Source organism: Emys orbicularis, chromosome 9 (assembly GCF_028017835.1).
Source record: "Emys orbicularis isolate rEmyOrb1 chromosome 9, rEmyOrb1.hap1, whole genome shotgun sequence".
NCBI classification, from domain to species: Eukaryota; Metazoa; Chordata; order Testudines; family Emydidae; genus Emys; species Emys orbicularis.
This window is the reverse complement of record NC_088691.1, coordinates 107,114,381-107,185,549: the sequence shown is the minus strand read 5'-3', so window position 1 is coordinate 107,185,549 and position 71,169 is coordinate 107,114,381. Positions and strand designations below refer to the sequence as shown.

General features: G+C 49.9%; 2 protein-coding genes and 1 pseudogene across 2 annotated transcripts in view; 2 read left to right on the top strand and 1 right to left on the bottom strand.

Annotated features, from left to right (window-relative positions):
* Positions 1–23,935, bottom strand: part of BDH1 (3-hydroxybutyrate dehydrogenase 1) — a 25,432-nt gene extending 1,497 nt beyond the window's left edge. Inside the window, exons 1-5 of the mRNA XM_065411190.1 lie at positions 23,853–23,935; positions 17,850–17,922; positions 15,974–16,084; positions 12,316–12,457; positions 3,486–3,638 (exon numbers count right to left, since the gene is read on the bottom strand). Of these exons, the coding sequence (XP_065267262.1) occupies positions 3,486–3,638; positions 12,316–12,457; positions 15,974–16,084; positions 17,850–17,922; positions 23,853–23,935 (562 nt within the window). The remainder of the gene's footprint in view (positions 1–3,485; positions 3,639–12,315; positions 12,458–15,973; positions 16,085–17,849; positions 17,923–23,852) is intronic.
* Positions 23,936–40,413: 16,478 nt separating this feature from the next.
* On the top strand, positions 40,414–67,126 carry LOC135883825 (D-beta-hydroxybutyrate dehydrogenase, mitochondrial-like). Its single transcript, XM_065411080.1, has 5 exons — positions 40,414–40,434; positions 45,638–45,748; positions 59,415–59,556; positions 64,633–64,785; positions 66,657–67,126. Exons 1-5 carry the CDS (start codon positions 40,414–40,416, stop codon positions 67,124–67,126), a joined length of 897 nt encoding a protein of 298 aa, XP_065267152.1.
* Positions 60,775–61,135, top strand: LOC135883826 (large ribosomal subunit protein eL33-like; annotated as a pseudogene).
* Positions 67,127–71,169: the final 4,043 nt, after the last annotated feature.

The following is a 71,169-nucleotide window of genomic DNA, read 5'->3' as shown; positions in this document are numbered from 1 at the left end:
GTGGAGTGGCTCCGAGTTTCGAGAGCCCAGTTTGGCCCCTTCATAGTGTATGAAAATGTGAACAGGAACAGTTAGGAGCCAAGTCGTCCCCTGGGCATCTAGGAAACCTGTCGCCAGGCTGCACCGAGAGGCCTCGTGGGCTGCTGACCTCTTATTACAAGTGCAGTCTGAAGGAAGATTTAATCCTGTTGGTGGCTCTAGCTGTGGGTTGTTGCAGTGCGTGACGGACACGTGCCCAGGGGCAGCAGCGCAGTGCTCTCGCCGGCCACCCGCCCACCAGGGAGTTTACATTGTTCTCCGGGAGGCAGATTTAAATAGCAAGTTAGAACTGACACAAAGTTACAGTCTCCAAATTCAGCTCCTCCTGCTGCCTCTGCTACCCTTCTGCGTCAGGCTGGTCACTGACTGGGGGGGGAAGCAAACAAACCTGCCAGCTGCAAGGCACTCGTGGGCGTGCTGATTCCTGCAGTGACGCTCTAGGCATAGCTGCTCCCAGAGCAGCACAGGGCACTGCAGCCACCCACGACCCAGCATTCCTGTGCCTGCCCAGGGCCGAGAACCGGGAGCAGAACTCGGTGGCCAAAGTCAGCCTCACACGGCATGTCTGACAAATGCAAAGACTGCAGAGGAGGAGACAGCTGCAGGACATGCCCTTAGAATCTGAGCGTAGTCACGTCAGAACCAGCCCTTCACGCAGTGTGACAGCAAGGCGCTAAGCAGACGTTGGGATGAGGAGCTGGGCCAATCCTGTGTGGTGGGAACTAGGGTGCTCAGCAGCAGACCACATGAATGGCTGAACTCAAAGCCCCTGACACCAGCCCGAGCTTGTACAATAGTGAGGGTAAAAGGTCCAGGGCGACGCAGGCTGCCAGAAGGAGACATCCCGAGGACAAGGTGGGATTGCTGTCTGCCTCCTCAGCGAAGGGTTTACCTGCCTCCAGGCTGCGAGCAGAGCAGCCTAAAGGTCTTGGCTGGTTTGCCAGCAGCAAGTGCTATGAGCACATCTCTGCTTGGCTAGCAGGCTGGGACCATTTCAGTGGGGTGCAGCCATGGAGGCCTCTTTTTCCTCGATGTCATCGCTCAGATGCCCCCTGCCTGGGGTTGTGCCTAGAGACCATTTGGAAACCTCAGCTAGTGCAATTTAATTGGATGTTGTAATTTCCTGCACTTCCTGTCTCTCACTGCTGTTAATGTAACTCCCCAGACACAGCTGTCATACCCATAGTGTGCTTTGAGGTTAAGAAGAGTTGTAATGTAATAGCTTAGCTGGCTCAATATGGGACTTTCTTCCCCTTACGTCTCTTTGCAAAATCCATGTGAACCCCAGGTTTGTGCTCTTTAGTCTAGAAACCCCATTGCCGGCAGCTCCGCACTCACTACGACGAGCCACCCGACACTAACAATCCCCGTGCCGGCAGCTCCGCATTCACTACAACGAGCCACCCGACACTAACAATCCCCGTGCCGGCAGCTCCGCACTCCCTACGACGAGCCACCCGACACTAACAATCCCCGTGCCGGCAGCTCCGCACTCACTACGACGAGCCACCCGACACTAACAATCCCCGTGCCGGCAGCTCCGCACTCGCTACGACGAGCCACCCGACACTAACAATCCCCGTGCCGGCAGCTCCGCACTCACTACGACGAGCCACCCGACACTAACAATCCCTGTGCCGGCAGCTCCGCATTCACTACAACGAGCCACCCGACACTAACAATCCCCGTGCCGGCAGCTCCACACTCGCTACGACGAGCCACCCGACACTAACAATCCCCGTGCCGGCAGATCCGCACTCACTACGACGAGCCACCCGACACTAACAATCCCTGTGCCGGCAGCTCCGCACTCGCTACGACGAGCCACCCGACACTAACAATCCCCGTGCCGGCAGCTCCGCACTCGCTACGACGAGCCACCCGACACTAACAATCCCCGTGCCGGCAGCTCCGCATTCACTACAACGAGCCACCCGACACTAACAATCCCCGTGCCGGCAGCTCCGGACTCACTACGACGAGCCACCCGACACTAACAATCCCCGTGCCGGCAGCTCCGCACTCACTACGACGAGCCACACGACACTAACAATCCCCGTGCCGGCAGCTCCGCATTCACTACGACGAGCCACCCGACACTAACAATCCCCGTGCCGGCAGCTCCGCATTCACTACGACGAGCCACCCGACACTAACAATCCCCGTGCCGGCAGCTCCGCACTCGCTACGACGAGCCACCCGACACTAACAATCCCCGTGCCGGCAGCTCCGCACTCACTACGACGAGCCACCCGACACTAACAATCCCCGTGCCGGCAGCTCCGCACTCCCTACGACGAGCCACCCGACACTAACAATCCCCGTGCCGGCAGCACTCACTACGACGAGCCACCCGACACTAACAATCCCCGTGCCGGCAGCTCCGCACTCCCTACGACGAGCCACCCGACACTAACAATCCCCGTGCCGGCAGCTCCGCACTCGCTACGAAGAGCCACCCGACACTAACAATCCCCGTGCCGGCAGCTCCGCACTCACTACGACGAGCCACCCGACACTAACAATCCCCGTGCCGGCAGCTCCGCACTCACTACGACGAGCCACCCGACACTAACAATCCCCGTGCCGGCAGCTCCGCACTCACTACGACGAGCCACCCGACACTAACAATCCCCGTGCCGGCAGCTCCGCACTCACTACGACGAGCCACCCGACACTAACAATCCCCGTGCCGGCAGCTCCGCACTCGCTACGACGAGCCACCCGACACTAACAATCCCCGTGCCGGCAGCTCCGCACTCACTACGACGAGCCACCCGACACTAACAATCCCCGTGCCGGCAGCTCCGCATTCACTACGACGAGCCACCCGACACTAACAATCCCCGTGCCGGCAGCTCCGCACTCGCTACGACGAGCCACCCGACACTAACAATCCCCGTGCCGGCAGCTCCGCACTCGCTACGACGAGCCACCCTACAATAACAAACCCAGAGCCACCTGAGATGCAGCAGGAAACCATCTCCCTGATGCCACTGTAGCTTCTCCAGGCCAGCAAGAGCAGAGCCGGTTTATTTACAGAAGGGCAACTCAGGAGGTGCTTTTGGCCACATATCTACCATGTCCAACAACTCCAAAGCAGTTAAAAGGAGTTATGAAACCCATCCGGTGATGGACTAAACCCTGCACTCAGATGCAACGTGATGGACAGTAATATAGAACCCTGCCCTGTGGGGGAAAGTCAGTAGCAGACTGTTTGGGTGGCTTCTCAGTTGCCCTTCACTGAGTGGCATTCTTTCACACCCACTGTGTCCAGGTGTGAACACTGCCCTTCTCAGCTGGTAGCATTTCACATACCCCACATCCTGGCAACACCAGGTGCAGGGCAATGGGAGTCGGCCCTTCGTCTGCTAACACACCCGAGAAGCAGGAGAGCAGGGTTACAAACATGCTCGGGGGATGCTAACATGCGGGAAATCACTCACCTTTGGCCCTCCGGATTAGAGGGAGGAAAGCCTTGGTAGTTCGGATCGTCCCCCACAGATTCACTTCAGCTACCTCCTTGTAGGTCTCCATGCTGGTGAACTCTACTTCTCCGAATGTGGAGATCCCAGCATTGTTAACCAGCCCCCAAAGCCCTGCAGATTAAATCAAGCACAAAAAATCACCGCTTTGTGATTAATGGCAGAATCCTGGGAAAGGGCTTTCTAATGGATTATTGAATCACATCGTGCAGCTTTTAATTACAATAATACCAAGGTCTGATAGCACTTTTCATCCGTGGCTTTCACAGCGCTGTACAGAGGAGGTCAGCATCATTTCCCCCATTTTATAGATGGGGAAACTGAGGCACAGAGCCGTGATGTGATTTGCCCAAGATCACCCAGCAAGCCAGTGGCAGAGCCAAGAATATAACCCAGGTCTCCTGAGTTCCAGACTATCCACTAGGCCTCACTGCCTTCCCTTCATAACCCATAAAGATGCATTCCAGACGGAAAAGAACCCAAATCTGTGCTCACCTATCTGTTCAGCAACGCCTAACTCAGAGAGAACTACCAATCATGTTAATGATATTCTAAATGAAATAAATACAGAATCTCAGCCACATCTAAACTTTCCTCCTCCTTTATCACATTAAAACACAGGGGGGAAAAATCCTGTCTCCAAATGCAAATAACAAGAACTGGCGAGATCTAGTAGAGACAATGGAGTGTTGTCCAGAGCTAGTTACGTGCTGCAGTGCAGGCATACAAGGAAAGAGAGACTGGAAAAAGAAAATTCCAAACTGAAATCGGCTCTGCAAATCCAAATTTATCATAGCTAGATTGGGCTGAAATGTCATGAGATCATCACAAGAGCATTAGTTCTCATACAACACATAACTTCCCATATTTCCTGTGTCAGGACCAGGCCTGCAATACTGCAACCCTAACAGTACTTTGGTGCTTTCACCCAGGAGATGCAGAGATCCTGAAAAGGACTGAAAGGAGAAAGATCAAAGTTTGAGATCTGGATGCAGATTCAGATTGTCCCTTCCTCAGATCTCCATGTTATCTGCATGGTGAAATAAAACCCAAGTAACCACATTACAGGGCATAGTGCAGATCTGTGCTACTTTATTTCATAACCTGAGAAACATTTTTTGTGAACTGGACTAAAAAGAAACTACATCCGAAAGCAAAAGCCAGACAGCCTCTCCATAAAGGGCTTGTCTGCAGTAGAGGTTTGCACCGCAAGGTCGTTAACCAATTTGTAAAGGCTAGTATGAACACTCCCCCAAGCCCTAAGGTAAATGACAAACTTTGTAGTCTGGAACAAACATGTAGAAAGTGTCCAGACTAGCTTTTACAAATGGATTAACTGCCTCAAAATAACTGTCAATCTGCTAATTTGAGCTCCAGTGCTGACATAAAAGCCAGAAGGTTTGCAATGCCGGGGGAGGGGAGGGTGTGATGTGTGCACATCTCGCCCGCCTCTTCCTTTTGTTCTTCTAGGGAAAAAGAAAAGTGACCACTGCTGTTCTCGTCAGGCTTCAGTGATTAATGAACGATTAGAGGAGGAATGTGACATAATTTGAACCAATTTGATACAGGAAGCTGCCTGCCATAAAAGGCTATTGCTGAGTCCCATGAGATGGCTTCGCTTTGTTGTCTAGTAAAAGCCAAATGCTACCTGCTGATTGAGTGTGTTTGACAGAGCCCATGTTCTGAGAACTAAGCCACGGAGGGCAAACTCCTCATCTGCAGCTGAGAATTTTGGGCTGGAAGATTTAGACACGTACTTAATCGGAGTAATATGTTTATTTTATATGAATTAAGGAACAATTAGTCTCTGGCTTCCTCTGTATTACCTCGATTAGAGCCTTACTCATCCCCATGGCAGTCCTCTGCTCCCAGGGCTGAATTAAGGACATTCCTTAGGGGAAGGAAATTGCTGGTTATCAAAGTGTTCCTAACACATTCCATCAGATGCCTATGGGCACCTGGGGCTTTCACAGAGCTGAAGCTCAAGTGCTGTCCTCTCCTCACAGGGAGGTGTTTCCGGTAAGTACACGTCTCTCTCACTCAGGCTGAAGACAACAAGTCAATTCCGGCCTCCTCGCTGGAGCCTGTACAATCCGAGAAAGCGTTAACAGTCCTAGCGGCTTTGCAGGAAACTTCCCAGAGGGTCTCTCCATTTCTATGAATTATTTGCTTAGCTGATTGGTTTTTAGAAGACCAGGCGTGACTCCCACTTGTCTCTAATCTCCAGTCGTCCAGAAGTGGCCTCACGATTGCCCTTCTGGGTTTACAAGAGAGCGGTATTGCATCCAGTCCTGCCCCAGCTCAGCACATGAATATGGGAATCAATTAATGATCCTCCTCCCCAGGCCTCTGCTGCCTCTGAACGGGGCTAATTATGCATGTTACTTTACAAGCTGCAATGTATTAATTAATAAACAAAACATAATTAGCACCCATCGTCAACTCTTTTCACTGACACTGGTGCCAGTCCTGCATGCCTTGAGCATCCAGGACTGTTGTGGACTTTAATGGCCTCAGTGGGAGTTCTGGGTGCACAAGGCCTGCAGGACTGGCTCCACTAACTAGTTAATCTTCGCAGCGCCCTTGTGCAGAAGGCAAGCCTCAATGTCTGCATTGGGCAAATGAGAGACAGCCTCCCTCAGCGGATGACTTGCCTGAGGGGTCAGAAATTCCTCCCTCTCCCACTAGGGCGTGGCCACGTTCCCCCTCCACTCACCCTCCCTGTCAAGTGAACACCACCACGACACAATGGTCTGATTTAACAAATGAACAGTGCAGAACAAAACTGCTGGCAGTCTCAGGATGGACAGCTCCAGAGACTGAGGGTTCGCTCCTGCTAGCAATCTAGCAAAGCACTTAAGCTAGTGCTTAACTTTAAGCATGTGAGTGGAGCCCCACTGGCTGCTGTTTCTTTTGGGAATGCAGCAGGCATCACTGGTACAAGCTTCCCCACACTGTCCTGGGTGCTTCAGCATTGATCTTCTGGGACGACCAACTTTGGGAGTGAGTTCTCTCTCTACGTCTCCACTGGCACTGCCAAGGAGGGTACCAATGCTGACGGGATTACTTTGCGATGTGGTCACCTCTCTGTTTGAATCTGGACTGAGCCCCACCAAACAAATGTGAGGTGGTAGCAGCTTTCAGCTATACACAGCCAACCTGGGCTAGCTTCCAATGGGCAACCTGCAGGTGAAAGGCTCTGTACACCAAGGGGTTAAGGCCCAGGTGTGGAAGATGTGGGTTCTCCTCCCCAGATTCGCTATGTGGCCTGAGGCAGGTCATTTAACCTCTCTGAGCCAAAATCTCCCTACCTGTAAAACGGGGCTAATGACGTTCACCCCCTAGGATGTGGGGAGGTTTGTGAGGCACTGGGAGAACAGAGACACAGCAGCACAAAGTGCCGTCATTAGAACCCTGCAGACGAAGCCCCCTCGGCTTCCAGGAGGCCTGGCTGATGAAGTGCATTGGGACAGAACATAAGGAAACTTCCCCACCTCAGAGTGGGGCTTACAATAGAGGCAGATTATCACAGCTGGTTCCATGCCAACCTCTCCCCTAGTTCACTGAGTGAGAGGCTGAGCTCTGGCATGGCACCATCTGGTGCACAAAGCGTGCATGGCACCAGTCCTGCTGATGACACAAGCAGGTTTTCCATTCAGGATGAAGAAAGGTTTGGCTCATCAGAACTCAGGGCCAGCACCCAGCTGGTGCACTGCCGCTGCCGGAGCCGGGCCCCGCTGGCGTGAACCGGCGTGCTGCCGCTGACGGAGCCGGGCCCACCCCAACAACTGCTAACGCCCCTTCCAGGGACTTTAGTAACTACAGGAGAGAGAAGCCCAGGGAGTTTAGCTGGCACCTTCCTTAACAGCAAATGGGGGAAGAGTATCCAGACAGGACATGGGCTGGCTCACCTACCCTCATCCCTACGGCCCAAGCAGGAGACGCAGAATGGCAGAGGGCCTTTGTAACTGGCTGCTGGTTCCTCTGGGGAGCAGAGAGGATGTGATGTCCAAAAGGAATCTCTGTCTGTAGTTTAACAAGTTTCTCAATAGAAATACAGGCAAAGCAGCATGATTAGGTAATAGCTCTGCCTGGTAAAGGGTGTAATTCAGCCAGGAGAGCCTCATGTGCTGTGAAATGATGACAGGTTTCAGAGTAGCAGCCGTGTTAGTCTGTATCCGCAAAAAGAACAGGAGTACTTGTGGCACCTTAGAGACTAACAAATTTATTAGAGCATAAGCCCACGAAAGCTTATGCTCTAATAAATTTGTTAGTCTCTAAGGTGCCACAAGTACTCCTGTTCTTTTTGTGAAATGATGGCGACAGCTTTCCCTCCAGTGCAAATTCACAGGCTCGGGGCTAGTTCCACACGGGGCATTTAGGCTCAGCGTTGCAATGGCTAACATTAGGTGCCCTGCTCCCCCATGGAACCCCCAGCCCTGAGGCAGGCGCTCCGGCTCCCTGTGCATGCACGGGCTGCCTAGGAAAGCGATTGTGAGTGTGGAGCAGGAAATGTCCGGGAAGGGGTGTGGCCTATGCCCCTCCGCTCAAAGGTAGTAAGGCACCGCTCCCTGCTGGGAGTCAGCCACGGCCCCTCTCCTGGAATGAGGCCCGTCAGCCCATTCTCGCTACAGACCAGCAAGGTGGCGCTGCTGCTGCCCCCCATCTGGCAGCCCAGTGGTTCGTGCACTCACCGGGGAAGTGGGAGCTCAGCTCTGAACCAGACTGAGTGAGGATTTGAACTTCAGCCTCACACATCCCAGGTGAGTGCTCTAATCACAGCTCTACTGAGTCCAAGGGACCCACCCCCTCCTTGGCTGCTTTCTGTGTGGAGACCAGTTCTCTAGGTGCTCTTAGACAGCCTGAGGATGCATATTGGATCGGGCCCGCCGGGGAACGCCTAGTTCAAGAATCCTACCAGGGCTCAGGGGCCGAGCTGCTCCCCATGGCCAGGACTTACACGGCTTGCATTAAACTTAGCTACTTCCAGTCATAGGGGGAAAAGGAGGAAAAAAGCTGGAGAGGGGGCGGTTAGTGGGTTACAGACTGTTGTAATAAGCCATACATCCAGCATCTCCGTTCAGTCCATGATTTTTAGTGTCTAGCAAAGTTATGAATTTAAGCTCCCAGGCTCGTCTTTTGGAGGTGTTGTGCAGGTTTCCTTTGACAATGAGGACTGATAGGTCAGACAGAGTAATCACTTTGTGAAGTTGCTCACCCCCAGGTGATGGGGTGTTTTTGTCTATTATTTTCCTGTGCAAGTTCATTCAAGAGCAGGGGTGCTGGAACAATGCGTATAGTGGGGGTGCTGAGAGCCATTGAATCAAACTGTAAACCCTGTCTATGATGGAAACCACTTCCAGCCAGGGGGTGTGGCAGCACCCCCTGTTCCAGCACCTATGTTCGAGAGCACAGTGATTGTCTGGTTTCACCACATAGCTGTTATTGGGGCATTCAGTGCACTGGAGGAGGTACGCCACATGTTGTGACAGGCATGTGTAGGACACATGGATCTCGAAAGATGTGTCATGGGGGGTGTTGATCATCGAAGCAGTGGAGATATGTCTGCAGGTTTTGCATCTGCTGTTCTGGCAGGGTCTGGTGCCTCTGAGTCGGTGGGTCCTGGTCAGTGAGGAGCTTGCTTCTGATGATGAGCTTGGAGCATTTGTGGGGATTTTTTGAAGGCCTGAAAGGAGGTTTCAGGATGGGGTCCCTATTGAGTATGGGTTGTAGTTGTTTGATGGTACCCCGTATGGGTTCCAGTGAGAGGTGGTAGGGGACACCTAGGGGTGGGCGGTCAGAGGGGGGTTTATTTCTGTACTGAAGCAGGTTCTCTTGGGGTCTTTGGGTGGCCTGTTCCAGGATATGATCCTCTACATGGACACCACTTGACACCCCAACATCATCAATTTATCAATGCTACCCCACGCCAGCGCTGAACTCTCTGTCCTCTTCAAGGGGCTGAATTTCTGACCCACTACAGACCCTGATATCATACTAACATGCAGAGGACTAGAAATTCTTCCGGCAACTCTGCCTCAAAGAATTCTTTCACAACAATGACGACATCACCCACACTTACCATGCCCCCACCGACAGTCATAAGAAAAGAGAGTCATCTGACTGGACACCGCACACTCTTGATCGTTACATTGACTGAGAAATCCTAACAAACACCATATCCACACAATCTCTCCACCGCTGGGAGGGTAGCTATAAAGCCCCTGAAATCCAACCACCAGACAGCGACCAAACCAGCAGGCAAAGGGGCTGCCATCGTAGTCCTCAATCATGATGACTATGCTAATGAGGCCAAACGACAACTCTTCTGACAGCGCCTGCTCTACAGAACTCAGGGAAGACCCCCACACCAGAATTCACCCAGAAATGTAAGGATATCATCAAATCCTTCCCCAAACAACTCCCAAAGAAATCCTACAACCTCATCCCCCACAAGCCCACCACGGGGACCTTCTGCATGTTTCCCAAGACACACAAACAAGGGAGCCCAGGCAGCCCCATAACTTTTCTAGGCACTAAAAATCATGATTTGAATAGAGAGACTGGATGTATGGCTTATTACAACAATCTATAACCCACTAACACCCCCTCCACACACACACACACAGCTGCCGCCCTCCCACTTCCTTTCCCCCCATGACTGGAGAGTTGTTAACAGGCTACTTCCCCTTGAACGGTCCCTTGAAATATGTGTTAACTCCTTATGCTAAACAATCTGTTCCACCTTGTGTATACCTGTGACACCCGAGTACATTTCCCAGACCTGAAGAAGAGCTCTGTGTAAGCTCAAAAGCTTGTCTCTCTCCCCCAACAGAAGTTGGTCCAATAAAAGATATTACCTCCCCCACCTTTTCTCCCTCATAATCCCCAGTACACATACAAAATGATGGGGTCTAAATTAGCTTTTGCCGCTCAACAAAGAGATCTTGAATACTGCGTGCAGATGTGGTTGCCACATCTCAAAAAAGATATACTGGAATTGGAAAAGGTTCAGAAAAGGGCAACAAAAATGTTTAGGAGCATGGAAGAGCTGCCATATGAGAAGAGATTAATAAGACTGGGACTTTTCAGCTTGGAAAAGACGACTAAGGGGGGATATGATAGAGGTCTATAAAATCATGACTGGTGTGAAGAAAGTAAATAAGGAAGTGTTATTTACCCCTTTGCATAAGAATCAGTAGTTACCCAATGAAATTAATAGGCAGCAGGTTTAAAACAAACATAAGGAAGTACTTCTTCACACAATGCACAATCAAGCTGTGGAACTCATTGCCAGGAGATGTTGTGAAGGACAAAAGTATAATTAGGTTGAACATATCTAATTCTTTTTTTTTTTATGGAGGATAGGTCCATCAATGGCTATTAGCCAAGACGGTCAGGGACACCCCCACCCCCCATTCTCTGGGTGTCACTAAACCTCTGACTGCCAGAAGCTGGGAATGGGCAACAGGAGATGGATCACTTGATAATTGCCCTGTTCTGTTCATTCCCTCTGAAGCACCTGGCACCAGCCGCTGTTGGAAGACAGGATACTGGGCTGGACGGACTATTGGTCTGACCCAGTATGGTCGTTCTTATGAGGTGCCTAAATCACGTTGTGGATATAGCCCTAAGTTTACCCCCATGGGCAATTTGCACCAGCATCCTCCCACTGCGGGTTTCACCAAATGGGAGATGTTCTCTCTTATGCTGGGGCTCCATGGCAGACCTCCAGGGAGGCTGTGAGATACACACAATACACACATCTCCTGGCCATTCTGGATCACTCACTTTTGGGGCTGTGCCGGCCAACTGTTCCCGGCCCCTGAAGGGAAAGTGGGAAGTTTCAGGTGCTTTGCTCTCCCTTCCTGCAGGACTGCGCTGGTGTAGCCCAGGGCCGAAGCGCTGTACTAGGAGAGTGTAGAGAGCCAGTGGGAGTCACTGTTTAGCTGGGAGAGCGCGGGAGAGGGGGGTGAGTAACTGAGAGCAGCTGGCACCCAGCTGATTCTTAACACATATTTCAAAATGTAATTCCCGTTCGAACCATACATGGCTGTCTACATTGCTTCAGGTGGCTCCTGCCCCACTGGGATGCTCCGGAAGCTGCCTTGCTGTGCCTGGCAGTCACTGCAGGGCCCTGCTGCAGCATGAAAGAGGCTTATAAAGGTTCTGGCCGCAATCTGCAGCAGCTTGTTCTGAGGCATCAGAGCAGAGCTGGAGGTGGACAGCGAGATTCCCACGGGGCCTGAGCCATGTGGGGCACTCAGCACGCTCCTGGCAAGTCACACATTCGTGTGGTGAGGCTAGTTTTAGTCTTAGGGTTAGTCTACACTGGCAACACTAAAGCGCTGCCGTGGCAAGCGTGCCTTGTGTGGTCATGGTGCAGGGCTGGGAGAGAGCTCTCCCAGCGCTCTAAAAAAACCCACCTCCACAAGGGACGTAACTACCAGCGCAGGGAGCACAGCACAGCTCCCTGCGCTGGTGCACTGTCTACACTGGCGCTTTACAGCGCTGTAACTTGCTGCGCTCCGGGGGGTGTTTTTTCACACCCCTGAGCCAGAAAGTTGCAGCACTGTCAATTGCCAGTGTATACAAGCCCTGAGTGACAGACAGTCTCATAGTGATCTGGGGTGTCTGGATGGGACAGCCTGCTCAGCACTGTGGCTGCCGAAGCGTTATACCCTTCACACACACAGCTTCTGAAGCCTGCCCTGAAAATCACATGAGGCTCAAGCCAAGAGAGCTCCTTCCGTGTAAGTCTGTGCACAAAACCCAATGAACAATTGCCCACCTTTCTGGGGGTCCTTCAAACTGGCGCCCATATGCTCCACCGCGCGCTCAATCTCCTGGCTGTTGCAGACATTGAGCTGGATAGTTCTCATTCGCTCACTCTTCATATTGTCCAGCTCTTGAGAACCTGCTGCTCCTTGGTCCTAGGCAGAGGAAAGAAATCAGTTTACGTCTCTTCGGGACTTGGGTGAAGTTTGTGCAAGAAGAAAAGGGCCAAATACAAGGCAGCCGCTAAAAGAAAACCATGAGAGTTCAGTGGGTGGATACCGGATGGCTGGCTTGCCCCTGGAGCTCTGGGATGGAGGGGAAAGCTCTTTCCATAAGGAGGGGGTTGCTCCCCTGGAAGAATATCCCTCCGGGAGACCCTCCCCTGACCATTTAGCCCTGGCTGCTGAGTCTCCCACTCAATCTGCTTTGAAGAACTGCTCCTTTCTGAGGGAGAGAATGTGAAATGTTACTTCCACATGACTCAGGCTTATGGGGCTTGGGTAATGCCCCACACTGAGAGCGAAGGGGGGCTGGGTCCCCCCTTCTTTGGGCAAGTAACTCAGCTGGGTTTGAGACTTGCTCTTTAGGACTCACGTTCGGCTGGGATACGATACCATATCGTGTGCAGAGAATCACACAGCAGCAAGAGTGGCTGTATGCTTAGCACAAACCCCAGTCCTTAATCACAGAATCAGGGCTGGAAGGGCACTGGGGCATCTAGTCCAGCCCCTCATAATGTGTGGGCGTCTCTGCACCCTTCTTTCCTACAAGCCACTGGCTGTCCTTGGTTCCCACACGCAGCTCCTACTCCTGCAGAGGTGAACGTGCAGATCAGAGGTGCTTGTGGCCCTGCTACTGCTCAGGATGGTGCCTCGAGGCCAAAGAACCTGGCTGTCCCCTCTCTATTGGCAATTTTCCCAGAACAGAGCCTCTTCCACCATCCTGCTGTCACTCTCCCCATGGCCGGCTCCTGATCACTCCCTCTCTCTGTTCCTATCTCCCCTCCTTGGCACCTTTCTTCTCAGCTGAACATGCCCAATCCCCTCAGTGGGTCCTTTCAGGATTTACACCCTAACCCCTTCACCATCTTTACTGCCCTTCTCTCCAGCTGATCCAGGCCATCCGGCAGCAGGACACTCCAAACTGATTACACTGCTCCAGAGATCACCCATGGACACATCCCCTTGGCTGCATTTACTCTCACTCCATCCTTTTATTACACACCTCTTTCCCGGCCAGCTCGCTCTCATTGATATGTCTGCTCCGAGCAGTTCCCCCCAGCTGTGTGGAAATGTGGGCTGTGTTCACGTATCCACCTGGACTCTCATTCGGTCACGTTTTACACCATATTCTAAGCTCTCTCTGCTCTTGCCTCCTGGCCCCCAGCACACGCGGCAGCTCCTCCCTCTCCACATGGCGTCAGCAGCACGGTTTGGACCTGATGCTGAGAGGTGGCCGTGAGTTTCATAGGCTCATCACTTCTCAGGACCGGGTCCTTGACTGGCAAGAGAGCACTAGCTACTGGACAGCCCTGGCCATTGCACAGATCCCTTGGTGACGATGGTGAAAGTCTGGCTTGAAAAAGCCTCATGTGTCCTCTCCTCATTGCGAGAAACTCCTTCCATCGGTGTAGGCTGTGTCTACGCTACGGGGCTATGCCGACATAGCAATGCTGATAGTCTTCATAGTACGAACATACCCTCAGCCTACCTTTCCCTTAGCTCAGAGCCCACCCAACCAGAAGGCAGATCCTCCCATCTGTCCAATCCCAACATCTCACTGTGATGGCAGAATGATGGCCACTGATCCCTAAGTCCCTGCACTTCCGCTTCGTCCAAGGATTCTCCTGAAGGCTCCTCCTTTCTCAGGCCTCATCTGCTCTGGTTCCTGGTAGGATTTCTCTGGAGTTCATTAACTCACATCTCCGATGTCTTGTCTATTCTCTTCTCCATCTTTCCTTGGATTGCCTCTCTTGTTCTAGCGTGGGCTGTGTTAGTAGGGATTAGTATTTGCCCTTACAAGAAGGCATCATGTGCTCGATTCACACAGAAACATTTAGCAGAGATGCGTATGAAAATGCAGCACTTTCAGACCCGTGCGTGGCTTTTTGGGTTGCTTGTTTTGATTGTGATTGAAAAGACAGCTTAGTGCAGACGTTGGTTGCTTGCTCAAACACAGGGTGGTGCTGAGGTCAGTGTGTAGACAAAAAGGTCAAACAACGCACAAATGGCACATCTAGAGATGCCAGGAAGAAGTCACAAATTCGAGCATGCAAATTCCTCAGAATCAGAAGACAGGGCCAGAGGAAGTAAGAGAGGACAAGAACAAAAAATACCCCTCCCTGCCCCCATGGCAAATCTTGGAAAAGCTGGGAAATCAACTCCCAGAGAAGAAAATCCTGCTAAATGACACTCTGAGGTATAAGCTTTCATGGGTAAAAAACCTCCACTGAAGAAGTTTTTTACCCACGAAAGCTTACGCCCAAATAAATCTGTTAGTCTTTAAGGTGCCACCGGACTCCTCGTTGTTTTAATCTTTAGCTCTGCCACAGACTACACTGACAGATCATAACGTTAATCTTTTATTGCAAAAGCTCAGTAGAAATACTCAGAAAAAGAATGGCCACTGTTCTGTCCCTCAGGTAGTTTCAAAACAAGCAACAGTTTCCAGGGACCTACAGTACTGTGTGTTCTTTTGCTGCAGAGCCGGCAGAGGGAGCCTGAGTTAATAAATAAACCCCTTTGCCAGAGCTGCACTACCACAATTGACAGAGATGCTGAAAAACAAATTTCCTTCATTTGAAACAATGCAGAAGAAAAAAAATTATACAATTTAAAAAAATGAATGGAAAGGCAAAAACGAGGGAATTATATTAAAAACATTTTAAAAGTACCTGGCAGTGTCTCTTTGAAGCAAATAATTAGGACATGGGCATGGTTACACCTGACACAGGCTTTACAATAGGCAAACCACTCTTTGGCATCCTACTGAGAACAAAGTGTGTTCCCACAGGAAACTGGCTGGCTTAGCTGCCATCCAGCCAAGGGAACCATTCCAGGGCCTCACGCTGACACAGTGGTCTGAATTCTGGCCTGTCTTACACCTCATTGAAACCCTCACTGTAATAAGCAGGGAAATCAGGACAGAATTTGGCTAGGATACCTAGGAACTGCCTTCACTTGCATCAGTGCTACTGCCTTCCCTGGAGTCGCTCCTGATTTACACTGGGGATTATCTGTACTTCTCACTCTGGAAAACATGTGCCATCTAGTCACCAGAGGGTCGGGGGGTGGGTGCACTAATATATTACTCAAAATACGCTTTAAATAAATAGGCTTTATCGGAAGATTAGGTCCAAAGACCCAGCCCGGAATTGACTCCAACATTCTGATTCGAGATGGTCCCAAGTCACTGTGTCCAGATTTTAGGTTCTGGCCCATTTTTAAATTGGGTCAGAGCCACGACATTTGGATCTGAATTCAGATGTGTAATTCCCCCAAATCTCAGGGTGGGTAGATCTGGGGTTCTGGTCTAGGCCCATCTCCGATTCTCATGGAAGTGAAACAAATGCTTGTGTCATTTCCTGGTGTGACACCCACTGATAGGAAATTGTGCAGTGTCTTACAGTGCACGTGCGTTAGATGAAGGACCAAGCTCTCTTATTTCCCTACCTTAAACAGGCAGCCAGCATAGACAATGAAGCCTTTGGAGTGCAGGTGTTTGGCTAAAGAGAACCCAAATCCTGAGTCACAGCCAGTAATGAGCACAGCTTTGCTGCCAATCTGTAAAACGAGACAAAATAAAACATATTGAAAGAGAGTGTTTGAAACAAGTGAATTGCAGAGCAGGAATAAAACCCGTATATGAGGTTAGAGGCATCCTCTCCCAGGGACGTCCTCTCAACTGCAGGCCAGTTGGTGGAATCTGGCACATCCCAAAGGCACCAAACATTAGCTCTTCACAAGTATCTGTGAGAGGCAGGGATTAACGATGACCGGGAGAATGGCTCAGCATCCAATGGTGATGGGCTCTAGCAGAACAGAGACCAGGCAACCCCCACAGCGGGGCTGAGCGACGATGACATTAGCTAGTCCGACCGAACTCTCCCCAAGGGTCCGTTAGTCACTCGGGGTTGGAGCAGCATCTGTGATTAATGCGGTCAGGGATTATTGTAATGTCAGGCCTGTGCCATGTGCAAAGGCAGGAGGGTACAAGCAGCTTTCCCTTCCCTATGCCTGGCCACAGCGTACTGGGGAGCACGGCCCTTCCGGTGCTCCAGCAGGCAGGCACGAGCTGTCAGGAAGATGAGGAGGGATGGGGCCATGTCCCTGATCAGCTATCAGTGCTATTTGTGTACCGAGGGGGGGAGCACACGGTACCTTCACTGAAGTGTGCGCGAGGGGGGGAGGTACTGCTCAGCCAGCGCACCCCAATGATTCCCAGGAGGCATTTGGGCAGGCTGATCTACCTGTGCTCCTGAGGACTCCAGCTGGTGCATGGCTGCCCCCCACCCAGGGCACAGGGCAGAATCTGACCCTTAATTAACGGTAATTTACAGCGATACAAATAATTGCGCCTGGTACTATGGCCATGGAGATCTTCTGTCAGAAAGCATGTTTTAAACACGGGCTCGTGGTGAGCATTTGGGAGACGCATTGTGCACATGGAAAAATGCTACTTGGCATTTGCATGGCGCTTTCATCCCAAAGTGCTTCACAGACCACAACGCTCCCAGTCCCTGAAATCCACACACCGGGGCACCCAGCACTGTAGGAAGGTGGAACTGTAACCAAGGACACTATCTATGGCAGGTCCCATGACCAGAGCGTGTGAGTGACGCACAATCCTTGAAGTGCTGTATCCTCAGCACAAGTGCTATTATTCCCAAAAGTCAGTGGGCTCAGTACTGGAGTAACTGGGTCTGTGTTAGACAGGAGGTCAGACTAACTGATCTAATGGTGCTGTCTGGCCTAAAATCAAGGAATGAATTTCACATATAGGGATGTGAGAGACTGACTTGCCCAAGGTCACCTAGGAAGCATGTAGCAGAGCAGAGAACTGAACCCAGGTCTTCTGAGTCCCAGGCTAGCACCCTAACCACTGGGCAATGTGTCCTCTGATGCACACAGCTGTAAACCCCTGGTCTTCCTCAAAGTGCCACGGAACATATTGTGGAGCTACACCAATTTCCTCCAGCAAAGAATTCTACCCCTAACATCCACTCACAGGGGGCAGGACTATTGTATACAAGGTATCGCAATGCAACTGTATAAACTTCCTTAGAGAGGAGCTTTCCAACCGGTAAGTGAGTTCCTAATATAGTAGAAAAAACACTGGTCCGGGTGTTCAATTCCACCATTAACAACACGTGCTCTTCTCCGTTAATGGATGCTACACACTAGGAAAGAATGTGGAATATGCTAGAGAGGTCCAACACTGGCTCTGTAGTGCAGATCAGAGAGGAGAATTTTGTCACAAGGTTTCTATCTTTGTGTTAAAAATCCTAGCTCGTCAGAGACAGCTGTTTTAAAGTGCTGTCACACTCACCTGATCTATTTCACTTGCATAAGAACGTCTGCCACTTGGAGTCAAGAAAGGAAAGCAAAATCCTTGCACAGGCCTGCAAGAGAAAAGAGAACAGTCAGGCACAGAATCTCTCTCCCAGCCACTGACCTTGAAACCTAGGCAAGAGCCACAAAGAGGTATTTTAGTTTTGCTCCTGTCTATGGCATAGAATGTAATCTGAGAACAGAGGGCTTGGTCTGCAAATCTCCCTATACGTATTTTTTCTCCATTGTATCAAGCATTTTTTCCTCAAAAAGCTTGATCTATTCCCAGTAGCTGAAGCTGCCAGGATACTAGTGAGCCTTATAAAACAGTCACTAATCTAACGCACATGGATACACCCAAACATGAAATGGACAGTCCAACGTTTTGAGGTTCTGACAGCAGCAATACTCAGTGTTCAATACCCAGAAAGCAGGTTTGGTGGCAATCATTCCACAGTCCAATAAAACTCACTATTAGGAGACAGTCTCTGATATTCAGCTTAAATTTTCCTTTACTCAGTTCTACCTCATCACCCTTAATTACAGCCTCTCCCATCCCCTAAATAACACCTCTCTTGCCCTGGAGTCTGCTCCAATCATACGCTCTTATGCAGTTCTCACATCCCTCTTAATAACTGTTTAACTAAGAGCTTGTGTGGCTTTGAGCCATGCCTGCCATACAGGTTACAATCCCCTCTGTACAGTTTATCTCCAGACATGTTGCATTTCCAAATGCAGGGTGGCATGGAAGAGATGGTGCTTTCCACGGAACGAGCATCTATGAGGAAAGCTGTGTGACTGGCAGCAACTCACTTGCTTAGCTCTTCCCTCAGCTTACAAAGATCGTTTAAAGCCAGGGCTCAGTCAGATCATCCATGAGAGCAATCCAAATTCCTTCCCCAGGCAATCACCTCTCCTCTGGGGCTGTGTCAGTTTCTTTCTGTTTCCTTCACTCACTGTTATTGCTGCCTCTCAGCTGCAGCTTGCTACAGTCTCTTGGCTCTCTCCCTTTGGCTCCCTGAAAGTATTTCAGCTTCCCTCTGCGCTTCATTCGCTATCCCCTGGCTGGGCCTCTCAAACACTTTTTCCCAGGGAGCAGTGCTTTCTCGCTCTCTTTCAAGTATATTGGTTCAGCTACTTGCAAGCAGATCCTCATTGCATGCCAGAGGTACCCCCTAAACAACGTGTGCCAGCCGCACTGTAGCACTTTGTACAAAGCTCGACACATACTCAGCTTCTTCAGATGCAGCTAGGGCTGGATGGAGCTGTGACAGGAAATGGGCTACGACTCAGACGGGTAAGGTGGAAACATCTCCTAGTTGGACGGAACTGATACTGGCATGTTTAACCGACCGGGTTACCACAGTTCACCTGCCGTGCCACAGGCCAGCTCCTTCTCTACCTCAGCTGCAGTGTCACAAGCCCTGCCTTCTCTTGAAATAGCAGAAGCCAAGCGTGAAGAGGTTTAATTGCTGCGGAGGTCAGGCGCAGGTCACAAACTGGCTGTGTCTAAGATTACTGAACTGAGATACTGGCCTGGGGCTTTCATTTCTCTAGCTAAACATCTTCATGTATTCTAGCATCCCACAACATTTTCATAACATTCATCTTAGTTGCATGAAACATTTTTATTTTTCAAAGTCATCTTTCTTTTGCTATTTACTTACAACACATTGATTGACTGTTGTCCTTGTGCTGTTGCAGAGCAGATCAATCTTGTGCAGATTACTGTGAATTTTCTCTATCTTGCTTTTTGGGGTAGGCGAGTGAAATGAAGGTGAGTTGCTGATCAGTACTGATGCCAGCAAAGGACAGTCCCAGCAAATGTGTATGACGCTAGGCCTCTTAATGTGTTTTTATGGTGTGAACCAGTTAGGGTGACCAGATGGGATGAAGAAAATATCAGGACACATGGGGGGGGGGGGGGGGGGGTCCCGCCAGCAGATCAAGGGGAAAAAACAAAACAAAAACGGAATCCTGCGGGCGGAACAAAACAAAACAAAACCAGGAGTGTGAAATATCAGGACAAATTGCGTCCCGAACAAACATCGGTCGGGACGCGGGACAAACGCCTAAAAATCGGGACAGTCCTGATTTTATTGGGACGTCTGGTCATCCTAGAACCAGTTTTAATCACCCTTATACAACAACTGAATTCTAGAGAGCACATCAGAGACCTTTGACTCTACAATGAGCTGATGGTTATGGAATTTAATTTGTCCTCTTAAATCTGTTAGCTTTGATTAATTTAACTATATGCAAATCTCAGGAAGAATTTGTCATCATTCAAGCGTACAAAATGTTATCCCATTGCATTAAAGCAGTGTTTCCCAAACTTGGGACGCCGCTTGTGTAGGGAAAGCCCCTGGCGGGCCGGGCCAGTTTGTTTACCTGCCGCATCCGCAGGTCCGGTCGATCGCGGCTCCCACTGGCCGCGGTTCGCTGCTCAAGGCCAATGGGGGCTGCTGGAAGCGGCGGCCAGTACGTCCCTCGGCCCGCGCCGCTTCCAGCAGCTCCCATTGGCCTGGAGCAGCGAACCACGGCCAGTGAGAGCCACGATCGGCCGGACCTGCGGATGGGGCAGGTAAACAAACCAGCCCGGCCCGCCAGGGGCTTTCCCTACACAAGCGGCGTCCCAAATTTGGGAAACACTGCATTAAAGCATTGACAATACAATGGCACTGCCATTCATGTCGATGGTGAGACTTCCATTGCAGCTCTGGCTAGCAGCCAGTGTGTGCTTTAGAACGTGCAGAGTAGAGAAACAAGGTGTGCATTTAGGAAACAGAAATGTGTGAGCAAAGGGGACTGTAGCACCGCTGGGGTCCTCTTGGGTGCAGGTGTCTGCCTGGGTGGAGCTGACTGCAGTATCTGGACCAAAGTTTCATGCTGTTTGTACAAGAAATCTCTACACAGTTTTTCAGTCTTCAGTGTTTAAAACTCTCATCTCCATGAGCCATCTGTGAAGTCATCAGTAACCAATGCCAAAGCTTCCAATGTTTTTTAGGGTCCAATCCCACACTCTTCACTCAAGCAACCCCCCGCCCCCAAAGTCCAAGGCCCTCTGATGTCAGTAGGGGAAGACTCGGCGCCTTTCAGGGCTGGGCTCAAAGTGAGGTGGCCGGATAAACAAAGTCAGTGGGAGTTTTGCCTGAGTGAAGAGTCCAGGGCTGGGCCATTATTGACTAGTATTGAAGGGCCACAAGCACAAAGCCTGCGAGCTGCCATGGGTTTGATGTGACCTCCACATCTTCCAGACACACAAGGCAAATGGAACTGAACTATTTCCTGGTGTTTCCTACAAACCTGAATGCTTGGTAGGTGGCTCTCTGAGAGTCTGGCTGCCTCTCTCCCCATGTACCACCACCACAGAGTCAGGCTGGGGCCCTCCTGGTTTGGATTGGGAGGGGCTGCTGGCATGGTGTTCTCTGTGAAGCCCCCTCCCCCATCTCTGGAACTCACATGGGGCCATCAGAGCCAGAACATAAGAACATAAAAACAGCCATACTGGTCCATCTTCTGACAGTGGCCAATGCCAGGTACCCCAGAGGGAATGAACAGAACAGGTAATTAACAAGTGATCCATCCCCTGTCGCCCATTCCCAACTTCTGGCAAACAGAGGCTAGGGACACCATCCCTGCCCATCCTGCTTAATAGCCATTGATGGACCTATCCTCCATGAACTTATCTAGTTCTTTTTTGAACCCTGTTATAGTCTTGGCCTTCACAACATTCTCTGGCAAGGAGTTCCACAGGTTTACTGTGTGTTGTGTGAAAAAATACTTCCTTTTGTTTGTTTTAAATCTGCTGCCTATTAATTTCATTTGGTGACCCCTAGTTCTTGTGTTATGAGAAGGAGTAAATAACACTTCCTTATTTACTTTCTCCACACCACTCATGATTTTATAGACCTCTATCATATCCCCCCTTAATCGTCTCTTTTCCAAGCTGAAAAATCACAGTCTTATTAATCTCTCCTCAAATGGCAGCCGTTCCATACCCCTAATCATTTTTGTTGCCCTTTTTTGAACCTTTTCCAATTCCAGTATATCTTTTCTGAGATGGGGCAATCACATCTGCACGCAGTATTCAGGATGTGGGCATACCATGGATTTGTATAGCGGCAATATGATATTTTCTGTCTTATTATCATCCCTTTCTTAATGATTCCCAATTCTGTTTGGTTTTTTGACTGCCACTGCACACTGAGTGGATGTTTTCAGAGAACTATCCACAATGACTCCAAAATCTCTTTCTTGAGTGGTAACAGCCAATTTAGACCCCATCATTTTATATGTATAGCCAGGATTAATTAACTTTCCAGGTATGCTGTGAAGTGCTTCTTTTTTCATGAAGAAGAGCTTGGAATCTCATCTCTCTCACCAACAGAAGCTGGTCCAATAAAAGATATTCCCTCCCCCAATTGGGGGGGGGTCTCTCATTTTTCTTGGACATTTGGGGCTTCATCCAAGCCCATTGAAGTCAGTGGCAAGACTCTCATTGACTTCAGCTGGCTTTGGATCTGGCCCTGGTGGGGGAGGTGGATTGAGGGACAGCAGGCTATAGTCAGCCAGGGTTAATATTACTGTGACAGGTCAATATCGTGCATTACGAATTTGGATGAGGACTTGGTGTGTGTCAGTCCTCATGCCCTGATTCTATTGTTATAAAGTGCATTTTAATTGTTGTAAAAGTGCAAAGAGGAAAGGATGGAGACATCAGTATAAATCGAAATAATTACATACAAGAAAATATGTGAGTTCTTACAACAGTTCTTGTTATTTTAACTTGAGTTGGAAAGAAGATTCTTCATAACATTTAAGTCCTTTTGCAGGACAGAAATTAATGTAGGGCCTGATCCTGCAAACACTTGCTACTAAACATTGTCTCATTGACCTTAAAGGACTACTCACGGCAGTGAGAGCTATGCCTGGTCAGAAACGTTAACAAGAATTGGCCCTGAAAGTGAACAAATGCAGCCATTTTTTACACTATACTTTAAAATGAAATTCTGCCAGGCTAGAAACATCTGACTTCATTATCCAACACCTGTCTTTATTTATAAATCAGTAATATTTTTAGACAGCATTTGTGGGAGACAGGAGTTTAGACTCCAACCTAATTTTACAATTTGATTCCTCCATTCAAATTCTTGCATTTCAGACCAAATCCTGCAGTCTTAGCTCAAGCACAGCTCTCACTGCGAGTCCGATTCTGGACTCATTTATTCCAGAACAAGTCCTGTAAAGTGAGGGGAGTTACTCTGAATTTAGACCAGTCAAATTCAAATCAAACTCTGGGTCCGAATGAAGAGGGTGTTTTGTCTGAGCCAGGGCCGCCCAGAGGATTCAGGGGGCCTGGGGTCGCCCGCCGCCGAATTGCCGCCGAAGACCCGGCACTTTGGCGGCGGGTCCCGGGGCGGAAGGACCCCCCGCCGCGGGTCTTCAGAGCACTTCAGCAGCGGGTCCCAGAGCAGAAGGATCCCCCCGCCACCGAATTGCCACCAAAGATCCGGAGTGGAAGAAGCTCCGGGGGCCCGGGCCCCGCGAGAGTTTTCCGGGGCCCCCGGAGCAAGTGAAGGACCCCGCTCCAGGGCCCCCGAAAAACTCTCGTGGGGGCCCCTGTGGGACCCGGGGCAAATTGCCCCACTTGCCCCCCCCTCTGGGCAGCCCTGGTCTGAGCCAGGATTATAGACCTAAATGGTTACTCTTCTGCTTGCGTTTAGAGAGAAGCAACTTCATTATTTTGCCCAGGTCATCTTCATAAACAACCCTCTCCCTCCCTTCCAAATTTCTCTGTTGTTTTATTTGGTTCAGTACCTGTTTAATGGAGCCACAGAAATACATAGTCCCAGTTCCTCAGCTGCAAACTCTTACAGATGCAAGTGGTCCCTACTCACGCAGATAACTAATCCCATTGAAACGAAGGAGCAAAGTTTGGAGCCTTGATGTGGGTGTCACGCTAGCCCTCACACTCTCCCATGTCCCCCAGGTTCCTTACCTGAGACCATTTCCAATGTCCCTGAAATTCAGCGTTTTCACAGAGAAAAGTGACAGAGGCCGGGATATCCTGGTAGCCAGCATCATTGCAATCCACAAACTGTACCAACAGCAAGCTCTTTCCCCTTTAGCTCTGAAACACAAGAAAGCACCTCTCCTTTATTTGCTCTGCACTTTTATAGTCATGCTGACTCCTAGTATTTTAACAATAAAATAAAGTCCAAAGTAGGCTCATCTTTTCCCCCCTCCACCGCACACAGTGAGATAAACAGCTCAAGCAACATCTACCAGTTTAAACTACTTTTTAAAAAAAAGTGAGGGGGTTTAAGCAAACAGAAAAGCAATGGGTCATTTTACAAAAATCTCCATTTTCATTGATGTATTGCTTCTGAATCTCTGCATTTTCTTAAACATTTAGAAAAAAATTAAATTAATTCCTCAAGTAACTTAGTTTTAAGTCAGCTGTCTGAAATACTTTACCGTTTAAATGTAAATCCAGTGCTCTGAGCAAAGTTAAATCCTACATTTTCAAAACATTCCCTGGGCTTTAATGCCAGTGGTAGCCATGTGGCTAAAAAATGTGTGCAGCTCCTTGAAATGTAATGCCCCAAATGGCTGGCAATACAGATCTAAGCCCAGGAAGTCACTGAAAAGGGTATTCTAAAAAGGAAAACTGCACAAAAGCAGAAGACAAGAACAAGGGGCCTTTCCAAGAGTGAAGCAATTTTGTATAAATCAAAATCTGATCTAAATTTTCTCCTAAAACCTGAATCAAAACTTTTTTTCTTTTAAGCTGGAAAATACTGGTTAATGTTTAATGTGTCTGTGTGGATAGATGGATAGATAGATAGATAGATATTTGATTCTATGCTGTTATTGCACTTCTGGGGTCTGTCTGGAAACAGAGGTTGGCCAGAAATGAGAACATTCCATGAAAAGTGCTGTTGTTAGGGCCTTTACAGTTTGGTCAGAAGGAGGAAATACTGGAAATCTTGCAAGAAAGACTGTTCTCATGAATGTTTGTGCTAGCCAGCTTTACAAACTCAGGTTTGCCTGGTTCCAATAAGCATCTGAACTTTGGGGTTCTCGGACAGATGAAAGGTTCCTTCATTGCTCAGGTCTGTTCTACCACCGATGCTCAGGTGAGATTACTGCATGAAACTGACGGGCAATACATTTAGAAGAAAGGAGAGGAATGCCTTCTGTGGTCAGACAGTGGAAATACAGTGGCACGGAGTTCAGCAGCACTACTAATGCTGTCTAGATTTTTTTTTTTAATCCAAGAACATTTTATGACCATTCATAAAATCTGCATCTATGGAAGCAGAGATAATGATAACGAGGGTAATAAACTCTCAGGCTTCAGGGTCTGAGCGTTTTGTGTAGAAGAATTTTAACTCTATGTACATCATTGCACAACCGCCAAAGTGCAGAGCAGATGGATTTCAGCCCAGGCCAGGGGAAGACTGGCTGTGTGTCATGAGAAGGTTGCACAGGAAGGGAAGATGATTGGGGTTTTCTCTCCTGATTTGTACTCGCCACTTCCAGTGCTGCCCATCCCACCCCTGTCTATGGGTGGGAGAGCTGCTTTCTGCCTGTGCTCTGCACTCCCCCCTTGGTGTGATCTGTCTGCCCCACACAGCCAGAGCCAGGAGTAGTTGTTACATTAAACAGAGTGCTCTCCGGAATGACATCTAGCTCCCCTCTCTCCTCATGTGTCTCAGGGAGAGCCAGCCCTGTTCCTGATGGAAGTAACAAAGGAGGGAAGAAGGTTATGGTACATTCCCATGTGACTTGGAGTACTGGGAAAGGGGGCTGGAGTCTCCCAGTCGATTTCCTCTTCCTTTGCTTCTCCTCCCGCTCTGTTGTGCCTGCTCTGCCCCTCCCTGTTACACCTGCTCTTCCCCCCATCCTCACCCCTATTGTATCGGCTCTGCTCCGCAGGCACACCCAACTCCCCTTTGTACCTGCACTGCTTGCTCCACCCCCCACCCCACCCACACACATCCTCTGTTCTATCGGCCTTCCCGCCACTAAATCTGCTCTGCTCCTTCGGTTGAATCTGCTGTTCCCCTCTCTTCACCCTCTGTTGCCTTTCCCTGCACTAGGGACTGCCATGTGAAATGTACAGTACTAGTTTGCTACCGCTCATATTGTAAATGGAGAGTGACCAGTCCAGTAAAACCTGCTTTGGAGCACAGCGTGCAGGAGACACAACAGTCTGTGGGTCTGAGCAGCAGGCCAGAGCCTGGCCAGGAAATGAGGGCTCAATCCTGTGAGGTGAGAGCGCTCCAGAGATATTAGCTGGGCAGTAGATACTAGAGCAGATGGGCCATTGGTCCCATGTGATATTGCAAATCCCATGTGCGGGCTTGAGATCTGTGTGTCTAAGCCCCCCTGCAGTTAATTGCAGCTAGTTGTAAACCCTGTTGTACTGATGGGAGAATAGCTGTAGAGCTGTGTCCGGGGGCAGCAAAGGGGTTCTCATTGAATGGGAGCTGCAGTGAGCCCAGAGAAATTGCAGGGTGATGCCCTGACCCGGCAAGGGTGACTTTGCACCATGCATTGCACTGCCAGGGCTTGGCCACATCAGCATCGTGACCGAAACATGCCGGGCTGGTTCAGACAGGGCTGCCAAAGTCACAGCTGCAAAGCCCCGAGGCCCCCTCCCCTCCCCGCCCCAAAGCAGGCTTTGATGCTGCTGTATCTGCTCCAAAGCCAGGTACTGTGGAGGGGGCAGGTCGGGGGCAGGCTCCCAATGTTCTTTGCTTACCTTGTTATTTACACTTTTACAAACACTGCACAGCCGCTGGCTGCCACACAGGGCTCCCTGACTGACCCTCCCCCCACCTGTCCTAGTCACAGCTCCCCCGCAGCGACCCCTCCCGCCTCTGGGGTGCCCGCTCGGTGGGCAGAATGTCTCCTCCCGCAGCCTGGGACCCTCAGTGGGGAGAGGTGACACCTGGGTGCCTCAGGGAGGGGGGTGGGGGGGCTAAGGAGAAACAGGGTGATTAGCATCTCCCTCCCCACTCCTCTTCACTCCCCCCTCTACAGTCTCTGTCCCCTCATTACTTTCCTCGAGGGACTGTACACCCTGCCCCCATACCCTCTGGAGCCCCTCTCTCCAAGTTACATCCCCCGGAGCCATGTCCCCCATTATACCTCCCTTCCTGGGCCCCCTCCCCCATTATGTTCCCCCTGGGGTCTCACAGGGTGCTCTCCGGTCTCCACTTGTATCTCTCCCTGCACGCTGGATGACCTGCACTCCCAGGAACCCAGATCTCCCCTGTCACTGGGGCTTGGAGAGCTGCACACACGCAATAAGGAGCCCCACAGGAAAGGGCGGATGGGTTGAGCCCACATTTGGGAGCCCCAGGCATGGAGTGAGAGCTGTGTTGCTGACAGAGCTCTGTGGTGAGTGTGAGCCCCTGGGGAACCATGGGTCTGCAGGGGGCACCTCACCCCCCCTCCCCCAGCTATAATCTGATCTCTCTCCACAAACCCACACCCTTGTTCTGAAATTACTGCTCCCCATAAGGGAGTTACTCCTTTGTCTCAGAGGCCTGCACTGTCCAATCCCAGCCGATGGCCCTGGGGTGGCAGGGGGGGGGGGTCATTACACCAGCATGCTGAATGTAGGGACTTGCTAACAAGGAGCTTTCCAGCGAGGCTCAGTTGTTCTTGAATCAGGCCTATGTTAAAGCAATGACAGGCCATCAGGCTCCAATTATTCTGTCTCCCTCCTTTGCTTGCTGTCACACGGAGGCAGAAGGGCGGTGGGGGAAAGATGACTGCTTTCTCTTTCTGCTTTCCCTCTTCCAAGGCTCCTGGGAGCGAGACGCAGGGATCCCAGCAGCTCCACTTGCTCGGTGCCTCTCAGCAGGGTGGACGGGTTTAAATCAAAGTGATTTTAAATCACTGATTTCAATAATGATTTAAATCAAGAAGCAGGAAATCCTTCATTGAAGTAACTGATTTTAATCTTTCGTGCCAGAGTCCAGTACTAAGAATGTTTGCACTGGCTGCACCTTAGTGTAGATGTGCAGCAGTGGTGCAAAGCCCCAGTGCAAATGTGCAGCAGTGGTGCAAAGCCCTAATGCAGCTGTGCAGCACCGGTGCAAAGCCCCAGTGTAGATTCAGAGATGTTCAGGCCAGATGGGACCATTATGATCACCTTGTCTGACTTCCTGCATTACACAGGCCAGCAGACCTCACTCTGTAACTTCTGCAGCAAGCCCATAACTTCCGGCTGAGCATGTCTAATAGAAATAGACCCAGTCTTGATTTAAAGACTTCACACCACAGCCCTAGGTAAGTTGTTCCAACAGTCCATTACCTCGGTATAAAAAATGTGCACTTTATTGCCAGTCTAAAATAAAGTTCTAGCTGCAGTTTCCAACCACTGGATCTTGTTAGGCCTTTTTCTTCTAGATGAAAGAGCCCTCTACCATCAAAAATCTCTTCCCCGGGTAGGTAGGTGTAGACTGTGATCAAGTCCCCTCTTAACCTACGCTTGGATAAACTAAATAGATTGAGTTTCTTACGTCTCTCATATAAGGTAGGTTTTCTAGAACTTGAATCATTTTTGTAGCTCTTTTACTATTTTTCAACATGTTTTTTGAAGTGTGGACACCAAAACTGGACACACTGTTCCAGTAATGATCTCACCAGTGCTGTTACAGAGGTAATAGCATGTCCCTACTCCTGCTTATACACCCAGGATTGCATTAACCCTCTTATGTACAGGACTCATGCCCATTGGCTATCTGTCGTGACCTCTATGTCCTTGTTGGTGTCACTGCATTCCAGGATACTCGCTCTGACCTACATTCTTTGTTCCTACGTGGATTTGGCTATATTAAAATACATGCTGTTCAAATGAGCCACCTTACCAAGCACTCCAGATCAGGCTGTATAACTGACCTGAGCCCATCAATATTTGCCACTCCACCAATTTGTGTCATCTGCAAATTTTACTAGCAGTGATTTCATATGTTCTACCAGGTCAGTGATAATAGTTGACTGCACTGGTTGCGCAGGGCTTACACCAGTGCAATTATCCCAGTTTTAGGACATGGCTACACTCGAAACTCCAAAGCACTCCCGCGGCAGCACTTTGAAGTGCGAGTGTGGTCGCGGTGCCAGCACTGGGAGAGAGCTCTCCCAGCGCTGCAGGTACTCCACCTCCCCGAGGGGATTAGCTTACAGCGCTGGAAGCGTGGCTCATTTTGTTAAATTAAAAAAATCTACACCACCTGAACCTGTTACACATTATTAGTTTATGAGTATGTAAATATTTTTGCCCATTTTTCACTCTTATTAATCACAATACAATTAATGATACATACCATTTCTCCTACCAGGATCTTTATTAATATTTACTAATTAAGCCTCCCAATAAGTATCTGTGAAATAGGGAAGTTTATTGACCCCATTTTATGGATGGATAAACTAAAGCACAGAAATGTGTATTGATTTGCTCGTCAGACAGCAAGTCATTGATGAAGCTGGGAACGGAACTCAGGTCTGTCTCCTTAACTAGCCCCTAGACAGCACTGGGTTTCCTGTATGAACCAAGTTTACAATTGAAAAAAAGAGGGCCCAGGTTTTCAGTGCTTCTTCAGGTGAAGCGCCATAGACTTCAATGACTTTGTTGCTGGAAGTCTAACAATCACTCCTACTTTCACACAATTTGTGTTCCAGGCCTTGTCTACACTGTGGGGGTAAATCGACCTGAGTTACGCAACTCCAGCTATGTGAATAACGTAGCTGGAGTCGACATAGCTTAGGTCGATTCATTATGATAAATACATTGGAAGATCTATTTAAAAGTATTGTATCAAAGTATTGTATAAATTAAACCTTGGCCATTTGGGGCCAGGCTCTGCCCTTGATTCTTGCCACTATTTCTCACTGGAAAAAAAAAAGAAAGTCTTGTCTCATGTGGGTATGAACCATGGCCGCTGGGGAGAGCGAGGGGGGAATTCCGGGTACAAGGCAGTTGTGTGTGTGCCAGGGCCAGGCACCTCCAATGCACAGAGATAGCAATCCAACAGCTAGGGCCTAGTCAACCCCGCTGAAGTCAATGGGAGACATCTGTGGGTTTTGTTTGGATCAGCAATAGTCCCTTGACATCGGACTCTCTGGTTCCAGGGACACGCTGCAGGGATCTGGCCCGGGCTGGCCACACACCCCAAGCCCCCAGCACAGGGCGCAGACAAAGCAGACTCCTTTCAACCCGCCCAGCCACATTTCAGCACAAGCAGCATCCTGAGCGCACACCCTGGGCTGGCAAGCGGCCCGCGGAGCCAGCCCTCGGCATCTGACGAGGTGACGTGCCAGCCTCCGAACGGCATCATCGGCCAATCGGAGCGGGGGCGTGGGCATGGCGACAGCCTGCGCCTCCGGAGCAGCTGCCCCGGCTTGGGGCGGCTCCAACTCTCGCGGCCAGGGGCCGCACGAGTGATGCCAGCGGCACTAGCCAGCTTCCCCCGCGCGGCCAGAGCGGGGCACGGGAGACACGGCCCCGCCTGACCTTCATTTCTCCACCAGGCCAGACCTGGGAACTCCCCCATCGCCTGTGCCCGCGCGTGTGTGTCTGTGCGCGTGTGTGCGCGTCTCTGTGTGCGTGTACCTTGTGTGCGCGTCTCTGTGCTTCTGTGCGCGTGTCCGCGTCTGTGTGCGTCTCTGTGTGTGTGTACCTTTGTGTGCGCGTGTCTGTGTGTGTGTCTGTGCGCGTCTCTGTGCATCTGTGTGTGTGCATATCTCTCTGTGTGTGTGTGCCTGTGCGCGTCTCTGTGCATCTCTACGTATGTGCATGTCTCTGTGTGTGTGTCTGTGCGCGTCTCTGTGCTTCTGTGCGCGTGTGCATGTCTCTGTGTGTACCTTTGTGTGCGCGTCTCTGTGCTTCTGTGCGCGTGTCCGCGTCTGTGTGTCTTTGTGCGTCTCTGTGTGTGTACCTTTGTGTGCGCGTGTCTGTGTGTGTGTCTGTGCGCGTCTCTGTGCATCTGTGTGTGTGCATATCTGTGTGTGTGTGTGCCTGTGCGCGTCTCTGTGCATCTCTATGTGTGTGCATGTCTCTGTGTGTGTGTGTGTGTGCGCGCGTGTTTGGGCATCTCTGTGTGTGTGCAGGTCTCTGTCTCTGTGCCTGGCTCGCCCCGGTACAGTCGCACTGGATCCCGTCCCCCACGCGCGGCTCAGCCCGGCTCTGGGCTCGCAGCGGCGCCGGCCGATCCCCGGTCCCTGCCCGGGCAGCACCTGGCGGAGCTGGGCGGCCGCGGTCCGATGCTGCTCCCGCCCCGCGCGACGCGGAGTTACCTGCAGGAGCCGCGTGTCTGGGATGCTCGCCCGGCGCCGGCTAATGGGTAACCCGCTGGGATGGGCTGCGGCCGGCCGGGAAGTGATCTCATTCCGCCTCCGGCCCCACCCACCCCGCGGGCTGCACCGCCCGGCCGGGAGCGCGGCGCTGCGCTGTGCGGGAGTCATGCGGGCCGCCTGGCCCCGGGGACGGGCCCTGCTGCTGGCGCTGGGGCTCCCGCTGCTGCTGCTGCTGCCCGGCGGGTCCCCGGCTGCTCTGCTGGGCCTGGGCTGCGTCCTGGTGCTGGGGCTGCTCCGTGCGCTGCTGCCCCGAGCCGCTCTCCCTGTGAGTACCCGCCACCCTGCCCTGAGCCAGCCCCCGCCCGCAGCTAGCCCTGCCGCACCCCCTGCCCTGCCCCCAGCCGGCCCCTGCCCTGCCCGCAGCCGGCCCCTGCCGCACTCCCTGCCCTGCCCGCAGCCGGCCCCTGCCGCACTCCCTGCCCTGCCCGCAGCCGGCCCCTGCCGCACCCCCTGCCCGCAGCCGGCCCCGCACCCCCTGCCCGCAGCCGGCCCTCGCCCGCAGCTAGCCCTGCCGCACCCCCTGCCCTGCCCGCAGCCGGCCCCTGCCGCACCCCTGCCCTGCCCGCAGCCGGCCCCTGCCGCACCCCCGCCCGCAGCCAGCCCCCGCCCGCAGCCGGCCCCCGCCCGCAGCTAGCCCTGCCGCACCTCCTGCCCTGCCCGCAGCCGGCCCCTGCCGCACCCCTGCCCTGCCCGCAGCCGGCCCCTGCCGCACCCCTGCCCTGCCCGCAGCCGGCCCCTGCCGCACCCCTGCCCTGCCCGCAGCCGGCCCCGCACCCCCTGCCCGCAGCCAGCCCCCGCCCGCAGCCGGCCCCTGCCGCACCCCCTGCCCTGCCCGCAGCCGGCCCCTGCCGCACCCCCTGCCCTGCCCGCAGCCAGCCCCTGCCGCACCCCCTGCCCTGCCCGCAGCCAGCCCCTGCCGCACCCCCTGCCCGCAGCCGGCCCCGCACCCCCTGCCCTGAGCCAGCCCCCGCCCGCAGCTAGCCCTGCCGCACCCCCTGCCCTGCCCGCAGCCAGCCCCCGCCCGCAGCTAGCCCTGCCGCACCCCCTGCCCTGCCCGCAGCCGGCCCCTGCCGCACCCCCTGCCTCCAGCTGGCCTGTGCCCCCCGTCTGCAACTGGCCCCATGTCCACTGGTGCCCTGCAGTTCCCAGGGCAGTAACCCTGCACACTTGCTTCAATGAGGGGGGTAGGGACCCACACATGTGCACACCCCCAGGGAGCAGCGGTGACCCACACATGTGAAATGGAGCGCATTTCTAGTTCAGGCCCATCTTTTTAAAAAAGAACTTTAGGAGAAAAACTGCAGGGAAGGGTGAAAACTGAAGGGCAAGACCAAGGAATCCCTCACAGTAACTCCACCTTCTTTCTTCCTCCCGTTCCCTGTTCTCTTTTTCTTTCCTCTCAAGGTTCACTTCCATTAATCTTTTATTTTCGTCTTTCAATCTTTAGACTCTTTAGGTTTTGTTTAACTGACACTGAAAAGCTACTTTAACCCGACTCTTCTCTCACACCAGCGTAAATCAGGAGTAACTCCACTAACAGCAGTGGAATTATAGATTCACAGATTCCAAGGCCAGAAGGAACCATTGTGATCATCTAGTCACAGCTCCTGTACAGTACAGGCCATAGAACTGCCCCACAATAATTCCTAGAGCAGATTTCAGGGGCTCTGTTTAGCCCTGGGCTGTACCTTCCTGGGGGGACAGGGACAGGGATGGGGGACGGGGACGTGCAGCCACCATTTGAAATAACTGTGCTGCTCTCGCAAGGAACACTTGCATTTCAGAGGCCTTTGAGATACATCTACTAACCACCTCCTAAGTGTCAGTTGTGGTATTAAAGGACAGTTGGAATCGTTCTCCAGGATCCGACCGTGCAGTAAAATCTGTCTGTTTGCAGCTGACACCAAGCAAATTGCCACCAAATTTCTAAAATTTTCCTCAGCTCCTAGTGGGCACTGCTCTATTTACGCTGCTGTTCCTGGCTTCTGCCACATACTGCTGGATCCCCCAGCCACTGAAACCGATGGGAGCCTTGCCATTGACTTCAATGGCAGTAGGACCCGGCCTCTGAGTTCTGTCTAGCACGCCTGACAAGCGGCAGTAACTCAGCTGTCTCCAGGATTCCTGCCAGAAACACACCACTGCCAAACAGAGCATTCGCTCTTTGCAGCTCTGCAGAGTCCTGGCCTTGCTGTCAGACTGGTCTGTGCTGGTCCCCACCGCTACTGGAATTACACAGAACAGTCAATCACACGGGCTAAAATAAATATTATTAGCCCTGGAGCCACGCTAGGCTAGGCACTAGAGGATTTCACCATCCCTGAGGCACAGGAACAGCCCTGCTGTTCTGCCCTGGCCTCGGCTCCTTCCTTCTCCCTGCTGATGCTGGGTCCCACAAACACATCCTGGACATTCTTCCTCTTCACGTCTGTGACCGGAGATGGGTCACGTGACAGTCGGAGCAGGCGTTAGCCTTGTCCTGGGACGTTGTGTGCCGATTCCTCAGCCCCATCATGTTCCCTAGCAGCAAGCATGACCTGGTCAGTTCTGAGCCCTCAGCACATGGACGAACTGTGGGATTGAGCAGCGTGTCTCTATTACCGCTGAGTACAGATGTACTCTAGTTCTGTGGGAGAGGGGCCTTCTAATATGTCCCTTCCTCAGCTGCCCATAGGGCCCCGAGAAGCCCGGGCCACAGCCCCTCCTCCAATCCGAGGGATCTGAAATGTAAAGAACCTTGGCCACAGGCTGGAAGTGCCAATGGGCACCCAGTCCCAAGAGCTTGTTGCTGATCTTTCCCCAAGCTCACAGCTCACTCCAGTGCTCTCATAGTTGCCCTGGGCTGCCCTTTGCAGCCCATGAAGAGCGGGGCAGCAGGTCTCTTTATTTCTGGGAGGATCCAGGTCAGCGCACCGTGCAGGGATGCAGTCCTGCTCAGGGTGCAGCTACCACAGCTGTTAGCACTTCACACAGCACAACAATGTGCAAGTTTCTTGCATTTGTCCATTAGCTGCAGCCCTTTAGTGCAACTTACATTGCAGGGACCACAGAACCTCCCTTATGTGCTAGGCTCCAGCCTAGAGTGGATGCTTCTTTCTTTATAGCCATGTTCTAACCTCAGTGATGAAAGCGCTGACACAGCTCTAGTGATTTCCACTCAAGTAAAGGAAGGATTATCTCAGCAGCTAGCTCAGGAAGTGGTTAATCATGGAGAGCGGAACCGTATGTCCCTAAAGAGGGATTTAAAATCCCACGGAGTGGAGATCTGTCCCCTGTTTTTGGAGTTGATGCTAATATGAACCAGTCCAGACGTCAGTTACAGTCACATACTTCTGCCTGGTGCCTGATGACTTTATTCTTTGTCTTCCACCCACTAGGAGAGTAGAACTGATGAAAACTGAGCCTATGCAAGGACTGTTTTCCTTTGTTGCTTCCTGGGTTTCACAGAACTATATTAATGAGATATTAGAGAACCAGGCCCATGAGATGGGTGTGTGAACTTGTTCCCACCCACAGTCCATATTTGCACTGTGTGGTGCCTATGAGGGAGGAATTTGGTGATCTCAGTTCAGGGTCCACAAAACCCACCACCTCAATTGCCCTGAGTTAGTGAAACTACTATCTTCAGCAGACGGACCAAGGACTAGGTGAGCACAGAAGCCTGAATTGCTCTCTCATGTTTAACAGCTGATCCAAACTGGGGTAAGTCAGAAGAGGATCAGGCCCCTAGGCTGAAATCCTGGTCCCACTGAATCAATGGCAAAATGCCCTTTTACTTCCTTGTGGCCAAGACTTCATCTCTAGTGGTTTAGTTGGGAAGTTCTCCTGTGCAATTTAATACTAACCAGCAAAGCCTGGTCTGTTAGCAATTATAGAGATTCATTGGCTGGATTCAAACAGATAGTATTACAAGATGAACTATCCCTTTGAGCCCAGGTTCTCGCCCTCTGCATATACCAATTTAAGGTGTATGTGATGTAAAAAGAAGTACACAGATACCAGATCTGATCTCATCTGTCAGTTGCTTGTAATAAAGAAGATTCAGCAGAAATACTATTGTGGACATTACAGATATGGGATTTAACTTTAGTTAAATAGTGAAGTGGCAAAGTTTGCAGACAATACTAAATTACTCAAGATAGTTAAGTCCGAAGCTGACAGAGAGGAGTTACAAAAGGATCTCACTAAACTGGGTGATTGGGCAACAAAATGGCAGATGAAATTCAATGGTCATAAGTGCAAAGTAATATACGTTGGAGAAAATAATCCCAACTATACATACAAAATGATGGGATCTAAATTAGCTGCTACCACTCAACAAAGAGACCTTGGAGTCATTGTCGATAGTTCTCTGAAAACATCCGTACAATGTGCAGCGGCAGTCAAAAAAGCTAACGATGTTAGGAACCATTGGGAAAGGGATAGATAATAAAAGACAGACAATATAATAATGCTATTATGTAAATCCACACCTCGAATACTGGTGCAGTTGTGGTCACCCTGTCTCCAAAAGCTATATTAGAATTGGAAAAAGTTCAGATAAGAAAAACAAAAGTGATGAGGGGTATGGAACAGCTTCCATATGAGAAGAGAATAAAAAGACTGGGACTGTTCAGCTTGGAAAAGAGACTACTCGGGGGATATGATAGAGGTCTATAAAATCATGAATGCTGTAGAGAAAGTGAATAAGGAAGTGTTATTTACCCCTTCACATAACACATGAACCAGGGGTCACCCAATTAAATTAACAGGCTGCAGGTTTAAAGCAAACATAAGGAAGTACTTCTTCACACAACACACAGTCAACCTGTGGAACTCATTGCCAAGGGAAGTTGTGAATTCTGAAAGTATACTGGGTTCAAAAAAGAATTAGCTATGTTCATGGAGGATAGGTCCATCAGTGGCTATTTGCCAAGATGGTCAGGGATGCAATCCCATGCTCTGGGTGTCCCTAAACCTCTGACTGCGCCAAATCACTGACTGCTAGAAGCTAGGGCTGGACTATGGGGTGGATCTCTCAATAAATTGCCCTGTTCTGTTCATTCCTTCGGAAGCATCTGGCACCGGCCACTGTCAGAAGACAGGATACTGGACTAGAGGACTATTGGTTTGACCCAGTATGGCCATTCCTGTGTTCTTATGTAGTTATGGAAGAACTGATGTACCTGAAGAATCAATATTTGGAAGAATTTTTTTGAAGTCTGTCATCTCTTGTAATAAGTGGGAAAAGATTGCATGATGACTGGGATGCTGCAAAACTGAGCGCTCTCACTCACCACTAAGACCTTGGTTTTACTTAACAGACTCGTGAAAATAATGGAAAAATTTATTTTTTTAATTTTTATTTTTTTGCAGTACTGTAAAATTAGAAATTGGTAGAAGAAAAAAGTAAACCTAGCAACTGGCACAGAATTGCAGACCTGATGTCCCACTTTATACTTTTTGAAATGAAATGTCTTTGGTTTGTTTATAGGTTTTGAAAAATGTGCTAAATTCTGCTCTCCCAGACAGCATCACTGTAGTCTGTGGGGAGTATTTGAAAGTGTTTTGCTTATACAGTGACTCAAACTCTATGAGTGGTCTTGCTGCCACTGAAATTGCTCCCTCACATTGTCTCTCTCTGCTGTCTAATAATCTCCTACCCCTCTAGTTCTTGTTCTCTGCTACCTTCCCAGTCTCCCTGCTACTCCCATGTTCCCCTGACCCCACCCATTTTATTCCGTTTCTAAACTGTAGAGCCCAGTGGAGGTGGCTGTCTTCCCCAAAGACAGCCTGGGAGACGGTAGTCATCTGTACCTCACTGCTATCTCCAGAGGCTGCAGGGAAAGGCTGTCTTAACTGGAGGCAGTTGTGGCTTCAATCAATTGAAAGTAAGGGGAGGTGGATGGTCCAGAACACTAGCCTATGACTTGGGAACTGTGGGTTCAAGTCCCGCTTTGCCTCAGACTTCCTGTGTGCCCTTGTGGGGCAGGTCACTTACTCCAGCGTTGTTTAATATATTAAAGATCTGGGAAAGGGGTGAGCAGGGAGGTAGCAAAATTTGCAGATGTCTCAAAGTTACTTAGGATAAGAGACGTCTCTGAGGAACTTCAGAGACCTAAACAAGCTAGGTGAGTGGGCAACACAATGGCAAATGAATTTTAATGTTGACAAAGGCAAAGTAATGGAAATTGGAGGGGGAAAAATTACTCCTGCCACTCACATGGCTCTAAATAAACTGTCTGAACTTGCCAGAGGGTGGCTGGCTCCTTTAAGGGAAAATGGGGCCTCAGTCTAACCTGTGACAAGATCAGTTCACTTCCTCAGATGGCTGAGATCATGTGATTAACTCAGGCCAGGCCTGGGGAGATGAGGGAGGAAAGGACAAGTGTCCTGGGCTAGTCACTGCAGAAAGGAGCCTAACTCCAGCTAGGTGGGGTTAGGAGTGCTACGCATGACAGAAGCCTCAGAAAACATTGACCTGGGGTTGGGGCCTGAAAGGCCAATGTGTGTAAGGACTAAATAAAATGGACCCCAGAGAGGAAGAGTTTTAATTACCATGGGACTATGATGTGGAGTGCTTAAGGGGACTTGAGCAGAAGGAGAAACTGAGGCAGGGCACTGCAGAGAAAGGGACTTGGGCATCATTATGGATAGCTCAATAAAGACTTCTCAATATGCAGCTATTGCCAAAAATCAAACAAGATGTTTGGATGCATGAAGAATGGGATGCTGAATAATATGGAGACTATTTTAATGCCTTTATTTAAAGCAATGGTGGAAGACTGCACGTCGAACTGGCCACCCCATTTCAGAAGGGATAGTGCAGAACTTGAGTGGGTTCAGAGAAGGGCAACAAGAACGGTCAAAGGCCTGGAAAAACTCTGGTACAAAGAGAGATTGGAAAGACTGTGACTGCTGTACTAGAAAGGAGATGAGTAAGAAGGGGCATGATAAAAAGTATGTAGAATGATGAGTTGTCTAGAGAAGGGAGATCAGGAACTTCTGTTTTCCGTCTCATAGCACAAGTACAAGGGGATATTCAATAAAATGGAATGGTGAGAAAATCAAAACTGATAAAATGAAACACTTTTTCACACAACATGATTAAATGTGGAACTCATTGTCCTAAGAAGTCACTGAGGCCAAGAATTTAAGATTCAAAAACGGACTGGGCATTTATATGGATATCAAGAAATATCCAGACTTATAATTAATGATAAAAATCCTGCAGAAGGGATATCAAACCTCAGAGTTTAAGACTGTCTCTAATTATTAGAGATCAGGATGAGCCATAATGTTGGGGGCAGATTATCCCACATCTGCTGCTGTGGGGTTCTCACACCTTCCTCTGCAACATCTGGTGCAGGCCCCTGTCAGAGGTACGATATTGGGTTAGATGGGACTCAGGTCTGATAGAGGTTGGCGATTCCTGTGTTCCTTAATGAAGAGAAATACACCTATGTTTTTAGGAAACTAAAGACCCGCCACTTTTACATATTGAACTTGTCAGAAAATGTATAAAATAGTCCCCTCTGCCTTTGCTGACAGGACCCCAATCCTACTGCATTTTCATGCAGTGTGTGCAAAGTCACCAGGAGGAGAACCCAGCCCATGCTCTATAGCCACGGCCAAGAGGAGTAAATGTGATTTGTGTCACTGAGATCAGTGGATCTGGCTGAATACACAGAGGGACATGGGTGCTGGAACTAGGTGATCTGGGGGTGCTGCCGCACCCTTGGCTTGAAGTGGTTTACAGTTTGGCTCTCCGCACCCCCACTATAAACATTGTTCCAGGACCCCTACAAAGGGAGCAGACCTCCTAAGGAAAAAGAGATTCTTTTTACACAAGTATCAGAGGGGTAGCCGTGTTAGTCTGGATCTGTAAAAGCAGCAAAGAGTCCTGTGGCACCTTGTAGACTAACAGACGTATTGGAGCATGAGCTTTCGTGGGTGAATACCCACTTCGTCGGATGCATGTAGTGGAAATTTCCAGAGGCAGGTATAACTATGCAAGCAAGAGTGAGTCAGGCTAGAGATAACGAGGTTAGTTCAATCAGGGGGGATGAGGCCCTCTTCTAGCAGTTGAGGTGTGAACACCAAGGGAGGAGAAACTGCTTTTGTAGTTGGCTAGCCATTCACAGTCTTTGTTTAATCCTGAGCTGATGGTGTCAAATTTGCAGATGAACTGAAGCTCAGCAAAAAGCAACGGAGGGTCCTGTGGCACCTTTAAGACTAACAGAAGTATTGGCCAATACCCTCTGTTGCTTTTTACAGATTCAGACTAACACGGCTACCCCTCTGATACTTGAAGCTCAGCAGTTTCTCTTTGAAGTCTGGTCCTGAAGCTTTTTTGCTGTAAGATGGCTACCTTTACATCTGCTATTGTGTGGCCAGGGAGGTTGAAGTGTTCTCCTACAGGTTTTTGTATATTGCCATTCCTAATATCTGATTTGTGTCCATTTATCCTTTTACTTAGGGACTGTCCAGTTTGGCCGATGTACATAGCAGAGGGGCATTGTTGGCATATGATGGCGTATATTACATTGGTGGACGTGCAGGTGAATGAACCAGTGATGGTGTGGCTGATCTGGTTAGGTCCTGTGATGGTGTCGCTGGTGTAGATATGTGGGCAGAGTTGGCATCAAGGTTTGTTGCATGGATTGGTTCCTGAGTCAGAGTTACTATGGTGCGGTGTGTAGTTACTGGTGACACCATCAGCTCAGGATTAAACAAAGACTGTGCATGGCTAGCCAACTACAAAAGCAGTTTCTCCTCCCTTGGTGTTCACACCTCAACTGCTAGAAGAGGGCCTCATCCCCCCTGATTAAACAAACCTCGTTATCTCTAGCCTGACTCACTCTTGCTTGCATATTTATACCTGCCTCTGGAAATTTCTACTACATGCATCCGACGAAGTGGGTATTCACCCACGAAAGCTCATGCTCCAATACGTCTGTTAGTCTATAAGGTGCCACAGGACTCTTTTTACACAGAAACTTCTCAAAGCAGCACCGCCCTGTTATTTGCTAATTCATATTATCAAGAACATTAGAAAAATCAGCAACTCAGAGGGGGGCTCAGCATTCAGCAGAGGACTGTTACCAGACTCTGGATCTTCTCTCAGTAGTTATAATCCAGATTGGTTCATATTTTGTGAAGTTGCCTCAGCATTATGGTACATTTGAAATGGTTCCATTACCAGGATGGAAGCCCTTAAGTGCCTGGTAAAGCAGTGTGAAATTAAGGGTTTGTTGTTGGAACAGACAAAGTTCAGTATTGTAACTGCTTGTTTTGAACTTAAAATGAAACCATGCTGCACCAGATAATAAGGAGGGTGTCAAGGACGGGTTCACAGGGGATGGGACCTTGAAAAACAAATGACAGCGAGAGGGGGAATAGGAAAAAGTCTAGACAAGTGTCTGCAGGTTCTCAAATTATCTGGAAAGGCTGAGGTTATCCAGCTACTTTGCTTAACTTTGCCTCTGTTGCAATCAGTGGGTTTAATTTTGAGCGTGTGTGGAAATTGTACAACTTATTTTAAAGAAAATCAGACCCTTTTTTGAGAAAAATAAATAAACTGTAAATGTGTTGATGTGGGTGCAGGTTTAAGTGAATATTTATTGTAGTGTACTTAGACACACAACTTGCCTTTGTGGAAAATATCATCTAGATATAGCAGTGCCGTGCATATAGACTAGTGAGCTAGCACGCGTGATGTTACTGAGTCGTCCCACCAAAGCCATCACAAAGCCAAGAGTTCTGTGTTCCAGCATGTCAGTAGCTCCTAGGTGCGCTGGCAGAACTATGTGGGGTGAGTTACCTACACGCTGGTTAGTTTAGAACACCTGCTGTCTCCAAACACTGTACAAATATTGGTGAAAGAAGCCTCACCATCCTTTGAGCGGCAGCTAACTAGTTGTATCTCCAGTTCACGGAGGGACAAACTGAGGCATGGAGAGGCTAAGTGATTTGCCTGAGGTCATTCCAGCAACTCGGTGTCAGGGCTGCAGCCTGATTACTATTCCTGAGCTGCCTGACAACCATGCTGCATCTGCCTGCTCTACTCAGGGCTGTGGGACCTTCATGTTTGCAAGCATTCAGGGCTTGTCTACACTTATTGGGGGATCAACGAGAGGCGATCGATGCATTGGCGGTCAATTTAGTGGATCTAGTGAAGACCCACTAAATCGACAGCCAATCGCTCTCCTGTCGACTCCTGTACTCCACCGGATCGAGAAGAGTAGGGGGAGTCGACGGGAGACATCGCATAGTGTGGACCTCGCGGTAAATAGATCTAAGCGACGTCGATTTGAGTTACACTATTCACGTAACTCAAATTGCATAGCTTAGGTCAAATTTCCCCTGTAGTGTAGACAAGGTCTCAGTTAACCTGATTTAAAATGTTGAGGGGCGCTGCTTGGGTGATGGTCATTTGAATATCTTCTAAGCAGTCTATCTAGGAGACAGAATAAAGAGCAGGAACATGGTATTTACACAGTGATATATTTTGAAAGGTGTACATTTGCACAGCCACACCTCTGAATGGGTGTGCAACACTGTGTGTGCTCATGGTGTTTGCTCACACAAACCAATTATTTGTACACAACTGGGAGGTGTGTGTGCAGCACGTCTAAGTACTTATATATCACAGTAGTATCCAAATACCTTACAGTCATTAATGTATTTATTATGCTCACGGCATCCTGTGAGGCCAGGCAGTGCTACTGTCTCCATTTTAGATGGAGGAAACTGAGGCACCGAGCCACTAAGTGATTAGCCGCAGGTCACACAGGGAATCTGTGGCAGAGCCACACATTGAACATCCTGAATCCCAGCCTAGTGCTTTACCACAAACACCCCCTCTCAATGGGCTTATTGATGCTACTAGCAGTCCACCTTCACGGATCTGTTCTCCCAGCTGGATGCGGGCAAATGCCCTACCAGTGTCACTGAGCCAGGCCCAGATCCGTTCATCTCAAAGCAGAGATCCCAAAGTAGAATGAAGGTGAAGCCTGTCCAGAGATGAGGAGAATAGAACCTGCAAGTAACATGGTCTCTCTCTCTCTGTGTCTCATTAACTAGGCAGCAGTTTAGTTTGTTACATCATAGGCTGAGGAGTGTCCCTTACAGCAGTGGCTCTCAATCTTTCCAGACGACAGTACCCCTTTGAGGAGTCTGATTTGTCTTGCGTACCCCTGTTTCACCTCACTTAAAAACTACTTGCTTACAAAATCAGACATAAAAATACGAAAGTGTCACAGCACATTATTACTGAAATATTCCTTACTTTCTCATTGTTACCATATAATTATAAAAATAAATCAATTGGAATATAAATATTGTATTTACATTTCAGTGTATAGAGCAGTATAAACATGCCATTGTATGAAATTGTAGTTTGTACTGACTTCGCTAGTGCTTTTTATGTAGCCTGTTGTAAAACCAGGCAAATATCTAGATGAGGTGATGTACCCCCTGGAAGAGCTCTGCGCACCCCCAGGGATACACGTATCCCTGGTTGAGAGCCACTGACTTACAGAACTGTAGGAACTGGAGATGGAAAAGACCTGTTAGGTCTAATCTAGCCTGCCCCTCACAGAGCAGGGCAGCTTATCCCTCTTCAGTATAGTGGAGTTCTTCAGGGATGGGGACTGCCCACAGTCCTTGCAAGCCAGGCAGCCCTCTTGCCCTTGGATAATGTACCCACCAGCTACGTGCCAGAGGATAACAACACTAGCGATGCGATCACTGGCTCCTCCCTGAGTAACAGGGCACCTACTAAAGCGATACTACTCCTGGGACCCGGTTCTGCAGCTGCTGCATACAAGCAGCTCCCCTGCTGCCAGTCGTTTCATTATTGGCAAGTAGGATAATAGTAAACGCTTTGGGCAAGTTTTATATGTTAAATATAGTCCGTAGATTTTCCCCAGAGGCAGACGTAGTTAAGAGGGGTTCATTAAAGTGCTTTCATTTGCTTTGTTTCATTTCTTGCTTATTTTGTTACTGGAGGAAGCAAAACAGCTGCCCAGCTCTAAAAACTGATGAGCTAATGAATCTCAAACTGACACAGTCCACTCCCCTGTCTACGGATCTTCGTTTGTTTCCCTCAGCTGATCTGTGCCCTGGTAAGATTTGCTGATAGGGGACCTGATTACAATTAGCTGTGGCTCGTTTTGTTCCCTCTTGCCTGGCTCCAAAATAGCCCTGGAAGTGACAAGAACTGGCCATCCTCCGGTTCCTGAAGTTTCTGGAACAGAGCTGACATACTACTGGGGAGAGGGATGAGCCATACTGACCCCAGGGAGGGAGAGGGCAGGAGGGCAGTGTTGGAGGTGAGTATAGACGGCCATGATAAGCTTTCACAGAGTGATTCATACTCGGCCTGACTCAGTGCCACTGAGAACAGAATCAAGCCTTGTACATTTAAATTCTCATTTCCCTTTTGTCCTTCGTATCATGGTTTGTGCCTGCAACTTGCTTCAAGCACAGCTTAAATTTAAGATCATTACTGTCTTTAAATGAGCTTGTAAAAGCAACAACACCTCCAGTGGGTAAAGGATGGGATGTAATTCATTCCCTTATCAGTTTCTGCTCTGCCTTCTGTCTATGATCTGATTCTTCCACATTAAACTTCTTTCCTTATTATTGCTACATACATCAGCAAAAACAACAAAGCCCCCATGTTATCTGGAAGGGACAGCTGGACAAGTTGCCAGAGTGCGAGGCACTTATTCCGGAAGCTGTCTCTTGTAGCATAACACAGGGAATATTGGGTTGCAAGCCACTCCCCAGAGACATTTTAGACCTAAGTTCCTTATTGCTTCCTCTTACCCTTTTTTATTGTATAACATCATCACCTGAAAGCTAGTGCCTCAAGGAAGCCTATACAAACTCCATATTATACAGCCCTAGCTTCAGTTTGGAGAGCTACAGAACATTACAGCCATAAATACAGGACACACAGTTTAGTGTTGCTGGCTCACTTAAACTTTAACGTTTAATTGTTTCACATAACTGAAGGTACCATGATGAACAGAATAGGGGACGGGGAGTTCAGTCAGAGGGGAGGGAGTATGTCCTAGGGGTTAGAGCACAAGATTGTGTGTTTAAGGACTTCTGGGTTACGGTGTGACATATTGGAATTGGAAAAGGGCAATAAAAATTATTAGGGGTCTGGAACAGCTGCCATATGAGGAGAGATTAATAAGACTGGGACTTTTCAACTTGGAAAAGAGACGACTAAGGGGTCGGCATCCTTCTGCATGCGGCCCATCAGGGTAATCCGCTGGTGGGCCGCGAGACATGAGCAACTTTTGTGTCCATCCTGATGGGGAGCAATAACAATACCACCTAGCTCTTATATAGCATTTTTTCATCCATCGAGCTCAAGCAACATAAGTAGCATTATACCCATTTTTTCAGGTGAGGAAACTGAGGCACAGAGCAATGCGGTAACTCGTCCAAGGTCACCCAGCAGGGCAGAGGCAGGGCTGTGACTAGACCCCAGGTTTCCCAAGTCCCAGTCCAGTGCTCCTCCCAACTGCTGTGTCCAGCCTGCTAGATGAGTTTGAATATGTTTTGTGGAATTTTGGTGTCATCTCTTTTTGCTGGTGTCTGAAATTTTGCTGCCTTTTTCTGTCTCTATGTTGATTTACTTTTTAAAAAGGGAACTGTTGTCAGTGTCATTGTAGCATAAATAATCTGATTTTCTTGTTAGAATGGAAGCATGTATTATGAGATGGGTTGTACAGTGCATTTTCAACAGGAGCGCTTTTCTGCCGCCCTAGGCAGTGGAAGGTCCCGCCCCGAAATGCCGCCCCCCACAGAGGTGGCGGAAGGTCCCGCCTCCGAAATACCGCCGCGGTCGCCACCCCGCAAATTGTAGCGCCCTAGGCGACTACCTAGGTCGCCTAATGGGTTGCGCCGGCCCTGATTTTCAAGAGAGAGCTCATGGCATTTCTCGACAAAAGTGCCCACATTCTGATCTCATTTTCACGGGTGTAAACCAGGAGAAAGTCAATGGAGTTAGTCTGGTGTAAAATCAGTGTGACAGCAGAGTCAGGCCCATTGTGCCTTGCAGCTGGTGGTGTCATTTATGGCTGTGCACAGTGGGTGTGAAATGCTGCCAATGATATAAATGTGTAGAGGGTTTTGAGTCTGGTAATGTCTCACACTCACTGTGCATGAGTGTAAATGGCAGTGCAAGGGGCGGGGTAGAATCCGGACAACTTCAAAACAATTTAGGGCTTGCTGACGTATGGTGTAGCCAATATCCCTACTAAAATACTATTGATGTGTGCTAGCCTGCTCGTGGGGCTGCACCGTTGCTATGTATTGTAATTTTAATAGGCTTCTGCAGCATTGTAATAGCTCTTGCTATCACAGAGTGTATCCACTCCCTCTAAACTGTTGGCTTCCCCTGCACAGGTTGACGGGAAGGCAGTGCTAATAACAGGCTGTGACAAAGGGTTTGGACATGCCTTGGCAAAGCAGCTGCATGCACAGGGATTCACTGTCTTTGCTGGCTGTTTGCTGACGGTGAGTACTACGTTCAGTTAACTCTGTTAGAGGTTGTGAAGGGCACATTTTAAAGGGATAGTAACATGCTGATTTAAAGTCTGTGATCAATGAAAATGTCTTTGCATTTAAAAAAAAAATGCAAATTAAACATTCTTTTTGCTTAGACTTCAACATTTCTTGCTCAGCATTGCGGAGTCAATCAGCTAGCCATGGAAAAGCCCTAACAGACTATCAAATCAATAGGTCCTTCAGTAGGGTTACCATACATCCAGATTTTCCCGGACATGTCCGGCTTTTTGGTCCTCAAATCCCCGTCCGGGGGGGAATTGCCAAAAAGCCGAACATGTCCGGGAAAATACTCCCAGCTTTGTTTTGCCGGCATCCCTGCCCCAGTCCCCTGCTTACCTTACAGCAGCTCCGGCAGGCTGCGAGCTACAGGCGGATTCCCCCACAGCGGCGGCTGCTGCTGCTCCCCCCCAGACACCTCAGCTTTGTGGAGCTGAAGAGCTGAGCTGCCCGAGCGCTACCGGCTTCACGGTTTGCCGGGCAGCCCTCAGACCTCCAGACCCTGCGCCCCCGGCCGGGCGCTTCCCCTCCCGGGCTCCGGCTGCGCTGGGGAAGCGCCCGGCCGGGGGCGCAGGGTCTGGAGGTCTGGGGGCTGCCCGGCAAACCGTGAAGCCGGTAGTGCTCGGGCAGCTGTTTTGCATGGCTGGGAGGGAGGAGGGGGAATGCGGGGCGCTCGGGGAGGGGGCGGAGTTGGGGTGGGGCCAGGGCAGGGAAGGGCTGGAGTTGGGGCGGGGCCAGGGCTGGGGAATGGGCGGGGCCAGGGCCCCGTGGAGTGTCCTCTTTTTTTAATGTTTAAATATGGTAACCCTACCTTCAGCCAAGAAAACTGCCCCACCCAAATCTCTTATTGGAGACATCGCTGACAGAAGCAAATAGATGCAATGCCATGTGAAACCACTGTTTCTGAAGCAGCTCTAAATGAGATCTCCAGATTACCAAAGATCTCGATATAGAACCGTCTGTAAATGAGTCTGTAAAGTCAGTCGCCTCCTAGCACCAGGAGTGGCTGGTGTACAGAAGAAAGGAGGACAGGTGTCAGACTCGCCGGGCTGCCAGCTGAGGCAGGAGCTGGAACGGGGGCTGGCTAGCGTGGAAGCAGGCAAAGGCAGGAGCAGGCTGCAGCAGGGCGGGATGGAATAGAAGCAGTCTGTCAGAATTCCTAGGCAATGGGTGTGTTCCCGGCCTGGTAGTGATGTTGAGCAGACTGGAGAGACTGCTTCCCTTAGGAGCCTGGATACCTGTCTTGGGATCAGCTGGGTGGGTCCTCACCTGTGGATTGGCTGAACCCTGGTTGGATGCATGGGGCCTCTCACAAGATCTGCAGGTAATTGCTTCTGATGACTCATCAGGCTTAGGCCGGCTCAGAGGTAACTGGTTTAGGAAGGCTCAGGCCAGAGGTAACTGGTCACATCAGATGGTGCATAGGTTTAAGCACAATGTCTTGCTTTCCTGCCTGAGGGCAGGAGGGGGACCGCAAGACATGAAGGACACCAACATCATAATGTTGGACAAAACCAAAGGAGATTGGAGTGATTGCAGCAGCTGCAAAGGAATCTCTCTCTGTAGTGTTGTTGGCAAGGCATTTGTGTGGGTCGTTCTCCAAAAACTGCAAGTTCTTGCGGAACATGTATATCCAGAGAGTCAGTGAGGCTTCTGTGCTGACAGATCAGCTATCAACATGGTCTTGAGACTGAGGCAACTGCAAGAAAAGTGTCAAGAACAAGGAAAATCTCTACATGGACTTCATAAATCTTACAAGGGCTTTGAACTGATCAGCAGGAAGGGACTTTTCCGACTGCTAGAGAGGATTGGCTGGCCCCCAATCCTCCTCAGTCTGATTTTTATCTTTCCATGATGGCATGAAGGCTACAATCCAGTGTAATGGTGATCAATCTGACAGCTTTGAAATCTGCAGTGGTGTCAAACGGGGATGTGTTTAGGCACCAACAATCTTTGGTATAGTCTCCTCTCTCCTGCTTGATCATACTTTCTCATCTAGTACCAAGGCAGAACATCCCTACACGATCAGATGGGAACATCTTCAACGTTGCACATCTTAAGAGCAAAAGGCAAAGTCAAACGCATGCTGATAAGATAATTTTTGTGTGTGCGGTTGCTCAGGAATTGGACTTATTAACCACTCATGATATTGTAACATGACACACAATAACTGAACTGCTTCAGTGCTTACACCGTTGTCTGTTGAGACAGATATTTATTTGTGGTACTATAGTGCCTAGGAGATCTAGTCATGGACCAGAACCCCATTGCACTAGGCGTTGTACAAAAACAAAACAAAGTGACAGCCCCTACCCCAAGAAGCTTACAGCCTCAGTATAAGACAAACGACAACAGTTGGATACAGACAGATGGAGGAGGACAAGTATACAATGAAAGAATATTGCTTGGCATGACAGGCTGTGAGCTCTGCATACCAGCAGCCTAACTAGTGTCATGTTTTTTGTAGGTCCCCCAGCAAAGTGGGGCACTGAGGGGATTTGAAGGTGGATAGTGAGGTAGCTGGCGATATTATCATTGTCCTACTCACCCTCCTCTGCCTGTGTGTGCCCCTCACTTGTTCTGCCATATCAGTGTAGACTGTAAGTTCTTGGGCAGCGGCCAAAGCTCTTGTGAACTCTGCCTGGTTGGGGGGCGAGGCCATCTAGCATATTTGGGATGTTTGAAAAGTAAGGCAGGGAGAGACTTCCAGAGCTTCAGACAACTCGGGGCAAATGTGCTGCCAGCAGCCCCACCCCCACCCCTCTGGCTTTAAACCAGGGCTGTGGTTAGCTTAAGTGTCTCCAACAATTGTAGCTGTAGTGGTATCCACAGGCACTGACTTTCTTCTTTCCAGGTGGGTGCTCCACCCCTGCTCCGCCCTGAGGCCCCGCCCCTACTCTGCCCCTTCCCCAAGGCCCCACCCTCACTCTGCCTCTTCCTGCCCCCGCTCTGCCCCCTTTGGCACCGCCTGCTGCCAAACAGCTGATCGGTGGGGGCCCCCGAACAGCTGATTGGTGGGTGGCTGGTGGGTGCTGAGCACCCACTATTTTTTTTCCATGGGTGCTCCAGCCCTGGAGCACCCACGGAGTCTGCACTTATGGTGGTATCCCCTGGGCACATATGGGTCTCTCAGGAAGCTGGCTCCCAAACGCTCTAGGGTCACTGGCAGTGAGTACAGCATATGGAGCACCAGAGCAACATGGTCCCAGAAAGGTGGGCAGCTCCTTTCTGCTCTGACTTCATCTTCCAAACAGCCCCCTGGGGTAGCCCCAGTGCAGGAGGCCTGAGGAGTGACATGGCCTGTTTATTTCCATTGGCCAAGCCGAGAGGAAAATTTAAAAAAGAGCAACTGGGAGGGCTAAGTCAATTCAGGTTTTGATGTAACAATTGAAGATTTTACTATTAAGAGATGAAATGCAGGATTTTTAATATTTTGTTAAATATTTTTTTTTACTTTTCTGTGTTCCTTTAAAATAATTTAAAGCTGACTAGGAAATGTTTGAAGGTGGCCATTGTATCCAGGTGTTTGGATGGCTGGAGACCACAGCTGTACTCCCAGAAACCCCCGCAGTACAGCTCGAATGTGACCCACCTGGCTGCCTAGTGTCAGCAAAGGAAGGTTACGTTCTGTCATTGCACCAGAAAGGAAAGTTGGCCAGGCCAGACACCTCAGCTGACATATTTCATAACCTGGCAGAAGAAAGTCCTGTTGGACAACTGCCATTTTGTGAAAATTTCCATCCAAAGGCTCTGTAAATCCTCTATTACTAGTGTCATGCGGTGCTTTGAGCTGGCCCTTTGCTGCTGCGTCACTTTTCACCGCAGCTTGCTCGGGCTTGAGATGGGAGCAGCAGGTGGAAGGATGGAGCGAATGTGGAATCGAATGTTTACAGGGAGGGCTATTTCAGGAGATTGGCACACCAGTGGAGAGCAGAGAGGGCATTTGAGGGCAAATAAATGAACTAAGTTGACTCCATAGTCAGCCTGACTATCTGGAGTTCTGTATGACTAGTCTGGTCATTTTCAGAAGCAAGGAAGTTTCACCTCTTGGTCACAAGTTAAAATCTGACCCCAACTGGTATTGGCCTAGGAGGCAGAGTGCTCTAGTGCAGGGTTTCTCAGTCTTTTAGGTTGGTGATGCCTCATTTAAAGTCAAAAATTATTTTCATCACCCCCACCATTCCTTACACTTACTATAAAGGTAAAAATAAACAGTGTCTCACTGATAACAATGCTAAGCCTACGGAACTTATAGATGGATGTGTTTCTAGATGTTGAGAGCGAATACTTGACCTTGAAGGGAAAAGGTGTGCAGGGAGTAGGGCAGCAAGTTTTTTTTGCTTTAGATTGTTATAAATTTTTCAACAGCTTGCAACATCCCCAGCCCATGTCCCTTGCTTGCCTTTCGTGACCCCTTGGGGTTGTGGTCCATTGGTTGTCTAGTAGTTAGAGCTGGGGAACATGGAATTAGGAAACATGGGGTCGATGCCCAGTGGTATCACAGGCTTGCCGTATGACCTTGAGCAAGTTACACTACCACTCCATGACTCAGTTTCCCATATGTACAAAGAATGTAATAATTGTAAAGCGCTTTGAGATCCTTGGAGGACAGGTCATATGGAAGCACCACTATCACCTGTCTGTTCTGTGGCTTGCTGTTGGTTACTTTATCAGAGCACAGGATTTTTATTCTTGTTTCCCTGATGCTGTCACTTTTCAGAAACCTTACAGTCACTGAAAGGTCTCCGCTGCCCCTTCAGCAATGGAAGGCGGCGGGGTCACATTCCAAAGGAGCCATACCCCATGTCTGCTACTTCTCACAGCTCCCGAGGTGCATTTTGGCCCCCATGGTAGTTAGCGGGGCCCAAGTCATTAAACACTTCCTCTCCAGTTCTGTTTTACAGGCTGTAGCTCCAGACTGTCGTGCTGAGACAAATGGGCACAGCTGTTTTAAATTGCAGCTCTTCCTCTATGGGTTCCTCAAACAACAGGGATATGTCAGACCAGCCTCTTGACTTCAGTGTGAGGCAGCAGGGAGAGGATGGTACAGGAATGGTGAATGGAGCCCCTCAGAGAATAGCAGCCCGGGCAGAAAGCAGGTGACCAAGGCTGTGGGTCCTGTTCGACATTGGTGGAAGTTGGGAGCACTTGGCATCCCCTGAGGTCAGGCCCTTCTGTAGTAAGATGCAGGTCTCAGGACCGGCTCCAGGGTTTTTGCCGCCTCAAGCGGCGGAAGGGGAAAAAAAAAAAAGCCGCGATCGCAATTGCGATTGGCAGCACTCCTGCGGCAGCTCCACCGCGCCGCTTTCTTCTTCGGCGGGAATTCGGCGGCAGGTGCTTCCCTCCGAGAGGGACCCGCCGCCGAACAGCCCGACGTGCCGCCCCTTCCCCTTGGCCGCCCCAAGCACCTGCTTGCTGGCCTGGTGCCTGGAGCCGGCCCTGACTGGTCTTCAGCGTTTCTTCCGAATCTGCATTGATGCTGCAGAGCGAATGGGCAGCATTTGTGAAAACTCCCTGGTAACGGGCTTTGTGCTAAGGAGCGAATTTGGGCTAAACTGTCACTAGTAATCTGATTCCAATAGGAATGGAAACATCCTGCGTCAGACCTGGTGCTGGAGCCGTGTGAAGAATCAATCCTCCAGGTCTCCCACGGCATCTTGGAAACAGCGCTGATTCCTGAGCTACTCCCAATAAAACTCCTCACAACCACCTGGACCTCCCCACACCCCATCCCGTCCCACGATGCTGTGCTCCACAGGCCTTGTGGTGACCCCCCCCCCCCGTCTCACCCTGCGACACCGCACTCCACGGGCCCCCTGGTGACCTCCCCCCGTCTCACCCTGCGACACCGCACTCCACGGGCCCCCTGGTGACCTCTCCCCGTCCCGCCCTGTGACACCGCACTCACGGGCCCCCTGATGACACCCCCACCCCCCGTCCCGCCCTGTGACACCGCACTCCACGGGCCCCCTGGTGACCCACCCGCCCTGCCCGGTGATGCTCCATGGGTCTCGTCTCCCCGCGATCTGCCCACACTTCCCAGTCACACTGTGCTTCACAGGCCTCCCTCTGCCCCACATCATGACACCATGCTACAAGAACCTCCCTGTGTCCTTCCCACCTCACGATGCTGAACCTCCCCTCCCCCCCGAGCATCCCCACCCCGCGACACTCCACAGGCCTCCTCGCGCCCTGCCCATCCCATGACATGACCCCACAAGGGCATCGCTGAGACCTGCCTGCCCCATGACATGACCCCATGCCACACAGGCCTTGCTGTGACTGGCCTGACCCACATCATGATCCATGTCAGGACTGAACGGGCACTTTCCCATCCCCGGAGAGAACTGAAAGAAAGAAGCAAGAGACTTGCCCGTATGGAGGGGAAGGTTTTCTCTGCTGCTGGCCCCCAACACCGGAGCAGCCCCAAGCAGAGGAGGTGGCCAGGGCTGCGCTGTGAAGTACTGTGATGACACAAGTAGGCAGGGCAGAGCAAAGTCAACTCCAGTGAAAGGAGCCTGTGGTGAGCAGCTGCAGCAAGGAGGGAGGGTCAGCTTCCCACGGGCGGGGGACATGGCTGTACCAGGCTAGTCACACAGGAATAGCAGCACAACGGGCACAGCCACAACACTAAACTTTACTGTACACAAAGTGTAGCCTGCCTCCAACACGGCCAAGATGTGCGGCTGGACGCTTCACACAGTGCCACCAAGTGACTACACGTAAGGCGGTTTAAGCTTCCCATCACATCTCCCCCCTTTGGTCTTTTCTGTATTTTAACTACTTTAAAACTCTAAAACTGTTTTTTTCCCCAAACTAACTTTTTGAATTTCAATACGTGTCTGTGTATTACTCATCCCCGAATCGTACTGGTTCTTTAACTATACAGCCACTATACGTTGCTCTTTGTAGCAGGTATAGTTTCCTGCCTGACACTTGTCTGTAAGTTCCCACAGCACCTACAAAAGCCGTTACATCTTCTTCTGGCCCACAGGTGTTTGAGTGCAATGCGGGGCTCCGTGACAATGTGTCTGCTGTTACCAGATTTTTACCAGGAGTATATTCAGCGATAGGGTTAAATTGCATGAGCCTGTTCAAAAGACATTGGCATCTCATTGATGCTTGATACAGGTCTTTTCCGTTGATAAGGGTTACAAGAGGTTTATGGGCAGTTATCAGTTTAAAGGAACGTAATCCACACATATCTGTAGGAGTTCTCACATGCTCATACACGTGCCAAGGCACTCCTTTTCAGTCAGTGCATATCGTTTTTCTGCTTCTGTAAGTGTACAAGAGCAGAATCCAGCTGGCTTCAACTCAGATCCATATACCTGCAACAGTACACCACCAAGGACATAGCTACTGGCATTGGCTGTGACCATTGTGTGTTTGTTTGCATTGTAGAACATTGAAACTGGAACAGTTGAGATAATTTATTTTACCCTTTTGCAGGCAATCTCCTGATTTGGCCCCCATAAATGGGATGCATTGCACCTTAATAGTTCATTCAAGGATTTTGTCACTGTAGAAAGGTCTTGCAGGTATTAGCCAAAACAATTTACCATCCCCGTTAAGCATCTCAGTTTTGGAACAAATGCATTCAATTCTCTAATTGGTTTTACTTTCTCAGAGCCAAGACTAATTCCATCTTTGTTTATTATCTGCCCCCAAAATTCATTTTGGTGTAGGTGGAAAACACACTTTTCTTTAGTTAGCTTGAGTCCAGGTTCACTGATTAAGCTCAGACCTTTATTGAGGGTTTTGTCTTGTTTTCCACTGATGTCCCATATACTAAAATTTTGTCCATAAAAATGACAGCCCCATTTATGTTCTTTAGCCGCTCTGCCATCTTTCTTTGGAAAATGTCAGGAATTCTGGTAATCCCGAAACGTAATCTTTGAAAGCACAATCTCCCAAGTTGCGTAATGAATGTAGTCAGTGTAGCACTCTCTTAGAAACCACTTGAGGCATCAAGTTTGGAGAATACAGTAGCTCCTGCCATGTCAGGAAGAAAGTCTCCGAGTGCTGGAAGGATATAGTTTTCTCTTGCTACTGCTTCAATAAGTCTTTTAAGATTCATACAGGTTCGTATTTTTCCCTATAACAGGTACCATCGGTGCAGACCATGCAGTTGGCTCAGATCTTTGCTTGATTATGTCACTCTTTTCCATTCCCTTTAACTCCATTTCTACTTTATGAAGTAATGGGATAGGAATTCTGTGGGGCATATGTACGCTATGTGGTTCAGCAGCCTTTCTACTGCATCCCCTTTTAAAAATCCAGTACACCAAATAGTCTATCTCCTTCTTCCATCTTTCTCACTCCACCCATCATGGCAACCACACTGAGACAGAGGAGACTGTCAGCCTCTGATCACATCCACAGTAACATTAAAGCTTTTGTCTTTGTAGGTTGTTTCTGTGGAAAACTGTCCAGTGCTGCCAAAGTACCTGGGGGCTTATTTAGGACAGTATCTGCTGGTTTCAGCTTGAGGAGAGGTTGAAGGTGATTAGAAGGCCCTTCTGGTATGACTGGTGCATCCACACCTGAATCTATTTTAAAATTAAGTCTTGCCTGAGAGATTCAGTTTCACCTCCAGGCTGGCTTTGGGTCATTACCTGTGACTGAGCCCAGAAAAAAGGTCTCTTGACTCTCCATGCTCACTTCCTGTACTGCCTGTGTGCAGCTGGGTGATGGGGTATGCAGACCCCACACTGGACAGCAGGGGGTTAATGAGCTAGTGTGGGCTCAGGTGGTGCTGCCCCATCGCAGGTGTGGAAATGGCAGGTTTGAAGAGGGAGAGCCCCAGCTCAGTTGATGGCAGACCGGGGAGGAGAGCAGACCTTCAGTCCTCAGTTGCTGGAGAGAGGGCAGACTGGAGGCAGAGCTCCCCAGCTGAGTGCTGCCCAACGGCCCCTTCCTGAGGGGAGGGAGGGAGGGAGGGCCAGATGCTGACTCACCTTGAGAGGGAACCACTGCCTTCTATTACCTGCAAATGCAGGTTAGGGCCCTAGACCGATGAGTGTCCTCTGAAGGAAGAGAGCCTTGACCCAGCTTTGGGATGAACAGCTGTGTTAATTCCCCTCGTTTTTGTTCGTTAACTACCCAGAAGAGGAGAGACTTTAAAGTGACCTGGCCAAAGGTCCAAGTCGCGGGAAGAGGCAGATGATCACAGCACCGGAATGACCATCAGCAGAAAGTACATGATGCGGAGAGAGTTGCTATGCCATGCCCAGCCACAAGAAGGTGCTAGTTCATGGGCAGACAGTGGCAAAATGTCCAGTTTCTGTGCACTTACAGGATTTGGCTCCTTTGGCTGGACAATCACCTCTTGGATTGTGACTTTTCCCACATCATATGCAGCAATTGTAATAAATCCTCAAAAGCAATGTGGGGTAAGCCTCAGACATTGCCTTTGAGGATTTATTACAATTGCTTTTTACAGCTGTGCTAATCTCCTGTTGTCACTCTGTAAGTCATTTCCTCTAGTCTCTTTCTGGCAGCCTCTGGTCTCTATTTTGATTTTTAATCCTCTCCGATTGTCTTGTCATTTCTGTTGCTGTGTGAAGGGTTACATAGAATCATAGGACTGGAAGGGACCTCGAGAGGTCTTCCAGTCCCCTGCACTCATGGCAGGACTAAGTATTATCTAGACTAGTATTATCTAGAAATCTCTCTTCATTTGCAGTTTCTCTGATAGTCTGTTGCTAAAATGCCCGGCACTACTGTCTGTAGTCTGCTCTTCCTTTTTATCCTCAAAATCATAGTCTTCTGCCATGTCATATAAGCCTCCTATAAAAGATTCCACAGCCTCCCCAGTGTTTGGACATGCTGGTAGAAAAACACTCGCTCATAAACCACATTAGGCTGAGGTATAAAATGCTCATCAAACTTAGCCAGCCCCCCAGAGTAATTGTTCTTGTGGCTCTCCTCTCCAAAGGCCAAGGATTGAAAGATACATTCAGCTTCCCTGGCCATGGTACAGATGAGAGAACTAGCTTTCCCCTCCCCCATCTCATTGTGGAGTTTAGTTGCAATGCAAAAACGTGTAAAGTGCTCCGTCCAGTTGGGCCAGTCGGACGGTCTGTTGAAGTTGAAGCTCTCTGGTGCATGGACCTTTAGCATTTTGACAAAATTCTGCAGTTTCTGTTGTTTATCTTCTGACACCATGTTGTGTTAAGTAACAGAGGGTCCTGTGGCACCTTTAAGACTAACAGAAGTATTGGGAGCATATGCTTTCGTGGGTAAGAACCTCACTTCTTCAGATGCAAGTAATGGAAATCTCCAGAGGCAGGTATAAATCAGTATGGAATATACTGATTTATACCTGCCTCTGGAGATTTCCATTACTTGCATCTGAAGAAGTGAGGTTCTTACCCACGAAAGCTTATGCTCCCAATACTTCTGTTAGTCTTAAAGGTGCCACAGGACCCTCTGTTACTTTTTACAGATTCAGACTAACACGGCTACCCCTCTGATACATGTTGTGATAGTCACACAGACAGAGGCAAGATACATGCTAGTCACAACAGTCTTATTGTAAAAAAAAAAGAGTGTAGACTGCCTCTGTCACTCAGTAAAGATGGGGTGCAGTATGCTTCATACAGCACCACGTAGTGACTAAACATTTCCCCAGACCCGAAGAAGAGCTCTGAGATCCTCGAAAGCTAGTGCCTTCCATCCACGGAAGTTGGTCCAATAAAAGATATCACCCCCTCACTTTGTGTCTGTCACATATTATAATGCAGTTTAAACTTCCCCTCCAAGCCTGAAAGCACAGAAGCAGTAGAAAGAACAAATAAAACAAAGAGCAGGCGAAGGGGTAGAAGTTGTGTCCCCAGGGTGATGGAGCTGCTGCTGTCGGAATCCGGGCACCAAGCCCAGACTCTGCTGATAAATCAACATAGTGACATGGACGAGGTTCTGTGGGCAGTTTCATCTTGCATGAGGACCCATCTGCAAGAGGGATGAGTCCCCCGTATGGTTCCTCCCGGGCACCGGGGAGAAAAGGAGGCAGATGGCGCACTGGGAACACCAGGTCTCTCCCTGTTTTGTACCCAATGTGCATTCTCTTGGACGACCTCTCCCCCCTCCCAGCGACCCAAGAGCAGCAAGGGTCAGTGACACAGCCCCCCAAAACCATCCAGGAAACAACTCAGGCAGACCCTGCAGGAGAACTGGGAGCAGGAGGCACAGAGCAGAACCTTTGGGGGGGATATAGTGAGACACCCCAACAGTCCTGCGAAGCTTGCCTGGCCTGAGCACTCCCGCAGCCCTCCCAGAGCTCACATCGCCCCAGAGGGGTAAGGAAGAGGTGGACCATGGAGGGGCAGGAGTTTAGGGCAGTAACTACAGGTGGTCCTCCTTGGCCGAAGAAGAAAATTCTCATTTTAGGTGAGAAATACTAATGAGCGACACTGTTTTTCCAAGTCATTGACCAATGGCTGTTTGGCAGAAGTATTAGAAATGTGTTTCTTTTTTATTTTAGGAAGGGCTGAGGGGGGAGCAAACTTACTTAGGGAGCCCTGGTTCTCAGCACTCTGAGATGACAAGAAGTGCTTGAGCACAGATACAGTAAGTCTCTGTTCGTGAGCGGGATTGGCTTCATTTCGTTCACTGTGAAGCAGCTGAAAGGCTCTTTGTATGATCCAAAGCTAAGTTTTAACAACGTTTTCCCAAGATACAGTGAGCAGCAGCGTACGAAGTATAAACGGTTTGCTTTAAAGGGAGCAGAACATTGTGATGCTGACACGATGCCGACCAAAATGCCAACATCACACTTTGGGAGGTTTCTTTTCATGTACATAGAAAGATCTGAGAAGTGCTGTCGTGTCTTGTGTCCAGTCACCTGGGAAGTTCCATTGCTTCGTCCTGTGTTTCTGTGATGCCTGGAAACATTTAAGTTTTAAAAGGAAATGTTGTGGGGCCAGATCCTGAATTCAGTTACACTGGTGTAACGCTGGAGTAACTCCACATTGAAGTTAATGGAGTTACCCCATCTATAGCAGCATGATTGACATTCTGACTAACCACATGACCCTTTTGCTTTGCTGAAGAGGTTGTCGGAGGAAGGCACTTTTGAACTGTACACCTCGCAGGAGACAGGTAGTCTGCAACACCAGTAAAAGCAACTAAGTAAATATGCAATATTTACTTCAGCTTTCCTGCAAAGGCAGTCGAGAAGGTACCTGTGGGGTAAAACAGCAATCTCCCCACCTACTGTAACATGATGTGGGACTATACTTGCCTTGTCTTGTTTGCCTGCAATAATTGGAAGCTGTATGCAAGTACAGGAGAAATCAGAAGTGCTGACTAATAGCAGCCCATGAAAATGCAAATGTCTCCTCCCTGATAAAGTTGATGATAAGAAGGAGGGAAGGAAATGGTGACCTAGATATCCGCTCTAAGACGCCTGGATTCTCTGGAACCCCGTGGCTGAGCTCAGGTAAATTGAATCCCCCCTTGTAGAGATGTTTGTTTTTGTTTTGTTTTTCATTCCTCCCCCACCCCCAACAAGACCTTAAAGCCAAGTCCCAAATCCTGCCTGCTTTGCCTGGCAATGACCAGATACAATTTGGAATTTGGTCTCAAATATCAGTTTTGTTAAAAAAAATACACACAGCAACAAATACAAAATATACACAGCAACAAAACCCAAAATAACCCCAACAAAACTAAGCACGTATAGAATTGTTTCCATTATTCTATTTAAAATTCCTGGGAAAATATTTTCCCTCAAATTTCACGTCAGTGTTTGCAAACTAAATATTGCAACTTTGTGCTATTGCATGAGACCCTGAAAGTAAAATTGACAAGACACTGGTCATAAAGAAAAGTGGAGTTGACCTGTCTTTTCTCATTACTCAGGGTGGAGTAAGCATTTGTTCTGATGTCCTTACTCAGCGTTTCCTCTTTCCATCTTGCTGTGAATCAGGTGTCTGACTGGCTGCCACTCTCCCCCCAGAGATGGCTGCATCCCCCTGACACTTCCATTACTACACCTCCTGATCTCTTTTGTAATAAATGCAAATTGTTATACAGAAGGTTCACTTGTCAATGTTTTATACCTTTCCTTTTTTATAGCACTAGACTGTTCGCTCTCAGACTCAGCCAGCGAGGAATTGCCTTTGGCATTGTAGTCTTGCATTTGCTTCTGAAAGAGAATGAAAGAATACATTTAAGTAGAATGGGTAGGAATTTTTAGAGTGAGCTATTCAGAGGAGCTGCCTGAAAAGCCATTTACTCTCAAGCCCAGAAAATCTGTACTTGTGTGATCCTTTTGAAAATGTTGGCTCTATTACCCACAGAGCACTGACACCGGTCAGCACTTACATAGCTCTCTACACCCTCCGACTGCGGGGCAAACAATAACCAATGAATCCACCTGTGAGGCAGGGAGAAACAGAGTCAGTCTCACTATTTGCTGGGTGGGGAAATTGAGACAGAAATGAGAGGTAAATTCCCAAAGGTTGGACTCGCATTGTGTGATTGCATGGGCTGTCTGGGGGCCATCTCTGCATGCACATTTCCAACAGCCCAAGTCTGTGTCCTTGGCACGGGGCTGGATTACTGCCGTCCTGTCTGAGCAGGGCATCGCTCTTCTTTCTCTCTTGGGCAGGGTGAGAATGGAGATGGTGCCAAGGAGCTGGAAAGCATTAAATCGGATCGCATGAAAGTGCTGCAGCTAAATGTGTGCAGTGACCAGGAAGTGGCTCAGGCTGTGGAGTTGGTGAAGAACAATCTGAAGGAGCCGGAGAAAGGTAGGTAGTGCGGATAACGTTACAGGCTGGGGGAGCCTGTGCTCTCAGGCCAGTTGCCTTTTTAATTAACTTACATGAACCCTTGCTAAGGAGGAGTTACCCCCCTAGGGGCAGAGTTAAGGTGATCTGAGTGGCATAGTAATGGATCTGAGTGTTGTGTGGGAGGCATTTCCTGGCTTTGTTTTTTTGTCGTCGTATTCTGGAAGGTGCAGAGGGGAGCTGGACTGTTGCATGACAGCAGCACAGATAAGTGCTGGCGAGCAGCAGCCACTTCTTACTGCGAACGGCCTGGCTTCTGCTGGATTTGAAGACAGTTACTGCTCAGCAGCACTGCAGGTAACCAGGCTGGCCGTGGGGAATGGAGCTTGAAATAGGACCTCACTGTGCCTCTCCCTCTCTCCCCTCTGTATCTGAGCCTGCTTCGGGGAGCTTGTGAGGGTTCGTGGCCACGGTGGGTCCCACTGTGCCTGCTCGACTGTATTCGTAGAGCCTGCCTGGCCGCCCACACAGGAGTAAACCAGCCATCAGCCTCAGACTAGGACTGATGATAAACACATCACGTGTCAGGGTATTGAGCATCTCCCCCACAGCTCTCTGTCCAGAGACATCCTCACAGGAGCACCTGTGGTTTTGCTCCATCCAAGAGGTGGAGTAGGGCCAGGAGTAGCTTTTTCCTTGCTCATGGCAGGTGTTAAGGTGCTGGGCAGATTAAAAGTGTGGCAGAAAGATAGTCCCAACCTTCATTCAAAGTACCCAACAAGGTCCTTAATCCCTACATGAATGATGCTATTAAATATAAGGAAGAAATAACCAGAAGTCAATTCCCACCTCCTCCCCCGAGTGTGCTCTCTCTGTGCACAATTCTGTCCTTCGTGCACAACCATTCCACACCCGCCCTGTCTCATCAGATTCCTCTCCACACCTTTTCACACCGCCCCAAGCTTTTCACGCAGAGCACATTAGCAGCAGCAGCGGCACAGAGCTGTGCTGTACAGAATGACAGCTTGCAAGCAAGCAGCACTGTTGTTTCTCAAACAGTGGCAATGCGATAAAAGTCTGGTTCCTAGCAGGGATGGGCACAGGATCCCTTGTGTACTTCTCCGTCTGATAGGTGGGCAGTCCCTCCTTCGTGGAGATTTATGTAGTCACTCACTGCCATAGGCATGCTTATGGCAGCTCCCTTTCACTGCCTTCTTGTGGCAGAGCCATGGGGGCCTGCTGGGATCAAGACTTCAGGACACCACCATGTCTGGGAGATTGTGGTCCGAGGCCATTTTTGCTGGCTATAGGCATGGTCTCCGAAACCAGAGGGAGCACACTGCCCTTCTGAAAATTAACGGAGTTATGCCTGGGACAAGACTGAATTCTGCTTGGGAAAGAGATGGGCCTATGTATACAATGAAACACCACACTGTGACTCTTGGTGGCAAGCCCAACACAACGCGAGACAGCTGGGCGAAAGTAACGCGTGCCCATAGAAACAGTGGCTTGCTTCATGCTAAGTTCCAACCCAACCTTCTTGTCAAGACCAGGGGGCACAGAATCAGAGTGATGCTGTGTCCATCTAGAATCTAAATTTTTACTGAAAATACAGTTCAGAATTTTACTTCTGGGGGAATTCTGCACCACTGCACATGCACAGAATTTATGTCCCCTGCAGATTTCTTAGCTTCCCCGCAGAAAAATGGCTTTCTGAAGGGGAAGCAAAAGGAAGCCACAAGAGCGGTTGTGCGACCCTCCCCAGCAGTATGTTTTGGGTGCCCAGGGCAGCTGGCAGAGAAGTAAATCACTGTGGGGCAGGAGGCGGGACTGGGGAAGACCTGGCTGGTGGCTCCGACCTTGCGCTGGGCTCAACTGCTAGTCCCAGCTGGGCTGGGGAGGACAGGACTTCCTCTTCCCCCGTACGGCATCTGGGGCTGGGTCAGACCCACCCCCAGATTTCTTTCCCGGCTGCAGGAAGCTCTGCAAACTGCCCCCCACCCCCGCTTCCTGCACCCATTGCTCCTCAGCTGCATGGGGAGGGATTCCTGTAGAGGGAGCTGCTCCCCCATCCACCCACCGCCCGTGCATCCAGACCCCCTCATACCCAGACCCTCCCGCCGAGCCTCACCCTCCTGATAAGCCCCACTCCCCTTGCACCTGGACCACCCTAATGAGCCACGTGCACCTGGATCCCCACCCCACTGAGCCCCACTTCCCCAGCATCTGAACCCCCTACTGAGCCTCCCACCCAGACCGCCCTGCCGAGCTCTATCCCTCCCACACCCAGCCTCCCCCGCCACTGAGCCCCAACCACCTTCACCTGGACCCCCCTGCAGAGTCCCATTACCATTACACCCAGAACCCCCCAACAAGCCCCTGTGCATCCAGATCCCCCCCTGTACCCGGATTCCCCACTGAGCTGCCTGCACCCAGATTGCCCCACACAGAACCCTCTCAACCCACACCTGGATCCCCCCACATTAAGCCCCTCCACACTTGGATCCTGCCTTGCTGAGCCTGCCTGCCCATGGTGAGGAGCAGGGCCTTGGGGTGTTTCTGGGGCAGGCTGGGTCCTTGCGCTTTGTCAGGGATGGGTGCAGCCTCACCGCTGAATCCGTGTCCTAGGGGGGAGCTGCACAGTGAACTCCCACCTCTGTGCAGCCACTGGCCTGTGCTCTCCAGTGCCATGCTGGAGCCTCCATATTTATTTGACAAATAAAATTTGCAGAATTTTTAAATATTGTGTGTAGAATTTTAAATTTTTTGGTGCAGAATGCCCTCAGGGGTAGAATTGGTTGCAAAACACACAAAAAGCACAGCATTCCAGACGGAGTGTCTGGGCTCTGAGACGCTAAACTCTTTGGGGTGGGAAGTGTCTCTCTTTCTCTTTGGTATTGGGCCGCACCCACCCGTGTTGACACTAAACAAATAATGATAATGCTCTTTAAAGATGTGGTTGTGCTGCATGCCTCATATGTGCCAGATGACTATCAGAGTTCTGTTACAGACTACTGTGATATGATTGACTAATGATGGAATCTCATAAAGGATTAACTGCTTTAATTAGCTTTTTAATAAGTGGTCCTAAATGTACTAAATGTATTATACAAGCTCTGGTTACAGAGAGACCTGTTCCAGGCCATGGCAGGGAGCCAGGTGCCAAAGCTCTGCTGTAAGCCCTGTTCCCTCTCTGGCCTTGGGGAAGTCACTGACAAACGCATTCAATACAAGTCTCTGCCGAACTCTCTGACTTCAGTGAAATTACACCAGGGATTAATCAGGCACTCTGTGTCCTAGTACCGTAGTATTCTTATCATTATTTATTATCTGTGCGTGCTGTCGCCACACAGACCATCATCAGGATCAGTGCCTCAGTTTGCTGGGTGCTGGTCAAACATATAATTAAAGATAGTCTCTGCCCCAAGGAATTTACAGTCTACAATAAGGACAGCGCTTAACAAGTGGGTGTGTAACACAGGGAGAGTGTGTCTGGGGGATGGGAGCAGCGTGTGTAGCAGAAATAGGGACACAGCGTTGCCTGTATTTAGCTATATGTATAATTTACAATCTTCAATTTAAAATAATCATATTGTACACAGACACCAGAATAAATGAACACAAGGTTTCAGTGGCTCTTCCAACAGGCCGCCTGCCTACCTGTTACCCGTATCTAGCTAGCTGAGGCCATCACCGTAGAAATGGGACTTGAGAAGTGATTTGAAAGAGGGTGAATGAACTGAATTGGAGAGAGCATTCTAGGCATAAGGAGCAGCATGGGAGAAGGTGCTCAAAGAGGCAAGGGGCATTGGAGTCTGCTACGGTTGGCTGGGCAGAGGGGTCTGTTCATGATGTGGTAGGACAGGTGAGCAGATAAGTATAATGGGGACCCTGATTATGAGTGGGCCATACCACAACAGAAATAATAAATAGATGACTAAATAACTGGTCAGATTTTTGCAATGTCTGATCCTTGTTTTCCTACTGTTTGCTCTGTCATTATCATTGGTTATTGATTGCCTAGCACCATATGGATATAAACAGGACTTTCAAAGAAAGACAGAGTCCTTACTCCGAAGAACGTAAAATCTAAGGGCTCAGTCCTGCAGACACTGCTGGAGGCGCCTGTCTTTAGTGCAAACTAACGAGGTTCTGCTGTAGTAAGGATTGAAAGTAGCCAAATTGTGGGCTGGTTACGAGTTGCTGCCCTCTGCAAACACAGGAGAAAGAACTTGGATGGTAGAACCCTGCAGAGGTGCCATGGTGAAGTCAGGACTTTCAAAAGTGGCCTCTGATGTTTCGGGTGCCCATCTTGAGCCCGTTTAGCACCCTTATTCCCCCAGAAGTCAGTGGGACCCATGGGTGCTGAGCCCCTCTGGAAATCAGACCCCAGGTTAGGCTCCCCAAATCAAGTGTTATCCTTCATCTTCTTTGGCTTGAGGAGGACACTGTACCACTGCTGGAGAGGCAGCTGCTCCAGGGGAGCTTTCTTCTCTTGTTTGTGCTCTTCAGTCAAACACCAGCCAGAGTGGACCATGGTTAGTGGGACAGATACAGCCCCATCCTGCATGTCTGTCTGTCCCAGCCTCAGGAGAACCAACGACCTGACAGCAAGCAACAGTCCTCCTGTTTGAGGTTCAGGTGCTGGCCCCTCACTAACTTCTCTGGTGCTTTGAGCCAATGCCTTGATGCTCTTCTGTCTCACCTGTTTGGGAATGTAAAATGTTAACCAGTTAACTGATAAGCATTAGTCTTACTAGTTAACCCGCTGTAACTGTTAACCCCCGCGCAGTCTGGAGCAGCCCCAGCCATGCCGGCCGGCCGGCCCTTTAATTAGTTAACCATTTAAACAAAATATTTTTAATCATTTAAACGATTAACTTTTAAAACAATATTTACATCCCTACTTCTGTTACTCCCATGTTACCTTAGCCCACTGTGGTTCCTCTTTGTTGGTGTATTTCACTGTCCTAGATGAAAATGTCCTGTTTTTGCCAGTGGATTGTTTTACCCTGAGAGAAGATAAAATCCCAGAAGAGCTGTTTCTCCCTGAGGGACCCCCCACTTAAACCCTTTAACTCTCTTGTTTATTGGCAGGGCTCTGGGGCTTGGTGAATAACGCTGGAGTATCAGCCTTCGGAGAGGTGGAATTCACAAGCATAGACAAGTACAAGGAGGTGGCAGATGTCAACTTGTGGGGAACTGTCAGAGTGACCAAGGCTTTCCTGCCCCTTGTTCGCAGAGCTAAAGGTACAGATGGCCTCTGGCATGGCCGCAGTCAGAAGCTTTGCAAAGCAACAGGGAAAAGCCACTAAAAACATCTCACGTTCCGCCTTCAGTGACACCTGTGCAAGCACAGCGAAGCCCCTGAGGCTATACAGGCATGAGGGAGGGCAGGATTTGGCCTGTAATATGAGCACTTTGCAGATCTATAGCAAGTCACCTTGTATCAGAGGGGTAGCCGTGTTAGTCTGAATCTGTAAAAAGCAACAGAGGGTCCTGTGGCACCTTTAAGACTAACAGAAGTATTGGGAGCATAAGCTTTCGTGGGTAAGAACCTCACTTCTTCAGATGCACCTGTGAGGTTCTTACCCACGAAAGCTTATGCTCCCAAGTCACCTTGTGTAACTCCTGTCGTTGAGGGGACCCGAGCTATAGCGAGGATGATAAATGAGGTTATAACAATATCTATGCACAGAGCCATTTTAGATGCTTCCCAAACAGCCAGCCCAGCTAAACACGCCAGTGAGGTAATAAATATGAGGAAATCTGAAGGCAGGCAGCAGTAGGCCGATGCAAGCCCAGCCTCCTGCTCTGGGAAGGGAGACACAGACACACAAGAGGTGACACTGAGATGTTTTTTCCAGATATCATTTATATTGTGTGCTGCTAAATATATCCCAGCTGCCCTATAATAAGTAACTCCCCAGCCAAGATTATATGTTGTTATTCCTGTTCCGTTGTCATGGCGAGGGTGCATACAGGCAGGGTGTGAACAATAGTGTAGGAACCAAGTGTGCCACTCTGCTCCATGTGGCTCTAACATTTCAAGCCCCAAAGCTTGGCCCCATAAAACTCCTTATTACTGCAATAGCTGAGAGGATTTTCAGGGTCAGTTCAGCGAACGTAGCAGAACCTGCAGCTGCAGGCTCCCCAGTGCACTGCCCCCCGCCCCCCCAGGAGCTGGATGAAATGCTAGAGGAGGTTTACTGCTCCTGCTCCCAGCCCTGCTGGAGTACAAACCACTTTACGCTGGCAGAGCACTGTGGTGAGGACAGCATGAGCTGTCCCTGGGGGATCAGAACGTTTCCCCTTTATCACAGCTGCAGCAGGGCCACAATCACAGCTCCCTCCCCTCCTGTTTAACAGGAAAGCTCCATCCCTCTCCCATCACTCCCTACACGCTCACCCGCCAGTTCCGGACACAGACCGATATGTGAATGGACTGCAGAGAAACCTCCCCTGCACTGGCATAGGGGCGGGGGGCAGGGGGAGAAGGCCACCCAGAGGGTCCTGGGGCTCCCAGCTTTGGGCCCCAAATGCTCCTGAGCCAGCCCTGTCTGTATTACCCGGAAATGAGGATAATCTGCAGCTCTTTGGTGAGTTTATGGAACGGATGGAGTGGCCATGGCCATTGGAAATCCCCATCCATGTGCCCACAACAAACATGGCTGCCTCAGCTTCTGTCCCCCGCTCCTCCTTGGCTAATACCCAGCTAGCAAATACAACGTGAGTACCAGCGGAATTTTTCCTGGTGTGGAGGTGGAGAGGGGCAAGGTCTTCCAGGCACAGGGAGGAGGGGACGTAGATTGAGAAGATGACCGGTAATGAGATTAACCATGTTTGTGTTGGGGACCCCTGACGACAGTGTGATTTCTGGACGTCAGTCAGCATCCAGGGCTGAGGGAGAGGATGCGTCAGTAGCATGAGGATCAAAAGAGGGTGCTTGCTGCCATGTCCTGGCTGAAGAGCCCCTTGTCCTCCAGCACAGAGTTTATGTTGTCTGGAGATTATTCCCTGAACAGGTTATCCTGTCACCAGTCTATTTGGGCGTCCATCCTGCCCAGCCCAGCCCAGAACAGAGGCTACCAATTTCCTTTTCCTGTCTCTGTCCACTACAGGTCGTGTGGTGAACATCACCAGCATGTTAGGGCGGATGGCCAGCCCTTCCCGCTCCTCCTATTGCGTTTCCAAGTTTGGCGTGGCAGCCTTCTCCGACTGCCTCCGGCAGGAAATGTACCGCTGGGGAGTCCGCGTTATCCTCATTGAGCCCAGCAACTTTGTAGCTGCTACTGGCATTCTGACGCCTGAGAGCATCGAAGCCCAAGCAGAGGAGCTGTGGAGAAGAGCCAACAAAACTGTCCAGGAAGACTATGGGAAACCCTATTTCACGCGCCAGATAACCCTGATGAAGTCCTTCATTGACAGCAGCCTGAAGGACATGTCCCTCGTCCTGAACGACATCACGGATGCGCTCACTTCCAAGTACCCTTACACCCGGTACAATCCCATGGAGGCCCACTGGCGGGTGAGGCTGCATGTCGTCACTCACCTGCCCACTGCAGTTGCGGACTGGCTGTATATTTACTGAGCCACACTTTAAATAACTGGCCTGACAGCACCCCCTCACTGTATGTATTCGGATCTTAAAACTGATCAGCGGTAGCTAGAGATGGGTGGGCTCCGGAACACCACGTCTCTCTGCACGAGGCAGTTTGGGCAGGATCGGGGCTTCGGCCCATGTCTGTGTTGTGGAACACTGAGAAAAGACTGGGTCTGGCCCCTTTCTAGTCCTCACTCCCTGCTGTTCCAAGGGCATGTTCCACTGGGCTGTGGAGGAGGCAGGGGAAGGGTTGTTATAATGGGACAAATCTGTTCCTGGTGTAATGAGGCCAGTGAGCTCCCCCCGGGATGGATCTTGCCAAGGGCACCGGTTGTGGTGATGCTAGTAGATGTCTCAAATAAAAGAGCTAAAATGGGAAACAAAAGCAGCGTTTTCCATTAGATCAGAAATAGGTCAGTCACAGCTTCTCTGCTCTCCGTCCTCGTGATATTGCTGAGTCACACGGCTCCACAGCCGTCTCTAAGGAAAACAGCAGCATGACCTCTAAATGGCTTAATTATGCAGGCTCAGGCTAGGAAAAAACTAGATGGCTCCGCATGTGCAAAATCTCAGTAGAGAGAGGCCGTCCTCTCCAGGCACTGTAACCAGGGAGCAGACGGAGCCACTGCTAGAGCCAGGGCCCAGACATGGGCTGGGAGGGAGCATGTCTAAAGGGGGTTGGAACCGTCCCTGGCTCTCTCATTGGCTGCTGGAGCGACAGGCCCTAAGACCGGGGCTTAGCTAGCCCTAGAAATGCCCCTTCGTGGGCAGACTTTCACCTCTGGAAGACAAACAGGCACTTGGCTTCTGGTCCAGTTTTGGAATAAAACCACATTGGGGCTGCCCCAGCAGCTGCTCCTGTCGCTCCACCCCCAGAGACACCAGTTGTTCCTACTGAGAATCTCCTGCCCAGATCCACTGCCCTGGGGAAGGGCCAGGCAGATTGTCACATCCCGTCCAGAGTTCATGGAGCCTGCCATACCTTGGCTCACTGGAGCCCATGGAGAAAGCCAGGCTGAGCCAGCCAGCAGCGTGGAGATTTATGGGTTAATAACCCCTGTCAGGGGCTTGAGCATCTCAGCTGTGTGCCTGGCTGAGCGAAGGCTCTCAGTGCAGCTGGGCCTCGTTAGTGCTCACTAGAGGGCTGTGCGAGGACCCTCAGAGGGAGAAGCAACCGTTTGCTGATCAGAAGTCAGGACAGGGCTCTCTGGAGCTGGGTGGTGCTTCCTGGGAGCTTGGCTGGCTGTTTGGTGTTGAGGTCGTTAACTCTGTGAAAGGCTGTAGCCAGGGACTGTGCCATTCAGGTCTGTTGATTAAACAAGAACCCCTGTAGGAAACAGCAGAGAGGGATTATTGTTGTTGCTTAATCCAGGGCGTCCTGTGAGCACTTCCTGGTCATGTAGCCTCCAGCCCTGCTGTTGTCCTGGACCCCCTCTGGGTTGAGAGGGAGGGGATGCCACGATCACTGGGTGCTCAGTGCCCTGGGGAGAGTGAGTTGGGGCAGGGGAGGTTCCATCCAGCTCCTAGTGGGTGGGTGTCCCCAGCACAAATAGCATCCTCATTGCTGGCACTAGCTGGCCCCTCTTTGACCCTGCCTTCTCAACAACCCCCAGACACTCACACTGAATAAGAACCATCCCCACAGGAGACTGAAATGCCTGGATAGTCTGAGTACAAAGCCCTGAGTGGATGCTGCCAGGGGCATCATTTCTTTCCTTTTATTAATATTTCACAATGAAATGGCAATATGACAATAAGTGTCTCCTCAGAAACCTTCCTAGTATCTCTGCAGCTAATGAGAATAGATGTGTCTGGTGGCTCGGGGATGGGGCCTGTTGTTCGTAGCATCGGGGTGCTTTGTCTTTGCTAGTGCTGGAGTTGCTCAGCACCTCACCCCTTCTTTAAGGAGTGACTGTTTGTAAGACCACGATCTGACTCCCAGCACTGCTGGTCAGGTTGGGGATCGATCGTCCAACTTCAGCACAGGTATACAGCACATGCCCCCTGCTGCTGCTGTTTGTTCTGTTTCAAACTGATATGAGAGAAAAGTGAATTTCAAACCAGTTTGTCGCTCATCCCGACCCTGCCCTCCTATGTGAGTTACAGCATTTTATAGGACACAGACTGTACCTGTGGCTGGAGTCTGACTCCAGCTGTAAATGCTATTTGATGTCGCGAAACCTCTTGAGAGTAAGGGAGGCTTCACGTGGAGCTTGTGTGGAGAGGGCATGTGTTATAAATAAGGATTGGAAACGCTGGGCTGTAGGGCTATTTTCCATTGCAGATCACAAGTGTACAGAGAATGTCAGGGATGCAGGATGCCTGTTACTGGAAAAGATAAGATACCCTGGTGTTAAGCTACAGCACTGCACGGCTGCTGTGCTCTGTATCCTTTGTGTCACCTGCACTGTGAAATTCTGGGAACACTAAGTACCACTTGATTACACAGAAGGGAAAATAAAGGAGATTTATAGAGAACATGGTTTTTCCAGTACTCATATTTTTTACATTTTCTCTTTTTTTCTCTGTGGGCTCTGTCACAGATCAGGGCGTCTCTGGTCCAGCACAGCAGTCGCTCTCAAGCTCCCGGCTCCTCAGCCGTCACCTCTCTTAGGTGGAGACCTGTGTCTCTCTCCCTACTGAGCGGCACAGCTCCCTGCCTCCACTGTGACTTCCCCAGCCGTCAGACTGCCTGAGCCCACTGCTTTGCCTTCCCCTCAGAGGCTCTCAACAGCGTAATTATCCATAGGTGTAAGGTACTGCGCAGCCCTTTCTAAGCAAGGGCATGCTTGAGGTGAAAGCAGGACAAAGAAAACACTGAAAACAATAAAAGAACTACACGCATGCTGAAGAGCTTACTAGTGATCACCCCAGCACCGGCTCTGGTAGGAACCAGTCCTTTGAATCCCACACCGGGGTCTTCCTGTGGGGACAGGTTCAGAACAAGCTCCTCCATGAGTCCCTTCACCCCTGCTCAGAAAGGAGTGGGGCCCCTCCCTTGGCTAGAAGGGCCTGTCCAGGTGCTGGATCAGAAAGCAGGCCTTGAGTCACTTTAGATGCAGGCTGTTAACCAACAAAGAAAGGACTTTTGGATAATCTAGAGAATCCAGTTGGAACCAGTATCCGTGAGCCTTTTCAGGCAGTGGTGCCTGGCAGGAGTTGTTACAACGTGAGTGAATTTGCCCTCCACTGTTCTTAGTTCCTGGAGACCTGCAGACTCCCTCCCCTGTGGAATTACAGACAGCCCCTGGCCCACAATGACACACACATTTAACTTTATAAGGTTTGTCCAGGATATTGCCAGGTCTGTCACAGGCTTGATCCTGCAGCACTTACTTCCCTGAGTAGCCCCATTGGAGTAAAGGGACTCAGGTAAGTAAGGGCTCCAGGATTGAGCTCTGTGTGGCTTTTAAAATCGTAGGAGTTCATATTCTGTCATTGAAACGGACCTGTCCTCTATGGTGCCAATAGGGAGGGAAGGATGAAGAGGTATGTAGCCTGCACTGGTACCGTGGTACCACCCCCCCATGCACTGAACAAATGCTGCTGTACGCTCAGCGCCATTGAGGCTCTTGACAGACCCCCTGACGCATGGCTGCGAACACCAGAGCAGGTCAGCGTCCATCAGTCGAGGGCCGCGGTTCACAGGCTCCCCAGCCAATTCAGCTCATTATTGTTTGGTTTAGTGGTGTTATGGTTGCCCCTGATGGCCACATTCAAGATCTGGGCCCTATTGCGGTGGGTGCTGTGCTGTGCAGATGTAAGGTCCCCAGCCCCACAGAGCTTAGGGTCTGCAGAGGCAAGACAGACAAAATAAGGATTATTATCTCCATGTTATGGATAGAGGCAAAAGGGGTGGCTTTCTGAGTCTTTTATCCACATCCAGGCTGGGCTTGGGAATCATTTCTTGTTGGTGGAACGTGTTGACTTTTTGTGATAGCAAGCAAACGTTCTGCCCGGCTTCACTGTCTCTGCTCGGTCTCTGATGGTGGGGATGTGGCTGATCACTAAGTGGCAGCTCCATCAGTGTG

Bases quoted from the DNA above. Each gene is read 5' to 3' on its own strand.
- LOC135883825 (XM_065411080.1), top strand. From the start codon at position 40,414: ATGGAAGCCCTTAAGTGCCTG. The intron at 59,557-64,632 runs GTAGGTAGTGCG...GTTTATTGGCAG, and splicing joins TCTGAAGGAGCCGGAGAAAG to GGCTCTGGGGCTTGGTGAAT. The intron at 64,786-66,656 runs GTACAGATGGCC...TGTCCACTACAG, and splicing joins CCTTGTTCGCAGAGCTAAAG to GTCGTGTGGTGAACATCACC.